Source organism: Rhinopithecus roxellana, chromosome 10 (assembly GCF_007565055.1).
Source record: "Rhinopithecus roxellana isolate Shanxi Qingling chromosome 10, ASM756505v1, whole genome shotgun sequence".
Lineage (NCBI taxonomy): Eukaryota > Metazoa > Chordata > Mammalia > Primates > Cercopithecidae > Rhinopithecus > Rhinopithecus roxellana.
The window spans coordinates 67,121,888-67,193,976 of NC_044558.1; the positions used below are offsets into that span (position 1 = coordinate 67,121,888).

Sequence of the window (72,089 nt, forward strand, 5' to 3'; positions counted from 1 at the left end):
TTTTTTGAGACGGAGTCTCGCTCTGTCACCCAGGCTGGAGTGCTGTGGCCGGATCTCAGCTCACTGCAAGCTCCGCCTCCCGGGTTTACGCCATTCTCCTGCCTCAGCCTCCGGAGTAGCTGGGACTACAGGCGCCCGCCACCTCGCCCGGCTAGTTTTTTGTATTTTTAGTAGAGACGGGGTTTCACCGTGTTAGCCAGGATGGTCTCGATCTGCTGACCTCGTGATCCGCCCGTCTCAGCCTCCCAAAGTGCTGGGATTACAGGTTTAAGCCACCGCGCCCGGCGCTTTTAATTTTTATCCAATGCTAATTTACTATAATTATTTATTATACTTGAAGATCAGAATTACGACAAAGCCAAAGCTTACAATTTTAGCAAGAATAAAACGTTAAGGATCTATACATTTATCTCCACCCTATTTTATATGATATTATAATTTAATATCAAATTAACATATTGGAGTGCATTCATTCTTGTTTGATTGACCCACTATCAAATGAAATTTTAACAGAATAGATTTGATTTTCTAACAATTACTGCAATGTTTTGCATGGTTAATTTTATATTTATCTGATAACTTTGCAAACAGAAAGAAGTATTAAATTGGAAACATCACTATTAAATGATGGAAATAGAAATTTTAAAAGAATTTTTTTGAGATTTCCCTACCATTAAAATTGGTATATTTGTTATTATCACTGTTCTCCTAGACCATAATACTTCTCATCTGACAAAAGACAAAACTATAGGGTAACTCTAAAAAGTAGACAATGAGCTAAGAGACAAGTAAAAGTAAGTTTACCATACTAAGCAGTTAATAGACCAAACAGGCACATTTGGAAAGGTAAAAAAAAACAGTTAACTACACATTTTGTTTAATGTTTAATGTCTTGTATTGACTTAAGAATGTTTTACTCGAGGAGCAATGTTTAGTTTTCTTTTATAGAAATAGGAATTGACACATCTGTTGTAATCTAGCATTGCTTCTGATTGGTTATTAGATTGTTCATTCATGTCATAAATACTTAAAAGGCAAAGAACTCTCAATTCTTGATTAGTTTGTGATTTGTTTCTCTTGCCTCACTTTCAGAGTAGTGTCTAGTTGATACATCTTAATAGCAGAATAAATAAATGATTTGCCAACATATACAATATGGTAGAGTTTTTAACTCTACCTCTGACATGTGGAGAGCCAAGTACATTTTTTTTAATGGAGAAAATACCTACTTAAAAATTCTTTTAAAATGCCTAACAGCCTTTTGCCTACTCAGCACACTGCCTTTGGTGTAAGAGTGGTGGCTGATATTGGCCTGTGATTTCCAACTTCATGGCATCTTGGGTACTGTTTGGAAGTGGTTGTTATTCTGTAAAATTTTTCTGAAAAGGTCAACAACTCAAAAGAAAATAACTCTTTCACTATGTAATCAATATTTTCTGGAGATTTTATTATAATGTTTCATTAAACAATCTGACCTCATAACTATTGTTATTGTATTGTTTTACTTTGACTTCAACTCATAAGTCTTTTGAAAAAGGAATATTTCCGTATTCATCAGTCAACCAACCTAGTAGAATCTTAATAGAGAATGACACCAACCATGCTAAAACTTGCAGTGATTATTTTATTGTATAAAAGCCAAAATTCTAAAAGCAAATAGAAATTGGTGTAACTGATGTTTAATCCAAATGTACAACGGTAAACTGACTTAGCTTCTCTTTTTTTTTTCAAGAGCTGACGCAAGTTGGACAGGAGGAGGTGTTGGGGTGAGGTGGTGGTGTTGATTGGCTTGTCTCGTTCACTCCCACTGGTCTTTAAATCAATGTCTAGATCTCTAAAGGTTCATATAAGTCAAAGCTGTTACACGACTCTGCCATTCCAAACAAGTCAGGAAAGCTTGCACAGGACTGGATAAATAATTAAGGTACAGCTGTTTTTACGTGAATATTTGCAGTGCTAAAATAATGCTTACTTTCTTATTTTTATTGTGTTGATTGTTTATTCATTACAAATTAAAATGTTTGAAAATACTAACTTATTTTTCTCATTTTAGAAATGATCAATTCAGTACAATGTCAAACACTGAAATTATTTACCCAGGTCCTGATTGCAGTTTTCTTTTGCAGATAATTTTAGGTTTAAGCATAAAATTAGGACAGTGAATAATAAGAAAGGGAAACATTGCAAATACAACCAGTAAAATGTGTTTAGTTATTTATATCTCCATGTTGATCATGGACTGTAATGAAGAATTGACACAATTTGTCTTAGGAAAAAATATGAAAGTTTAGAAGTACATTGACAATATTACTCTATTAAAGATTTTTATTTATCTTGAAAACAAACAAAAACTCACAAAACTTTTGACTAATCAAAGCAGGAACATCACTTTAGTGCAGCACATGTGAATGGCTAAGAGTTTGGGCTATACCATTATCAAATGAAAAAGAAAAACTGTTGTGTCTTACCTTTTCTTCTTAATTTGACCATTTTAGTTAAGGAGTATTTTTAGAACAAAGTTACTAAAAGAAACTAGGGAATTGAATGGAATATAAGCCTAACTTTAGATTTTGAAGGAGTAGAGTCAACTATCTAAAAGTAGAGGTGTTCTCCTCAAATTTATTAATCAGACAGAGGAGAATTCCCAGTGGATTTAAGTATTCCTGTACCTTGAGTATCTTAGAGAGCATATGCGGATGGTTTTAGTTAAATGCCCAGGGTGTAGTAAAACTAAGAGTGTTTTGCAACTCAGTGGCAGAATATTTGAATTGATGATATATATCACATTCATGAACCCTGGGCTAAAAGTTTTAGTGTTGACAAAGTAAAGAAATTTGGGTGTGTTTTTAATAAAAGATTGCCATTTAGTTTATAATTCAAGATCCTCCAGTTCCGATTTATATTTAGATAGTGTTCTGGGATTTTCTTGAAAGTATTTACATTTATACTCCTAAGAAGTATGTAAGCAACATTTAAGATCTGAAAAATGTAGCTTTAATGACTCAACTTTTGAGTTTTCTTTAAACATGTTATACAGTGTGCTTTAAGGTTATTGAAGCTATTTTTTAGTTGCGTGGATTAGTTTAAAGAAAGTGAAAATAATTATTCCAGAGAAAAAGTACCTCTGGGAGTGGTCCGGTTATCTATTATAATGAATGGAACTTACTGCATCCAGAGTTCATGACAGATTAGTTATCATGCATTAAAATGTGGAGCATAAAGAGTTCACTATGTTAATATCATGTATGCTACATATCCCTGTGCGTTCTGGAAACTACTGTTTGGGAAAATATGAACTAAAATTTATGTGGCAATTTATGTTTAAGATGACTATGTTTTCTTCTAAGATCAGAGCTAGAAAGTCTGTAAACAAAATCACATATTCAAATCTTATGACCAGTCCTTTATACCTCATCAAATGGATGCTTTAATTCTTATATTAGCAAGGATGTAATCTTTTCAGCAATGGGAAAATACCTCAGTATTTGGTTATTTATCTTAACTTTTCTAGTTTTTCCTAGATATTACCTGTAAGCTATATCTGAGTAGAGGGAAAAAAAAAAAGGAAATGCTAAAATATTAGCACTAGCAATAGGAAAGAGTCAAGTAAGTACAGTTCTGCTGTTATTGTCGGTTTCTTCTTTAAGAGCTACCTCAGACTGAATACTTTTATGGAAGCTAATTTCTGTGAGAACTCATGCTATAGACCAACAAGCGCTCTCACTGACAAAATATGACAAGAATGGCATTGTTGGGGAAATTAAGAGAATTTAATATAAAGGTAGTATTAGATTGTAGTGTGAAAGCTACATTCATTTATCTGTGGTACAGTGTGGATGTAGATTTAAATAAATTCCTTGGATACAAGATGATTTGGCTTTTAGAAGTTGCATGACCCTTGCTCAACCAAAGGGTAAATGATAGGTGAGGCTATCTGCTACCTAAACCTAAATTTCAAAGTGAATTTGTCAGTACTGGGTAGGCATGAAAGATGAGACAGATAGCGATGCTGGGAAATCTGCTCTGGCAATATTAGCTCCCTTTTTCACTTTCACTTATCAGGTAAAATAAATGTTTACAGTAACTAGGGAAGGTCAGAACTTTTGCTTCTCGACTCAAGGACTGTTTCGCTTTCCAGATTTGATATCTTTCTTTGAAGTTGAACCGTATAGGTAAAATTTAAGAAATTTACTGTTTTGACACTCTTACACCCTGAACTTCTTAGGCACCCATCCAAAGAACAAGATATTACAATGTTTAATAATTAGAATTTGGATATAAAGAATTAACTACTCAGAACACTTAGATATCTTTTAATAAATATGATAAAAATGAAATTATTCTAATATGATAATGTTCTAAATACTTGGTTTCAAGTTTTGACTTTGTATTTTCATGAAGAGTGAATTGAATTAACGATGCAGTTGAGCACTGCTGTGCTAGAAAATCCAGTCTGTTTCTGCAAGACCTCTTTGTATCACAGAAAAACTTAACTTTAATGAGGAGAAGGGCTAGACTATAGAAAATTCTGTCGAACTCAATTTGACTTTTCTTTTAGAAGCGTTTTGAACATTCTCTGTGCAACAAAGCTATTCTTTCTCCTGGCAGTCAAAGGAGAGCATTTTCATTTCATTTTGAAGCATTATCCTATAAAACTGTAATCAAAAAGCATACCTCTATCTATTAATATAACACAGATCATATAAAATTGCACTTATCTTAGTGGAATGTAACACTAGGCACTGTGCTAGATGCCAGGAATATGTAGAATCCACAACCCCAGCGCCATTCCTATTCTCATGAAGTTTCCTGCCTAAGACAGTTAATTATCAAATAGGCAACTAAAAGAGTAAGTAGAAAGTGTGACAAATACTATGCGGGGGAGGAGAACATATAGTGGCAGATCTAGTGTAATGTGGGGTCAGAGAAGGACACTCTGACCAATTGGCCTTTAAAGATTTTCAGGTTGTTTTAGTTAACATTAGGAGGGACCTGGCTAAGAATGTGGGGAATGGCAGTCCAAGCAGAGGGAACAGTGCCTTAAGAGGTCCTGTAGTGGCAGTGGGAAGACGAAAGAAGCCCAGTATATTCAGTGAGTGAGGGGTGGTGGGATTCAGTATGAGATGAAAGAGCTATGTCTGGGTCAAAATATATAGAGCTTCCAGAGTATTAGGAAATCTGACTTTTGTCTAAAAGTGATGACAAAATCACAATAGGGCCTTCAGTAGGGCAGTCATTCGGAATAACATAGTGGTCATAGAGATAGAAGTGGATGAATTCTAAACAAATGTTGAAAGAAGGACTGATAGGACTTGGTGATACGTTGGACATGAGTAGTGGGTGAAGGATAGAGAATGGGCAGCCAGGTCTGCCCAGTGAGTGGTTGGGTGAATGAAGGTACCATGTTCTGAGATGGCAAACAGCAGAAGAATTTATGCCTATGAAAATTTTACGTTTCAATTACAGTATTTGCCAGCAATATTCTTTTCTATCCTACTCATGCAACAATTCTTTGATTAATTCCATACATATTTATTCCAAGAAAAAGGCAAAAATATTAATTATATTATGCTCTAAGAGTTTGCTCAAAATCTGTTTTAGTAGGCTGAGTTCCTCAGGTGCAAGGAGTCTGTTTTATTCATCCTCTGTGTCTTCCACAGTTTCTGATTAAATTTTAGCAATTATGATATAGTCTAAAGGCTTCAAGGTGTATACTTTGTGCTGTAGACAGATGATTCAGAATATGTAGTTTCTCATAATATGCTAATTCTTTTTGAATTGTGCATTTAACCATTGTTCCCTTAAAATAGATCAGTAATATCTTCAAAGTCAAGATATAAGCTATGAAAACGTGTCCCAACTTTTGTGAGAGCTCCCTTGGCCAAGGCAAAAATAGAACACTTTTTTTTTTTTGAGACGGAGTCTTCCTTTGTTGCCCAGGCTGGAATGCAGTGGTGCAATCTCGGCTCACTGCAACCTCCAACCCCAGTTCAAGCCATTCTCCTACCTCAGCCTCCTGATTAGCTGGGACTACAGGCATGCACCACCACGCCCAGCTAATTTGTGTATTTTTAGTAGAGATGGAGTTTCGCCATGTTGGCCAGGCTGGTCTGAAACTCCTGACCTCAGGAGATAGACCCTCCTCAGCCTCCCAAAGCGCTGGGATTACAGGCGTAAGCTACCATGCCCACCCCAATAAATAGTTTATATATGCTAAAACAGCATAAAATTAGGTCTTAATTTGTGCATTTGTGAAGGGGCACCTACCTCACTCATAATGTTTGTGAGAGTTTTGAGACTGTAAAGTCCTCTTGTAAGTGTCTATGCATATGAAATACTATGTATGTTTGCAGGTAGATAAATACATCAGTTCAATTCTGATTACTGGAAGAGAGAAAACAGATTTAAATTTATTGAAGGCCTACTATATGCCAAACTTTGACACTCATTATCTCATTTACATTCTCACAACTCTGCTTTGTGGTAAATAATATTACCTTCATTTCATAGATGGAAAAGACAGAAGTTAGTTAATGTAGCCAGGATTTATACCCAGTTTTGCTTACTGCCAAAGCCATAGTTCCTGTTCCCGGATTAGGCTTTAGTTCTCTGTAGTAGAGACAGCAATACAAAGGTGGCATAGCACGGAGGCCGCTCAACTTGATGCCTCCATTACCTCATCTGTACAATGGGAATAAGAAAAAAAAATTGTACTTGCCTCAGAGGACCGCTCTGAAGAATTGATAGACGTAAGGCCTTAAAACAGTGACTGGCATGTGATAAGGGCCATATGAGTGTTTGATGTATCTTTTTAAAAAAAATTCTTGGATTAGCATGGCTTAATGCAAATGAAATGAATGAGGTTCTTATTAATACACAAAGTAGAACAGACTGTAACTGAAGCTTCTGGACTGCAGTCATGTATACATACAGCAGCAAAGATCTCAGCCCCACTGCCCCTTCCTCAGAGAACCCTTCCCTGATCCCCTAGACTAAGTTGGATACTATGAAAGACATTGCTATGGCCCTTTACAGGGGCTGGATAAATTAAGGATGGGGGAGGGAGGGAAGCATGCCAGTCACTGTGACCCACATGTGCAAATGACCTGAGATGTAGAGAACACGCTACATTTCTGGAATGGAAAGACTAGTGTAGCTAGAACACTAAGGTGAGGAGAGTGTGGAAGGAGATGAGATCAGAGATGTGAGTGGACCAGGCAGAATGTTACTGGGAGTGTTGAGAATGTTGGACTTTATCCTTAGAGTAAAGTGAAGACATTACAGGGTTTTAAGCTAATAAAGGATATCATCTGCGTTGTTGCTGTTATGTTTCAAATATCCCTCTGGCTATTGGATAAAGAATGAATGGTAGGGCCAGTTAAGGAAGGCAAAAGAGAATTCAAGATCAATTAGGAGATTTTTACAGTATACATGATGGTAGCGTGGACAAGAGTGAAGGTGAAAGAAATGAAAAGAAAAAGACTAACTTGAGAAATACTTCAGTTCATTGCAAAAGTCAACCAGGCTTTTGTAAAGAACTGGATGTGGAAGGTAATAAAGAAAAATTTATAATAGAAGGCCCTCATGCTTTTGACTTGAATAACTGGATAAATGGTGACAACATTCTTTGGAGCGGAAACATTGGAAGAAGAGGGCCTATCACAAGTAGACTTTGGACACATTGAATTTAAACTGCTTTTGAGATATATAGATGACATTTAGGCTCCCGAACACATGGAACTCGAGTGCCCAGGAGAAGCCTAGGCTGATGTAACTTGAGGAGTCTTTGTTACATGTATTTGTCGGAGTTCTCCAGAGAAACAGAACCAAGTGGAGATAAATAGATAGACAGACAGGTATAGAGGTACATAGATATAAGATGACATTTATCATGGGAATTGGCTTTCATGATTATGGAGCTAAGAGGTCTGAAAATATAGCATCTGCAAGCTGGAGAACCAGAAAAGCTGGTGGTATAATTTAATCTGAGGCGGAAGGTTGAGAAACAGGATGTGGCTGGTATAAGTATCAGAATTGCAAGGTCTGGGAAGCAGGAGCTCCAGTGTTCAAGGGCAAGAGAAGGCAGGAGAAGATGGATGTCCTAGCTCAAGCAGAGAAAGTGAATTTGCCCTTCCTCTGCCTTTTTGTTCTATCTGGAACCTGGAGTGGTTGGAGGATGCTCACCTTCAGTGGGGAGAGTGGATCTTTTTTACTCAGTCTATTGATTCAAATGGTAATCTTTTCCAAAAACACCCTCACAGACACACCCCAAAATAAAGTTTTACTTGCTATCTTCCCATCCTTTAACACAGCCACAATGACATATAAAATTAACCATCACATTATATGAAGTCTTGGGAGTGGATTGGAAGAATGGGACTTAGGATCTAGCTTTAAGGAAGTCAAGCAATGAAACTTCACACAAAATCGTATTTTTAAAAGGACAAACCACAAAAACTGTGAAAAGTAATAGTGGTGTCATTAGCAAAGAGAAAATTTTGAGAATTCCTGGAAGGCAGAAAGAAGATAGGGTTGGAAAATCTAAGAGAAAAGGAACCAAGATAAGTGTGCTTTTCCCATAGGGTGCCCTGCAGTAGCTTCAAGTTAAGTTGATACAGACAAAGAGGAGGCATAGATCATGGGCAACCAGTGATCAGGTATCCACCAAGGAACCTCAGTTTAGACATGATGGTCTGTTTGGGATACCGTTTTTGACTCTAGGATAAAGCTGTGATCTACTCTGTAAAGAAAGCTCAAGGAAGAATGCTAGTATAAGTATTAGGGCCTCTACTGCAGACAAAGAGGTATAACAAGCAGGAATGGAACCTCTACCAAAAAGAAGATACATTAAAATGCTTCACTCCCAGAGTAACCACTCCTGGAGTGGCAGCTGTGTCTGGGAGTGGGATGCTCCTCCCACAGACAAGCAGCAGAAGAGCCACTTGCACAGAACCTACAAGGAAGCAGCCCATCAGTGAAATGGGCCCACACAATTTCAGAGAAGCTCTGAGTACCAGCTGTCCAAGCTAATCAATGCGCTCTGTCATTCACAAATATGAACAGACAACCTAGGACACTCGAAACTAAGGAAAACGAGCAGCATGGAAGAGAAGGACCAAAGGGAACAAGCAGAATAACTTCAGAAGAAACATATAATTTAGGGAACAAAAGGAACTTCTGAAAACTTCACATCAATATCCTTAGAAAAATCTGAGAAAATATTGTATCCATAAAACAAAGAAAGTGATATGAAAAAAGAGAAAGAGGCTAAGAGCAAATTATTAGAAATTAAGAGCATGATTGAGAAAAATAGTCAGCTGACAAGTTGAAAAATGAAACGGATATAGCTGAAGGTGAAATTTGTTGTTTTGGATGTGACATTGAGGAAATATTCCTAAACATCGAGCAGTAAGATAAACAGATCGAACATAAACAGAAAAGCTTAGCAATATGGATCAAGAGGTCCAATACCTGATTAATAAAAGTTTTAGGAGCAAACAAAGGGGAAGAAATAGCTTTCTTTTTAAATAGTAGAACTTTTTTTTATTTTTAGAAGAAAACGTGTCTTCTACAGAAGACAGACACAAGCCTTTTGATTGAATGGGCCCTCTGCATGCTGAGTATGATGAATTTTAAAAGCAACTCACATCTAGTCACTTCGTGATAAAAGGATAAGGATAAAAATTCTAAAATCCTCAGAAAAACATTGATAAGTTATCTATAAAGAAATAAGAACAAGACTCATCTATAGAAGCTAGAATAGAGAAATTTCTTCAATATTCTAAAGGAAAATGCTTCTGAATCTAGAATTCAAAGAATTGATAAAGTTTGAAGGCAAAATAAAGACATTTTCCAACATGAAGCAACTCAGAAATTCTATTTACAGACATAGGCTCATTGTGTGAAAAAAGTTATTCAAGGCATTATTTTAGCATAATGCAAAATAAACTGAAGAAAGAAGATAGAATGGCGTTCAAGAAACTAGCGGCTGAGAAAGACTCAGAGGTTGGAGGAGGAAGCCATTCAGAATGAGAAAGAGCATAGAAAATTTGCTTTCAAAGTTTTGGTAATATAGAATTATATTTCATTTGTTATGTAGTCAAATATCCCACTTTGTCTTGAAGGCATACTATTTATACAATGATAATACTGTAATTGCTGCTTATTGGTTTTCCATGTTTAGAAACAACCTACAGGCAAGTTATGACACATTTGTTTCACAGAACAAGACGAAAATATGATTCTCAAATTGTAAAAGCGTGTTATTAACTAAAATAATTATGAGTATAGGGGAAAGAAGAAAAGAAAAAGTATGCTAATATCCTTATTTTTTATGGGTAACCAGTCTAAAATCAGTAAACCAAGTCTAAAAAGCTTTAGTGAATTATTTAGATCTAGAATGGCTAATTTTAAATGACAAGCTAAAAGCAGAAACCATCAATAGTGTTTGCTGCTGGGAAGCGAGACTGGTGCTGTGTGAAGAGTGAGAAAAACCTTTGTACTTATTTAGTGAGTTTCTTTTTTTTTTTTTTTTTTTTTTTTAACCATATGCATATGTAAGTCTTACTTCTCTCTTATCTTTTAACCTGTTTCTTTAGATCTTTTATGTACATACACTTAGGCTGCCTTATATTAATAATAGATTCATTTTTGTTCCTCCTGCTTCAAACGCTGTGTGCTATTTTTTTAGATTCTGAGAACCACTTTCTTTATTTCTGGACAATTCTCTGCCATTATCTCTTTCTGTTTTGTCTCACCCTAGTCTCACAATTCTCTATATTGGAATGACTATTAGTATGTGTTTGAACTTGTAATTCTTATTTCCCCCATTCCTCTTAACTTCTTGTTTGTATTTTCCATTTTTTAATCTCTTCGTGCTATAATTTGAGTGATTTCCACACATCTTTCAATTTTATGACTCTTCCTTCAGCTGAGTTTTTTTTTTATTTCAATGATTCTATTTTTTCTTTTTTTTTTTAGAATTCCTTTTTTGACTCTTTTTCCAACTAGCCTGTTCTCCTTTTATATTCCTTTATAATGCTTTTATTCTGTGAAAGTTATTCTCTTATTTTGAATGTTTTCTTTTACTTTTCATTATAATAATGTAAAAGTCCCTTTTAAATTGCTTTGTTATTTGTAGTTCCTTATATGTGAATTTTATCATTTCTTGTGCCTACCGGCACTCTTACTAGTGAGTTTCCATGTGTGTTTTACATGTTTTGTAATTTGAGGATGTGAACTTTTCCAAGGTATGAGTTACCTTCCAAAAAAGTACTGCCATGGCACTGGGTTGTGGAGGTATTCCCAGGTGGTAGTTTCTGTTTGTCAGAGGAATTGCAGATTTTGTGACTTCTGGAGCAATTTTTATGTTAGTTTCTCTGCTCAAGATTTCCTTATCAAATGGGTATTGCACATTTCAGGACCACACCTTTCAAGAGTGATAGTGTTTCTCCTAATATAATGGTTCAATGATAATTGAATGAATCTAATGGTAAGAATTTCAGAAGAAATTATATCAACAACATGTAACAGATTCAGGGCATTTTTCAAAAACACAATGCCAGTCCACCCCTTTTCACTTTACAGTTGAGGAAAATGAGGTCCCCAAATGTTAAATGACTTATGCTGACATCCAATGAGTTAAAGGCAGAGCAGAGCCTAAACTCTAGATCTCTTTGTTGTTAAAATACATTTTAATTTGACATAGATGATGACTGATGCTGACCCAGAGGTAAATCTGAACTTTCTTTTCTTACTGTTCTTAACTTTGGTTTCAGGATCCAAGTGCCTAGAAAGTGACTTCCTAAACTTGATCCCCACCTATGTTGCATATTATCAAGCATTTGCTGGTGTTAATTCTTTCCTGTCCAATTAAATTAAAGCAGTAATTTTCTTTCTAGTTATTGCTAGTAGAGACACTGGTAGATTCTGCCTTGGCAGACCTTCCTTTGTCAAGAATTTACTTTTGTCTTCCTTTCTTTTAAAACATGCACTCACAAATACCTAAATTTCCTTGAAGACTGCTGCCATGTCTTAAGATTTCTTTTTCTATAGTGACTAGTAAGACCTGCCATTTTCATTACACATAGACACTCTATAAATATCTGCTAATTTAGCAATTATTAGTGATTTCCTTTCTTCTCTTCCATTTTTTTCTTTCTTGTATTGGGTAAAGGAAACTTTCAGGATTTGCTTATGTAAAATTTTCAGGAGTTACCTTCCTTCTTCCCTTTTACAGAGAGCATACAATATGTAGATGATTCATATTCACTTATTTCATTTAAATAAAATTATAATGATGTATGTTGTGTTCTGTTTGCAGAACAGAGTGTTCTGAACATCAACACAAAGTGGAAGAACCTTAAGCTGAACGTACAGTATATTATTTACACTGAAGGGGCTTGTGTGTGGACAAGAAAGCGCTGACAGCTCAAATGGATCCCATGGAACTGAGAAATGTCAACATCGAACCAGATGATGAGAGCAGCAGCGGAGAGAGTGTTCCAGATAGCTACATCGGGATAGGAAATTCAGAAAAGGCAGCAATGAGCAGGTATGGGGTTAAAAATTACTAGGTTCCATGGAAAAATAAGACAGGATGTGGACATGGAAAACAAGGGTCTTGATGGGAAGAACTGGATTTATTACAGGTAAATTTGAGATAACAATGATATTGATGCTAGCACACATCAATTCCCTGGTCCTGAAATACACTGATAATGTCAATCTATTTTGTGACTGATTTAGAATTGAGGTTACAATGTCCTTGTCTCTATTAATAATGTGTAATAATTTTAATTATATTAGCCTCTTGCTCCTCTTACCTTTCTCAGATTCCTCTTTGAATGTTGTTACACCTCCTGGTTTCTGTAGGGATTCTTTTCTCTCTAAAAGTATCCTCTGGGCAAGCTCACTCACAACTATTATGGCCTCACCAACTGAATATATGCCATATCCCCAGCCTGTTAAATTTCTCTACTGAATATTTCAGATCACTGTATCAGGCTGTCTACTACACATCTCTACTGGACCACTACTGTGTCTGAATTGCCTCATTTATAAAGTTAAATCTGTAATGTCTACTATTGAACTCCTATCTTTCCCTTCAAAACCAGCTCCTCCTCTAGTAATCCCCATCCTAGTGAAAATCACTGCTATCATCTAGCAACTCACTCAAAAGCCCCTAGGTGTAAACTTTGACCCACATTGCCAATGGTCAGTCATATCCAGTTGGTTTGACCTTATTAATGCTTCAAATACACTCACTTTTCTGTACCCATTCTGCTGTGGTCTTACCTTAGGCCTGCATTAAATGCGAGATAGGGAGAGTCCTGATTTGTCTTACATTTTGCTTTCCTCTGTCCAGCCCTCTACACTCCTGCAACAGTAATCTCTTACAATTGCAAATTGAATCAATTTTCATCCTTAGATAAAGCCCTTCTGCACCTCTCCAATAGCAATAAGAGAAAGTAGATTACACACTGCTGGGCACGTAAGGTCCTTTGTGATCTGTTCTTGACCTGTTGCTCCTGTCCTGTTTTTACTTGTTGCCTTCACTCATTCTGCTCCAACTGCCTGGAATCAGTCAACTGCTCCCCCTTTCTCCGTGTTGACGTCTCTCATCCTTCAAGAATCAGCTCAACGTTAGGTCTCCTATGCAGCCTTTTCCAAATTACTCTACTCCCCGATGTAGAAGTGACTGCCCCTCCTTCGTGTACCCCTCTCCTTGTGCAGATGTTAATTACATCACTACTACAGGTTAATGGCCTCTGTGGTCCCACCACCTGCCACATTGTCTGGTGCATAGTAAGTGCACAATAGTTATTTGATAAGTCAATTGATTTCCCACAAAATGTTATATCAAGTTGTACATGATTTAAGATGCTCAGAAGAGAATTTTTGATGAAATCTAGGTCTGAAATAGAGAATATTATGCTCAAACAAAGACTTCTCATTTTATTCACAACACCCAGGAAAATCCATCAGGAGAAAGCACTGTTCTTCCTTCAAGTAGCTCAGTGCAATGAATTTTAGGGATATTGGACTAGAGAGGCCACTGAGATGTAAATTATGGCATTTTCTAAATCAGGTGACCCTTGAGGAAACACTAGGGTGGTAGACGATAGGGCTTTGGAGTCTGCAAGTAGTTGCCTGACTTTAGAGAAGCTGTTTGTCCTCTTGAGCTTCAGTGGAAAATGTAAAATGGCAAACCAACAGCTACTTTTCAAGGATGAGATGGGTGCCCAGAATATAGATGACATTCAATACTTTTTTATTACTTCTCCTTCACTGCATTACCCTCAATAAATTGATTCAAACCTGAGGATGCTTGTTTCTGAGAGGGATGTACACAAATATGAGCTCTGCCGAGGTTGACAGAGCTGAAGGGGACACCCTTCTAAGAACTGTCATAGTGTCATTCCACTTGATCCTCAAAAGCCAGAATGGAAAGAGCATGAATGCTTTTGTTAAGCTTCATGCAGTGTGTTCCGAACCACTCACAGTGACTTACCTTTTATCTCCTAGCTTAAACATAGGTCATCATTTTGCAGTTTTAAAAATCAGTTTAAAGAGATGGGTTTTATCTATGTGTGGTTTGGATTGAACCCTTAAATGGAAATTTTTGAGAAATTCAACATAATGTATTTATTTGTGATCATTATACTTGCGTTTTCAATACATGCTGGATTTGGTATCAAAACATTTAACATACTGGGGACATTTCTCATCTATTTTATACAATCTTGGCATGTTTAGTGACTACAACTCATCTCATGCTGAAATAAGAACATGCAAATGGCTCAAAGAAAGAAAATCTGTTTACCTTCAAATTCTCAATTTTAAAAACTACTCATGGAATACAGATTTTAGTTTATCGATTAAAATAAAGAATAGAGTGTTGGACATTCCAGAGTTTAAATTCTAAGTGGTACTTTTGTTTTTATAGTCCTCAGGCCCATTTTAGGCTTCATTTTATCCTGTCATCTCAGTCTCCAACTGTGAACATTAGGTACCAGTCTTCACATAGCAGGTACATTAATTACAGACCATTAATGTAAACCACAAAAGAGTGGTGGGGGGGGGTGTATGGAAATGGAAGGAGGCAACAACTGAGGGCATTGTGCTTTCTATGAGAAATATGGGGAGAAGGCCAGGAAATATTCTTAATCGTGTACTCAGAGCTATTTATGCCTTGAGTTCTAGAAAAGCACATAAAACTTTGTGATTTTGTCTGCTGTTTCTATCGACATCTCATACTGTTTTCTGTTCTCAAAAAGTAACCCCGCCATCCTCTTTTGTCTCCAGGTTATTTTCAGGATTAGCTTCCATTATAAAAAATAGCTTGTACAGATCTCGTAGAATAATTCTTTTCTATCTTATTTCTAAGGTTTATTTATTTATTTATTTATTTGTTTATTTATTTATTTATTTATTTATTGAGACAGAGTCTCACTCTTGTGGCCCATGCTGGAGTGCAATGGTGCGATCTTGGCTCACTGCAACCTCCACTTCCCAGGTTCAGGCGATTCTCCTGCTTCAGCCTCCTGAGCAGCTGGGATTGCAGGCACCTGCCACCACACCTGGCTAACTTTTTGTATTTCTAGTAGAGATGAAGTTTCACCACGTTGGCCAGGCTGGTCTCAAACTCCTGACCTCAGGTTATCCACCCGCCTCGGCTTCCCAAAGTGCTGGGATTACAGGCATGAGCCACTGTGCCTGGCCTCTAGGATTATATTAATCAAACAATCTTTAATTATTTTATCTTTCTTTTCATGTAGGAAATGTCCCAAAATCTTCAACCCATCAATTTGAAAGCACTTTTAAAATCATACATAGTGTATCATTTTATATAAAAACAACTAAAAAGTCTGTGACATTTTGCAATATAAAAATGCAATGGCAGCAGCAGGCCTTATTAATTGAGCCTCTTGGAAATGTGGCTGGTCCTAGGTCCGTAGCTTCAAAAGCCCTGGGGTGTAACTGCAGGAGCTGACCAGCACAGCTCTGTGACCAAGTTGTACAGCTTCTAGCCTATGTCCAAGGAAACCACAATCACAATGCTCTGTGGATAGTGACATATTAAAGTTTTCTTTCCCTCCCAACTCTTCTGCCAATTCATTGAATTGCTTTAATAATTTCCTTGGTTTCATTCATTATCTGTTAATAATCCGTGCACATTTTGAGAGTAATTAAAATACATACGCACACACAGAAACAACCAACACAACACAGAGCTACCACTGAATTACTTTCCAACAAGAGATATATGTATAAATGATTGTACCAAAAAAGAAAAAAAGGAAAATACCAGCTATAGGGCCCTGCCTGGGACCGCGTGATGCCGGGGGAGAACGGGGTCTCCCCCTGGGTATGGGTGGGTATGGGCTTGCTGCTTCACCTTTCTGAGCCACAGTTGCCTGTAGGGACATTTTGAGCATCAGACGAGACAAGGGTCACAGTGCCTAGGCATTTAATAAATATTTGTTGAATTAATAAAATCATCTGATTATAGTGTGGTAGTAGTTCAGAAAACTCTGACATAACCCTATACTCTTGCTTTGGAAGGGCTGTAAATGGGAACACAATTAGTTGTAGTTAGTCTCTTGCATAGCTAATGTGAGAAAGAAGAAATGTGGTATAAACATTTTTTTAGTAATATTTCCTTCCTTCATAACATCCTTCTTCCATCCCAAAGTATAGTTGTAAATGGAGCTCAGTTGTTGGTCTGGAATGAGCACTAGTGTGAAGGAGGAAAAGAAAAATAAATGCGGGCATCTAATTTCCCCTCCTCTGATTACTTAGACCACCTGAAACATACATATGATTCAGAGCATATATTTAGATGTTTTCACTTTCTTATTTGTGTGTGTGTGTGTGTGTTCAGTCAATTTGCTAACGAAGATGCTGAAAGTCAGAAATTCCTGACAAATGGATTTTTGGGGAAAAAGAAGCTGGCAGATTACGGTGATGAACATGTAAGTGAATCTATGTTTTCAGGCAATAAACGGGACTGAGTGTGTCTGATCTACCTAGGTCTCTGTGGGAAAACAATGTGACTGAAATTTTCCAAGCCTTGATCAGCACATTCTCTGTTTATTCAGGCCCTTACTGGAATAAGGGCTTGTTTTTTCCTGTTCGCCATATGGCTGCATAAATCATTTATGAAATTTATGTGTTTTGGGGGAAATCATTCTAACCCAAAGGTAATCTGCAATCATACATGTTTTCCCTTCTTTATGTGACTCCCCTTGTAATTTGTATTTTTACCAAGGCCTCTGCTTTTGTAAAACCAAGCACTGCATTCCATTGAAAATTACATGCTTTTATTGATGTTGAATAATGGCTTTACTCACTGTAATTTTATCTTAGTCTTCAATTTTGGACTGTAATCTGCAGAAAATATAATGTGAGAATAAGGATAACCCCTAAAGGTTTGCCCTTTGGCAAATGTTTGCTTATAATACATCCCTTCTTCTTCAAGCATCCTGGAACCACTTCCTTTGGAATGTCTTCATTCAACCTAAGTAATGCCATCATGGGCAGTGGGATCCTGGGCTTGTCCTATGCCATGGCCAACACAGGGATCATACTTTTTATGTAAGTGAATGTGTATGTCTACATTTGGTGATGAAGTCCATGCATACCTGGTGGCCCTTTCAATTAACAATCTCAAGTTTGATCTTTGTGAACATGAAGGATCTGAGAAAGTATTAGTGAATTCCTCTGGCTTTTAGATAGAACCGCAACCTGAGGAAAAAGTCAGAGGAGGCTACTCATGGTACTTGGTCACCCAACCATCTCTAACCCAATGGCAGAAAGTGTATGTGCTCAACCAACCAAAGTGCTGGAGCAGCCTCCCCAGAAGAATTTTGTTGTTCAGTGGATACTTGAAATAATTTGGTGTTTAGCAGCCAAAAAGATCTTTCCCAGAAGCAAATCTAATTTTATCTCATTCTCAGGAAAGAAACAACTAAGTCTAAGGCCCTGCTTGCCCTGGCCTACCTTATGTCCCATTCCCTGTGTCCCTGTGCGACAGATACACTGGGCACAATAGCCTTCTCTCCATCCCATGAAGATGCCACATTCCCTCTCACCACTGCACCTTTGCACATGGTCTTGGAACGCTCTTCTCTATCTTCTTCATCTAGTTAACTCCTCATATGTCAGCTCAGCCTCACCTGAACACTGCCTGCCCTGATCTCCATGACTGGGGCAAATCACCTTATCATAAACTCACCACAGTTTTAATGTTTTAGTGCCATTTGTCTGAATCATTTGGTTAATATCTGTCTCTCTTTCTAAGCTCTAGAAAGTCGAGCCCATGCCTGTTTTTACTCACCAATGTCTCTACCTTGGTGAGTAGAGCAGTGCCTGGTACAGGAAATATTTGTTGAGTGACCAAACCTTATTCCTAAACCTATGCACTTTCACCCAACTTGTCCAAATGCTGCCTAAGGATAGCGGCATCTGGTAGTTGACCTGTTGGGTGGATACTGCACTATGACAGACAACAACAGTCGTTTATGTGCATCATGTACAGCCTGGTATTTTCCAAGATATAGTTGGCAGCAGTGGAATTCTTCACAAGAATAAAGTCTGATGTTAGGCACCACTGTGGACACAGATCCTAATCCCAAATGCAATGCTAGGGAGTTAAATAACTGTCTAAGAATGCAACATTTATATCATAAATATGTGCTGTTTATGTTCTGAATATCATGTATGATTAGTAATCATACAGCTATTTGAGGGCTAAGGATGAGGACTATAAATATTTATATTGTGTTAGTGCTTTGATTGAACTGTTTTATGTATTATATTCTTTAGCTGAATGGGTTTTTATATCAACTTTACTTTTATGTAAGCCATGTTTTGAAATAAACTAGGATTTTAATGATCTGAATTTTAATAGCTATATATATAGTCATATATTTGTATGCTTTTGTAGTGTGCACCACTTCTAAGACAAAAAAGCTGCCTTTCCTTATTAATTATATAATAACATTAAAATGAATTAGGAAGTTATAGATCACTGATGAATAGAAATAGGAAAAACTTCACCCAATCCTACAGTCATAGATCATCTTCATGAGAGAAGAATATTCCACTTTTTAAAATGAGGACCTTATTTTTTAGCAGATTAATTTGGTCAGAACAATTAAATCACTAAACATGATGGGGTGTGTTTTGTGTGTCTAAGTAGCACAGACTGGGTTAAGCTTTCTCTCTTAATTTATAGCAAGTGACACAGCATTTTACTGGTTTTACTCTTAGTATTTTCTGTCAGAGAAAGTACATGTTTAGAATGCAGGGAATGCACATTATTTTTCCAGGGAACAAAATTATATAATCTGAATTACATTATTCCTTAAAAAGAGTTAAGTTCATAAGGCATATGGAAAATTATAGGAATAAGTCATTGGTTAGTTCTGGCAGACATACTTTATGGAAAATAAGAGCATAATATAGCTACAGGGGTTATAAAATTTATAATTCATGGTCCAAATGTACATTTGTACTATTGATTTCATTGGGAACTACCAAAGGATTAGATCAATTGTGGGGAAAGTGTATTTTTTAAAAATAAAGATAAAGTTTTTTTCTGAATTCGAGGTAAAAGTTAGCATTGCTTCTCCATTTATTATGTAGATGCTTCTATCAACATTCTTATTTTTGCGCTTCAAATCTTAGATTTGGAAAAATACCAATCAGTATAAGCATAAAGAAACCATACATGCATGTGGGGGTCCTGACACCAGAAGTGACTCTGAAAGAAAAAAAGAAAGAAAAAAAAAAAGAAATTTTCCTGCCCCATCCTTAGCTTTCTCTGCTTTCTCTATTATATATGCAACTGCCTGCCCCTCTAGCTTACAAAGTACTTTGTTATCTAATGCACAGGATCAGCAGTAATGCAGCTCAGACTACATGCTTTGGCTTTTGGATTCCTAGATTTCAGATTAAGGTTTAGTCAGACTATTGAATAGCCCTTCAATTCTAAGTGCTGATGTGAATATCATGCAAATATGATGTACATATTCCCATGTGCTGAGTAAGTAGATGTAGCATTTGCTAATTTTGCTACACACTTAGCGTCTAGGTTACGAACCAGATTCTACAATGGGGTAACATTTTTTTAAAAAAGTTAGGGACTTCAGGGAGTAGATTTGGGCATGTAAAATATAGCACATTCTATTTCTATGACTTTAAAGGGTATGTGCAGAGTTCTGAAAAGAATTTCTCAGCCTCCCCCAAATCCACATACTTTTGGAAAGTCTATGATTGAAAAGATGAATGTGATCCTTTATTGTAACATCTAACAAAATTACATTTTATTTATTATAGAAACTTTATTACCTACTCTCTCTTCCCTTTACAGAATCATGCTGCTTGCTGTGGCAATATTATCATTGTATTCAGTTCATCTTTTATTAAAAACAGCAAAGGAAGGAGGTATGCTACCACTTAAGTTCAACACATTCTATTTTAATTCTCATAAAAGAGTATTTCAGTCTGTTGCTTCATAACCTTAGGATGATTGTAGTCAGTTTCACATTTCATTTTCTTCTGAGCCCAGTGACATGATCTCTCAGTGCTTTTAGTTGTTTGGGCAAGTGAGAGGCAGGAGGGAAAGTCAACTGAATCAGGTTCAAGACAAATAGAAAAAAAGAAATTTCTGACATATGATAGAAGTAACTGTTTTGATTTGCTACATGCAGTTAAAATAAATAAAGCCATTGATTCTTGTTTGGAGAACATTTTGATATACTGCTTATTGGTTTTTGAGGTTGCAACTTTTGGGCTTATAATTTCTATATGATGTTTATTTACATGTTTGAGACTCCAGTGTGGAATTATATGACAAAATATTTTACTCATTAAAACATTCTTTTTAACAAAACTATTTTATCTTTGATTGTAGGGTCTTTGATTTATGAAAAATTAGGAGAAAAGGCATTTGGATGGCCAGGAAAAATTGGAGCTTTTGTTTCCATTACAATGCAGAACATTGGAGGTAGGGGATATACTTTTCAATGGATCATGCAAACTTTCTATAGCATGTTCAATAAATAAGAAAACTTACAGCAATGAACAGGCACTTCAGATACAGAAAAATTGCTACTTATAGTTCTTAAATTTTAAAACTATAGTTTCTTAAATAGATTTGTGTCCCTCTTTAATTAAAAACAGCAATATCTAAGAATGAAATAACATATAAAACCCTGCCAATTGAATTCTAGAATTAAAATACAAAATAAAAGCTGTCTTGATTTTTAATGTTGTTACAACATGAATTATTGCTCTTAAAAACTGAAGAATTTGTGCTTATTTCTGTCATTACCAAAACGGTTGATGTTTTCTATACGTGATTGAGTTCATTTTACAAAACTGAAAAGTGGGTGTCTGGGGGAACACAGCCAAACGCTGTGGTCCTTGAAACGCAGCCTGCACTGAGCCAACCCACTAGACGGTCTCTAGAAGTTTACCAAGGCAAAAGTCTGGCGAGGCATCAGATGCACTAGAAACCCGGGTTTGTTGAGTCTATGGATTATTATAATTCCCACTGAATTATCATTGCCAGTGTAGGACCTAGAAATATATATATTTTTAACAGTGTTCTCTCATTGGTGTGTTTGCCCACCAGCTTCATACTGTTATGTCTTTGGCCCTCAGAAGGTATCCAGACCCATATTTCAGATGTCCCGCTGGCTGCTTCCTGGCACATGGTCCCAACCATCTCCCCACATAGTGACACTTACTCCCTCTCCTCCTACCCAGTCCCTAAACCTGCTGTTCTATTTCTCTGATCTTTCTTTTCTCAGTGAATACCACCAGCAGTCATCCAGTTTCTGAGGACAGACATCTGGATGTTAGCGTAAACCTTTCCTTTTCCCCAACTCTGCATGTCCAATCAAATGCCAAATTCTGTTCATTTGATCTCTTACTTATCTCTTGAATCTCTCCTCTCTGTCCATCCGCATGACCACAGATGATCACCATTTTTAGCTCAGACTATTGCAGTAGTCTTCTAACTGGTCTTCCTGGCTTGAGTTTTCCCTGCTCCCAGATAAACTAATTTGTTCTCCAGATAAACTTTCTCAAATTTAAGTCTGTTTCTACTTTTGTCGTGCATAAAATTCTTCAGCATGCCCTCATTCTTTTCAAGGTAAAACTTAAATTCATTGGACTGACACAGGATTTTCGTCTAGTTCTTCTGCTTATCTTTCTAAACCTTTCCTAGCAATGCCCATATCTATCTATCTATCTATCTATCTATCTATCTATCTATCTATCTATCTATCTATCTATCTATCATCTATCTATCAATCATCTATTATCTATCTATCTATCTATCTATCTATCTATCTATCTATCTATCTATCTATCTCTATCAATTTATCCATCATCTATACCCTACATGTCCTGTGTCAAACCATAACAAATTATATTTAGTCCCCTAACAGTACAATTTTAATATTTTTAAAAATCATCCATGCCTTCTTTTCACAGGCTATTTTCTCCCCTTGAATGTCTCTCGAAGTCCTCCAACCCTAACACACACACACACACACACATTTTTTCTCTCACTTTGCTCACCTGGCCTATTGCTTCTCTAGACTGTTAAATACTAGTTCCTCTGGGCTCTCGTGGTCCTGTTTGTACGTATCTGATATGTAACTATTTTCTAAAGGATATTTAAAACACTTGAGTAGAGAATAAGCTTTTGGAGTCTGATGGACCTGAATTTGAGTCTATTTCTGTCACTATCTGTGACCTTGGGAAGATCACTTTACTCCTTTGTCTAATTTTTTCATGTATAAAATTACCTTACAAAGGCCATTGTGAGGATGAAATAAGGTAACATATGGCACATAATAAGTGTTCTGTATATGCTTCTCTCCTCCCTGGTTCTCTGCTTCCATATCCATGTCTCTGGAGTTGCCTGAATAAGTTTTTAAATAGGCATTTTAAAAAATTATAAAACAAATATATGATGATTGTGAAAAACTAAAACACTATGCAAATATATAAATTACCAAGAAAAATTTGTGTCAGTCACCCTCAGAAATAACTACTCATAGGTTTTCCCTTATGCCTAATTCAACAAATACATTGAGTATTGTTAGTATTGGATCATCTTATGATACCGATTTTCAGCTTTCTTTTTAAATTTAATAATATGCCTTGAATATATTTGCATGTTATTCTTTTTAATGATTTTTGAGGTTTTCATTATACAAATGTGCCATAATTGGTTTACAGTATCCTTATTGAGGTACAGTTCGATTGTTTCTAATTTTTCACTGTTATAAAAATACTACAATAAATAAACTTGCACAGAGATCTTGCAAACAGGCAACCCATTTTAATAAATAAATTCACTGGAGTTATCGAGGATTTCTGGAATGCAGAAATTTCTTTAGTAATCTAGCTATACTAGCCCTGATAATGGATAGTTGGTAAGCAGATACATAAAATTCAGCCATATCTTAATGATTTGTGCTTAAAGAAATTTTTTTATATGTTAAGACTACAATCTTGGGTAGAATTTGACAGTAATATCAGAATGGTCTCATTTTACTGGTTTGGAGCCATATGCATATTAGCCCCCCAAATCCCAACAAATAGACCACTTTACATTTGTTTCAAACTGTCAGACTTATTAAGGTTTAAAGTATCAACCTTTTCATAGGATTGCCTTTTAGTTGGTCTAATTTAACAATAACCAGGTATAAGCATAATTAACCCTGAACTCAACAAGCTAAGTGGCAGCAGCATCAACTGTGGTTCAAAGTATAGCCACTACTATGCTTCTAAATAATGGAATAAACTCTAAAGCAGTCTCTGGGTCAAGCCGCACACAAGTAAGAGGTGTGACTTTAAGGGAGTAAGATGAAATGTCATAACATCACCCCAGAAAAAAATGCCCTCACTTTGGTTACTTTATTTGATTAGTTGATATTTGGCATAAGAGAAATCTCTCATATTTCTGTATTTAACAACTCTACATTTAGAACATTTAATTTTCTCAATCCCCTAAAAAATTAACATTTACTGCAGATGTTTTCACATTAACAGATTAATGTCTGGATTATTCTGAATTTTTGAAGATCAAACACATTAACATCACTGACATCACTGAAAATCAGCAATTAATAGCTCTAACATTGCATGGTACCATACCAAGTCAGCTAATCAGAAATATCTCCTGTGTTCACACTCTGTAAGATTTAGCTTTAGCCAAGGTCTTTGCAAAGATTAACCAGATGTGTAGAGAAGATACATCTGCTATTGTAAAAATCGTTTCACTTTGACAGTAGAGAAGAAGCACTAGCCCTTCTGTTTTAGATGTAGTCCGTCCTTTTCAAGCTGTGTTTTTGTGGACATGTCAACTTAACATCTTGGACTTTTTATATCTCCATCGGTGGAATGAGAATAACAACATATATCTTGTCATCTTACAGGGTTTTTCAGATGATCAAATGAAGTAATGTGCAGGACTAAACAATGTGGGGAATTATTATCACCACTGTTACTTTCATTTGAAATGAAGAAAATATTTTTAAACTCAGTAGTTTAATTTAAAATTTAAGTATGTGTTTTAAAGTGCCTGTTAGCAAAAATTCACTGAAAGGAAAATTCACTGAAAGGATGTAGGACACACTTAAAGTTTTCATCTCAAATTTGTGAGTTCTGTTTTTAACCGAATCTTTTGGCCATGTGTCAACAAATTAGCGTTATCCTTCACCAAATGGATGGGCTTGAAAAAGGCATGATGCAGCAAAATTGTAATGTTATGCATATGAATACATATTCATTTTTTCACGGAGAGGGCTTGTAGATTTCATCAAAAAATCTTTCACAAGAGTAGATAATGACTCATATATCACTGACCTAGATGTTCATGAAATTTTGCCACTTTATATAATTCCTTAGTTGGCCAAAAGGAGAGTAAGATGAAGTGGGGGTGGGGAACTTCTTTGACAAAGATGGAGAGAAGCTGTCATCTCTTGTATTCTTTTATCAATCCGGGAAGACTTTGGTTCCGACAATAAGTGGTCTGAGACTGTGTGCTCCTCAGACAGATCCCAGAGGACTAGATACGTGCCCATCTGCAGAAAAACAGAGGGGATGTATTGACTCTGCAGATCTGCCCTTTGATTCTGCCATCTCTCAGCTGGCCATGCCTTTTGTTGCCAGACTACTGCCCAAGTTATAGACACTAACACAGGCACACTGAGTGTGGGCTATGATGATTTATAACTATTGAGGGCAGAACCTTAAAACTGCAGCTTCACTGTAAACTTTGGAGCTGGCTTTAACACAGAATCAGCCCTGATACTGTTAACAAAGGTCCACCTGCAAAAGCTAGAGGGTCAAATGTCTATCTTGGAAGAGAACTTGGAAGCAGTGCCAAATACACAGTGAGTATTTTTTCCATTTGGGGTATTAGATGTTCATCTTACTTATCCCAAATGTCATAACTTGCTTGCATGTGACTTCAGTGCTATCCACACCATCTAAGCTGTCACATTTTCCATTTTAGCAATGTCAAGCTACCTCTTTATCATTAAATATGAACTACCTGAAGTAATCAGAGCATTCATGGGACTTGAAGAAAATACTGGGTATGTCTTATGTTCCCTCTGTGACATCAAGTGACTCATTCTACTTGGTCTTTTCTGATTCTAAATCCTTGTCTCTCTCTTCTAGAGAATGGTACCTCAATGGCAACTACCTCATCATATTTGTATCTGTTGGAATTATTCTTCCACTTTCACTCCTTAAAAATTTAGGTAAAGATATTTTCTAACTGGAAATATTTTTATTTTTATTTCACATTTAAATAGGTAAGCTAATTGTAGATGCCATATTCAGCTTCCAAAATGCTTCTTCTAACTTCTAGGTTATCTTGGCTATACCAGTGGATTTTCTCTTACCTGCATGGTGTTTTTTGTTAGTGTGGTAAGTGATGTGATGACATGACCTTTGTAAGTTGGTTAGCATGAGATTCTTTCTGTGCCTAAATTAGCGTCCTCATTTTGTTCAAGCACTTCACTAATATGAAATAGTTCTTGTATCACAAGTGATTTTCTTGTAGACTAATTTAGAACAAAAAAAGAGCAGCTAAAATTTAAAGATAGTTGAGGTAGAACATCAAAGCTACTACTAATGGTTTGGTCTAGGCACACTGGTTATATATTGGGTAAAAAGGAACACTTCAAGCAGGAACATGACAATAATCTGGTATTTAGAACGGTAGAGAAGAGTCCCAGAAGAGAAAGAAGAATGCTATAGCCATATTCACATGAATCAGCCATTCTCTCTTACACATTCTACCCATTAAGACAGGACAAGGACAGTGGAATTAAAGAAGAAATCCTCCTCTCCAGGCCCCTGACAAAAGAGGGAATTTCTTGCACTATCATGCATGCCAAAATTTATAAAGCATTTCCCCAAAGAAGTAAAGGAGAAGGAAAAAAGGTTTTGAAGGCCCATGTCACTTTAGTTTGAAGAAATAAGGAAGTGATCATCTTTCTCATGGAAGGGCACGAAGGAGGGTGGGAAGGATTCATGCAAAATATTGTCCTGTTAACTCTAAGAGGCAGAGCTGCCAATCACAGCTCCAACTCTTCCCTTAGAACAGAGGTTAGAGGGAGTTTACTTTGTCCATTAGTCTAAAAGGAATGCCTAACTGAGTTCCCTCACACCCCACCCCATAAGCCACACATATGGATTCTTATTTCATTGCTTTTTCTCAAAAAGCTGATATTTTTCTTTTTTAATGACTGAGTCTAGGTGATTTACAAGAAATTCCAAATACCCTGCCCTCTACCTGTTTTGGATCACAGTGTTGGAAATCTGTCATTCAACAACACGCTTCCAATGCATGTAGTAATGTTACCCAACAACTCTGAGAGTTCTGATGTGAACTTCATGATGGATTACACCCACCGCAATCCTGCAGGGCTGGATGAGAATCAGGCCAAGGGCTCTCTTCATGACAGTGGAGTAGAGTATGAAGCTCATAGTGATGACAAGTGTCAACCTAAATACTTTGTATTCAACTCCCGGGTAAGTGAGAGGTCCAGACTTCTGATGAGTACGGTTATGTGTTTTCTAAGTTTTTATTCAATAAACTGAGATGGCCTGAGATCACCATCTATGTTGGAATGCTAAACACGTGGTGTTGTCTTTGTTTTTCAGACGGCCTATGCAATTCCTATCCTAGTATTTGCTTTTGTATGCCACCCTGAGGTCCTTCCCATCTACAGTGAACTTAAAGAGTAAGGCAGCCATCATTTTAGCATTCTAATTTGCTTTGAAAATCTGCTCATATGTTCAAGGTTCTTTAAGAGGAAACACAGTTTATAGCTTCCTCTTCAGAGAAAATATGTACTCCATCCACCCTCAGTAACACGCTTTAATCAGAAAGGTGGGAATCAGCCCACTACAGCACTACCTTATCTGCTTCTTTCTCTCCTTTCTCTCCACCATAATGGTTCAGGGGAGGGGTTTATGGCAGGTGGACAAGGAGCCGACGGTTGTAATAATTTTGGCAGGTGTTGGGAATTTAAATTTAAATTTTGTTGGGAAGAAGTGATGTCAGCTGGACTAGAAATGAAAACACTCATGACAACCAAAACTTATGGTTAGGGGCAGCCTCGATAAGCCACTGATGTCATTTACAGTCAGCACCTAAGCCTTGTCTAGAACACATTCATTACAAGAGATGTGCCAATATCTGTCCTTTGTTGTCTTATTTGTACAATAGAGTCACTGGCTAGAAAATCTTGTTTCTTCCAGCTGATGGTCTGTGATTCGTTTGCATTCTTTTCCCTTTGAAGTTGTTGGTATTTGCTTGGGAACAAAGGATACGAACTCATTATAGCTGTTTTCCTCTTTCCCTTAAGGAAGGGTATTATATAATAATTCTCAACTTCTTTAATCTAGACATCAGTAACCTCAGTCTTCATTCTCACTAAATAGCAAAACTTTCCCCATAAATTCTGATTTACCTCATAAAAAATTTCAGAACACTTTCAAGTATTTTGATGTCTTTGATTTACTTTGAAAATCACGTGTAGCAGTTACTCCAGAAGCCTGAGAATTGATCTTTGGCAGTCAGGTTCCCTCTAGAATGATTTCCAGAAGCTTTTCAGGTAACAATGTCAGGATTCCCAGTAGTCTGGACTCTTGGCAGTAGTACTTTGCTGACTCTCGTAGGTTCTTTTCCTCATCTATAGTCATCTCATTATGAAATGCAATAACTTTCTATGTTAGAAGCCTGTTTGATCTTTATGTTAATTATATTCTTATTCAGTGGGCAGGCTTACTGACCGACATGAAATAGACTGTTCCTCTTCTAGGGAAATGATTGATTTTAAGACTGAAGGAGTAGTGTTTAAGAAAAATGGAAAAGAATCCTCATTAACTCTCTAAGACAAATTTAAATCAGCTATAAGTTTATGTACTAGAAATATGTCTTCACAATGAACAATACAGATACACTTTTTTATTTACTATTTTAATTTTGAAAAGTGATTTTTTTTTGTAAGTCTAAAAAACAAAGCTTGGTGTTCTTTATTTTTCCAGTCGGTCCCAGAGAAAAATGCAAACAGTGTCAAATATTTCCATCACGGGGATGCTTGTCATGTACCTGCTTGCTGCCCTCTTTGGTTACCTAACCTTCTATGGTAGGTCACTCTGTGAAAGTCATTCTCTATGTGCAAATCCTTGTTAGGCTGATTCTTGACCAGGGTAGGTATGATTTTTTAAATTCCCTTCTATAAGCATGATCTATAGATGACACATATTCAATTAATATACTATTTTAGCTTTGTCACTTGACCTGAGGAAATGGGGCCTGATTCAGCCTGGCTAACAAGTTACAACAATTTGTGAATTCACACATATTTTATAAAAAATATCCCTCAAATGAAATTATTTTCCTTTAGGGATATATGATATTTCTTTGGCTAGACTCCATAGTCCAACTCAGGCTAGAAGTGATGAGAATGAATCCGCTTGCATGTGATAAAGCTCCTTTGATGGAATTATTAACTGCCAAGCAAATGGCAGGGAAACTGCCAGGTCCTCAAGTTTCAACTTGCCTCCTATTTACCAGTCAAATCAAATCTGGGAGCCTGGGACTTTAGGTAAAATTTTTGACACATCCCGTTCTATTTTGTTATACCAAATGATTTCCTAAGAAAGAGGACATGACAGAATTTCCTTCAATCTGAGAATGCACTACCAAAAAATAAGTGACTGTGGCCACATTAGATTATGCCTGCAACATTTCCTCTCTGGCATCTTAAAAGTTCACAAAGGGAATAGGATTGTACTCCTTCCATGAAGTGTAGCCACATAAACAGATTTCTTGGAATCACATATTGACCTGGTAGCATATGTTTACATGAATCAGTGTATCAATATAAATATATTTTTGTATAAGCCTCATTTTAAGGTTTTTAACTTAATTTTTTTTTCTTACTGACTTGGTAAATTGAATTGAAGGTATGACAAATTGTGGAGGAAAGATTCAGGAGTAGGCCACCATTTGCTTAGGTTTTCTTTCTGTTTGACTAATATTTGACTATTAACCAAACATGTGCTTTAGATTGGGCATTAACTTTTTGCTGGTTGTGAAATAATGAATGTCAAGGTCAATACTACTGAAGGTATTTTCACTCCTTTTTGTCTGATCTTGAGGTGGAAATCCAACTACATTTGATTCCATAAATATTTCCTTGTTATTTGTGTTTGGAATCCTGAATGAATGTGTTTTCAAGTAGGGCAGCATCTTCATCTTAGAGTAGTATCCACTGGGAGACCCTGTAAAGATTATACTAATTTATCCCTGCATGTTACTTATACTTATTTTAATGAGTTTCATAAGACAAGCAAAAACTTGAAAAAGCCCAAAAATATCTGTTTTAGTGTGGTGATGGTGTCATAGTTGTTGAGCTTGAAAAAATGGTAGCAATCATTCATCCTAGAGTTTACACACTGGGTTTGTAAACTGCATCAGGAGTGGCTGCACAGGTAGGGGCAAGGGAGGTGGTAGGCTGGGAAAGACAAGATATGGGGCTTGGGCCTCTCATCCCCTTCAACAAGAACACCTTGGTCACTGTCTGATTTGTAATTGCCTCTGTACAGCAGAGATAGATTTATCACAATGTAAATGAGCTTGAGAGGCTCTTTATTTTGTATTTTAGCTTCTGCAACTTTATAAGCTTCAGGACCTCTTTGTTTATTTGAATGAAGTTTGCATAGCTAATGAGCTCAGAGGCAAGACCAGAGGTGCCTGGATTCCCAGACCTAGGTCTTTTCCTCTGTTTTGTGTTCTCTCTATAAAATGTTGCCATAAGTGACCCGAGCTGATTTGACAACACCAAGCGGGCTCATTCTCTTCTTCCTGTTGTAGGAGAAGCTGAAGATGAATTACTTCATGCCTACAGCAAAGTGTATACATTCGACATCCCTCTCCTCATGGTTCGCCTGGCAGTCCTTGTGGCAGTAACACTAACTGTGCCCATTGTCCTGTTCCCAGTAAGTACATAAGACTTTGATGAAAGAAACCTACTTGACCCCACAAATTAGCACATGTGTTCTACCTTCATTTTGATTTAACTATAGGGTGAGTTTGCGGTTGCAATGCCTGAGGATATTGTTATTTTCCTATAGCATTTTGAGCCACTTAAAATTGGCCATTTAATGTGCAGATAGAGCAAGTAGTTTCAGGTGATATTATTATAGTGTAGGAAAAAAATCATAAAACTTATTTTTAACCTCAAATTTGAAAAGTGGAGCTTGAGCTTCCATCTTGTGGATTAGTAAAACTGAGCAGGAGTTCACATAACTTCGGAACCTTGAAAGCCAAAACCTTGTTAACTTTCAAATCGTACTGAATTTCATCACAGTTTTGAAGGCATTTCATTTTTTCCAGTTTGTCATGCTGCAATAATATCCAAAAGTTGCCTTATTTAACCTGACGCCTTGAAGGCTAATGAAAAGGGGATTCGTGTTAAGTAAATTATATACCAGAAAAAATTTTTTCAAAAAACAGTTATGCTATCTATCATATATCTCTTTCACACACGGCCTCTGTCAGACTCACACCAGGTCACCCCTCCCTGGCATTTGTCATTGGCGTCAGTTTGTTCTGAGATCCCAGAGCAGAGCTGGTAGTGAAAATTTGGGTTGTGTGAGCTAAAACCACCACCTAAGGATAAACACAGGTCTTCACCCTCCTGCCAACTCCTCTTTCATAAACACTGAATTTACTCATTCATTTGAGGGGGAAAAAAATAAGTGACACAGTAACCAGCACTGTCCTGGACATAATGTTCCATACAGGGCTGGCATATGAAGACTATTTCTATAATGACACTGTGGTCACTTTAAATGCAGCTTGTGTGCTGAAATATATTTTGGCACATTCCTTTTTCATGAGTGCATGAAATCAGATCCGTATTACTATGGTGGCTAATATTTTACTCTTAAATCATGTCTTGCCCCTAATATATCTGAAAATATTTCAGATGGCATACACATAGCTTTAGCCTAAAATCAGCTCTGTCTTGGGTACAAGACAGAAGATAACTATAAACAGAAGGTATATGATAAGACAAAATTGCCAGGCAAACAACTTCACTGAGAAAATATCTGGAGCTCTTCTTTTTATGTGTAAAAAAATCACTCACTAAATATTGGCACAGTATAAGCGCTCACATCATTGTAGAATCAAAGCATAAGAAATCTGTAACGTGCTTCTGTATTGCTTTATTCATATTCATATAGCATTTTCAAACCATGGTCTTAAGGGATTGCCAGAATTGTCCATTGTCACACAGACAGCTGGTAACAGTTCAACCAGTGCAGCTCATAGCCCAACACTGATGGCTGCAATTATTGTCATGGGAAGTAGAAGTCATTTACTGATGAACATTTCACCTCAGCATGGAAAATCCAAATCTCCCCTTAGAAATTCTTACCCTGTGTGAGAAATAAAGCACTGGTATAAATCTGACCATCAGGAACAGCAATAGTGTGTAAACATTAGATGCCATTAGAACTAAAATTGACCATAAGAACCAGAGTTCAGAAAAATGACTAACTACCATCCTTCATTATGTATTTCCACTCAACATTAGCATTTATAAAACATTTTGCACATTATCCTGTCCTCACCCTTGTAACGTTACATTTAAATAATCTATGTAAGTGCTCCACTGTCCCACAGAGTCGTAAGTCCCTGGGACTTGCGGATGTGCACAGTGACTGGCACAGAGGGTGAGCTCAGTCGTGCTTGGGAAGAAAAACAGTCTTCAAATGAATCTTGCCTTGTCTTGAAATGTATAAACTGCCTTTTCTAGCAAAAGCATAGACACGCTTTCCCTTGGTGACATGTGAAACGAATTCAGCTGGATTGAGGATCTGGGCTAAATGAACCAAACCTCCCTATAGATGACGGATACATAGAGATGGTGACAGAGAGTAGCCCAGCTTCCTTGAGTGGATCTCAATCAAGTCCTCTGAGGCTAAATTCAATTGTTTTCTTTACTAAAATGATACAAATTGTTATTGGTGCTTTTGCCTGTTTATTTCATATAACTTAGGGCTCAGATTTTCAATGTGTCAAATGCTGACTCACAGCATGTTTTTCCTGACGGTTTATTTCATTTAAGGAACCCTTGAGCAATAAGAAGTTTATTTACTTGCCTTGATATCACCACATATTAATAATAAAACAAATAAAACCTAATCTGGATTAAAATCTATCAGCTTTAGGCATTATTTTGTGTTCTCCTTCTTTCAACATGATAGCTGGGCTCTCTTTCTTAGGAATCTGAGAAGATATGACTGGGGTTTGTTTTTCTCTACTTCATTTATTATCTTTCTTTTCTCCAATCAGGTTAGTTTTTTCCTTCTTAGTAAAAGGTGCATAGTAACTGCTTGTAGGATTTGTTGAACAAGTGAATATATGAAATGAATTAAGATAGTGTTTTCAGTAGCAGCCCAACATTTCTTTCTCTCTTAGTAGTGGGCGGGGTATCTATTATGGAATGGCACCTCCTTCCAGAGGACTGATCATGTCATTTTCAGCTTATGCTTCCCTTTATGCAGTAAAATTCCCATATTTCCATAAAGAACAGGAAACCAAATAATGTTAATGGATATTTCATGAACACACAGACTCAAATTTCACCTGCTATGCCTTTGAAAAAAGATCCCTAGCTACTTGTATTTCATCTTATAGTTAAAATCATTCTTTTCACTTATGTTGCCTTCAGATCTCCTGTTTTGAAGTGTATGTAGATATTGACATAGAAATGCAGCATATATTGCTATGAACTGCAGTGGAGTAGTAATTTGTAGGTATTTCCAACATCCTTGCCTTAAGCAAACTTGCAAAATCAAAGTGTGAGCTCCGTCTAAACAATGGGAGAGGCTTTCTTTTTTTAAGAGTTAGAGCTAAGACTCTCACTTCCTCCTGTACCTCCACATTTTTGACCTTCACATTGGGCCCCTGCATCAGAATACAGCACCGCCTAACAGGATCCTGTTCAGGACTTTTTCTCTGGAAATAAGAGATGTTGTCTCTAGAGCTGCGTAGACCTTAATGAAATCATTCTGGGTCAGAGGCCCTAGATGGTGCTGGGGACCTCCCCTCACCCACAACATCTGACCCACATTTCCAGGTTCCTAGCAACTTGTGTCAGTAAAGAAAAGGGCACATAGCTAAGTGTAAGAGCAGATGAGGCTCGGTGGGAATCAGCAGTGGCATGCCCTGGCAAAGGTAAACAACTGCTGGGGACTTTTGGTCCTAGGCTCACTCCTCAGGGAAGCACTTTAACATGGAATGACCAGCAGGTTTCCTTCCTGATCTTTTCCACCACCACCACCACAAGCCTAGTACCTCCCTCCCTCTTTACTCTGTTGCCCTCTTCAGGAATGCATTGGAAGCCACCTTCAGTTCTGTTTGAAATTTTCTTACTCCTTATTCACAAAGAGGAGGAAGCGTTTGCGTTTACTCCAACCATTCTACCTATTATTCCCATAAACTTTCTGTACTCTCATATCATCAGGCCAAATGTTAGTCTTTCTGGGAGCCAGGAGACTGCCTTCCCGTTCAGAGGCCCTGGACATATAAGACTGCCTCTAACTCACTCTAACTCAGCTTATTGTCTTGAATGCACCATTTTAACAAATGACTACAAAACAGTGACTATTTTCTGAAAATGAACCTATATTCCATACTTGTTTATTCTATCTGTTTAACACTGTGAAACAAATTGAGTCCTCAAGCACTGTGTATATACCATAAAAAGCTTATTTTAAGCCTACCAATTAGACCAGTTTTGACAATATTGAATAAGCACTAATTGCAGATCATAATGTAGAATTATAGGCTGCTGAGGAAAACAATATCACACCATTTGCTTTCCTCAGTTTACTTTTCAGAATGAGTTTCATCATGCTCACTAATCCAATTTTTAAAATTCTTTACAAAGTTATTCTTAAACTATTTCCAGAGACTATCTGGTTTGTCATTTTAGAAATGAAATTGCCTTTTCAGCCTAAACAGATGGCTTTAATTTTTGGTGGAGTGGTATGAAAGGAATGTCACATGAGAAATTGCAAGCTATTTAGTTTGAATTTTTTGTCATTCATACATGTTTCAAAATATATTTGACGTTTTCCCTCTTTTAAATGAGTTCCCATCTCTGCACCTTAAGTGACTTCAGAACTAAAATTTTAAAGTGAAAATCAATCACAGCATTTCCAAAAATGTGAACTCCTGGCTTAACCGAAGCGTTCACTTACTGGAAAGCTGATAGAGTAATTCCACTAAGTCAAAAAGTGTCCTCTAAAAGATTCCAAAGATAAGAGTGTTTTCAACTTTGTTAAGCTGTACAAACACAAATGTCACTCCCTCCCTCTGCCCACAGGATCTTTATCCAGTTACAACAGAGTAACTTGAGCAGCTGCTGCAAAGTGAGCCTCTCTTGACCCTTCGCCTACTTATTTCAACTGCTGAAGTAGGGCTGAAATCTGTCAAGGATCCTGAAGGGAAGGAAAAGATTGCTACTATTCAATTTAATTTAAGCTTTTATTGAGTGCCTGCTGTGTGCACAACACTGAGCAAAGAAGTCTGAGGAATGGTTAGATTATTAGGTCCTATTCCTTGCCTTTCATAGATTTACAATCTATTGATAGGGAGAGGTACAAAGGAGAGAAAGAGGAAGGAGCAAACACAAAAATGTCACAATTTTTAGATGCCACCCTAAAATTTTATTTAAAAGTGTTAAATAAAATGCAAAATTAAGGAAAACCTGGATTCGTAAAAATTCCTTTCACAATCTTGTGTAAATCAATTCAGTGCTTGCCCTTAATGTTTCATCCAGTCTGATGAGACATGTTTCATGATCAACAAGGGTTTTACTGTGTTTCTTAATTATGTGTCTTACCTGTTATCTCTTTATGACTGAGATTATTTTTGACAATAAATTCTGAAAACTAAGAAAGTGAACACATAAAATATTGTCTTACAAAATACGCTAAGGAAAAAATGACACTCCATCTCAAATATCAAAAGTTAGCATCAAGACTGCACAACAAGATGAAAGTACAGTCACGTGTTGCTTAAAAATGTGGACATATTCTGACAAACGCATCTTTAGGCAATTTTGTCATTGTGCAAGCATCACAGATTGCATTTGCAGCCTAAATGGTGGAGGTTACTATACAGTAAGGCTATATGGCGTAGCCTAGTACTCCTAGGCTACAAACCTGTACAGCATGTTACTGTACTGAATAGTGTAAGTACCTATAACACAATGGTAAGTATTTGTGTACTCAAACATAGAAAAGGTACAGTAAAAATACCGTATTACAACCTTATGGTATCACTGTCTTATATGTGGTCTGTTGTTGACTGAAATGACCATACTTAATACCACTGAACTGTAGACTTAAAAATGGTTAAGATGGTAAGTTCTATGTTATGTATGCTTTATAATAATAAAAAATTGAAAAAAAAGCATCAAGATCTTTTCTGGGAAAAAGCAAAAGAAAGAAAATGCATTAGAGTGATGAGAATATTTGAAATAATAAAGTAAAAAGCATCAAGATCTTTTCTGGGAAAAAGCAAAAGAAAGAAAATGCATTAGAGTGATGAGAATATTTGAAATAATAAAGTCAAAAACAAATAAATGATCTTGCCTTTGAACTTTCTTGTTTAAGATTCGTACATCAGTGACCACACTGTTATTTCCCAGAAGACCCTTCAGCTGGATACGACATTTCCTAATTGCAGCCGTGCTTATCGCACTTAATAATGTTCTGGTCATCCTTGTGCCAACTATAAAATACATCTTCGGATTCATTGGTGAGTTTCAGAAAGGCTTCAATTTGATCAACCCAAACTCACGCCCCATTAAATGGTGGACAGGAAACCAGTGCTGGGTCATCCAGATCCCCGTCTTTCTCAGGCTCACAGATTCCCTTTATCCCTGCGAGGTTCTGATGATTGAGCTGGTCACATTCTCCTCCTCCTAAGTGACACTGGGAGCCACCTTATAGGACATTTAGTCAAGCTGCTTTTTCTGACAGATGAGGAAACTGACCCTTATAGAAGTCAAGTCATATGCCTTGGTGTGGACCCAGGATTTGGACTTAGGTATTAGCTCTGTCATCAGGAAAAGGGGAAGATAGATTTTACCTACCAGAAGCTCTCTGATACTATGAGTATCAGCTGAACATTAAAAGGTATCTTCAGAGGAATAGAAGATTGATTATGTAAAGTGTATTATTAGTATTTCCCATAACTGCATGGTCCATTAATTTTCATTCTACTCATTGAGGGGTTACTTAAATTTTAAACACAATCTAAAACTTTAAAAGAACCATGTGTAGGCAACTTGAATAGTAAGAGGTGGATAGGGTGTGTCATGAGTTCAGCTGCCTTAGTATGTATTTATATTACTAATCCCCTGTAAATTTGTGTTAAATTCAACCTCTTGTTGCTTATTATATGTTGCATATACTTATGCAGTTTTGATGCTAGGTACATTTTAATTATCTCTATAAACATATCTTCTATGAATAAATAACCAGGATGAGCTTATGTGACTTAAACGTGTGTTTTTAGTGCTAAGTATAGGATAGCTTTATATTTGGTTTGTTTAAAGTGTGTACTGGCATCTCCTTTGCTAAGACCTGCTGGGTAAGACATTGACCTTGCCCTGTGTTTGTCTTCTCAGGGGCTTCTTCTGCCACTATGCTGATTTTTATTCTTCCAGCAGTTTTTTATCTTAAACTTGTCAAGAAAGAACCTTTTAGGTCACCCCAAAAGGTCGGGGTAAGTAAACCTTGCAATTTCCCCCATTATTAGTTGTTCTTCCAAGTAATTAGAATAAACCGGAAAATAACATAGTTCAGAAAAATGAATCAATATACAAGAACCAAAAATCAAAATGTGCCAGAACTCTCTGGTAGCAGAGAAAGGAGATATATTTCTGAAACTCAAATGATTCTACTTCAAATATCAAATATCCTGTGTTGAGTCTGTCATACATGTCAAATAGTAGTAGCCTTTCCCACAGGCACATGAGCTTCAGGCACATAGCAGTGTCCAATACCAAGCTGCTGTTGCACTATCCACAGAAAATCATGCAAGAAGGAATTAGACTTTCTAGCAGTGTTACGGAATAATTTAAATATTTTGGTCATGGTTGTTAGTTTTGCAAAGCCAAAAGAAAGATGTTGCTTTTGTTTTCCCCTCCGTAGTGCTTGTTGTCCCTCGTGTGGACTAAGATCCAGCACAGAACCATTCATCATTCTGCTAACCTCTTTAGATACAAAATACAGTCTTATTAAATCTGGGAGTATACATTTCTTTTCCATAAGACTACGATAGAAACAAATGCTAGAAATAATTGTTTTTCCAATAAGGAAACACTATCTTTCACTCCTTAATAAAGTCATGTTAAGACTTAAAAAGAATATTTCTTACTGAATTACTCTGAATTTTTACCTTGAAGTCATTTACCTTTGGGATGTTTCAGGGACTTCAGGATAGTTTGGTATCAAAAGGTCCATCCAGCAGCTTGCCCCCAAGTTTTAACTCTATGTAGCCCATCTTGCTTGGATTTTTACAGCAGTGTGAACTTGGCAAATTACCAGCAGCTTGCCCCCAAATTTTAACTCTATGTAGGCCATCTTGCTTGAATTTTTACAGCAGTGTGAACTTGGCAAATTACTTGTCCTGTTTGTGACCTACTTTCAGTTTGACCAATTGTGAAACGAGTACAATTATCTCCTAGACCCTTTCTAGTGAAAAATTTTTAGTTGCTGCTTTCTTATATGTAGAATTAGGAGGTTTAAGTATGTGATAAAATGTAAGGCCTCTTCTAGTGTTAAAATGCTGAAGTATTTTATATGTAGGTATGTACATATGTCCTTATATATATGTGTGTATATTATATGTATGCACACACACACACATATATACACTTTTTGTTGCCACATCTATTAAGCTTTTGGTTTTGTTTGCTTTATAAAATTAGAATCATATCATATAGGCTATTCTTTTATAACCTGCTCTTTTTCACCTAAAAGATTGTAAGCATTCTCCAGATTATTGAATATTTTTCTGTCCCTTGATTTTTAATAATCACAGGGTATTCCATCTTCTTGATGTACTAAATCAATTAACTATTACTCCATTGTTGAACCTATAGGTTGTATCTCTCCACTGTATTCGTCTTCCTTCTCCAACTAGGATTCAAAATTGACTGATCGGTTAGGCCTGGGCATCTGAGCTATTAAGAATAATGTGGCTCAATATATAGATCAGATTGCCATATTATGTAAATAGCTAAAAAACAAATTGTACTAAGTACGGTTTCTGTGTTCCTAACAAAGTCTCTCTGAATTACAGGCTTTAATTTTCCTTGTGGTTGGAATCATCTTCATGATTGGAAGCATGGCACTCATTATAATGGACTGGATTTATGATCCTCCAAATTCCAAGCATCACTAACACAAGGAAAAATACTTTCTTTTTCTATTGGAAATGGTTGCAAGTTATACTCCAAAAGACATTTGAATTATCTTGATGGGAATGTTATTCATAGGAAATAACAGGAAGATTCCAAAGACGTTTACCAGTAATATCACTAGGCACCTGCAGAAGAGGAAAATCACTGTTTTTGTCAAGGAAGGTTGTGTGAGTGTTTAAAATAAAACCTGTGGTGCACATTTCTACCCAGGTCTTACTAGAGCAGTGTGAGATGATGAAGGTGTATTTTTGCTGCTTTATGGGCAGAATAAGGGTAACTGCATGTAACAGTCATCAGATAGTACTCTTTCCCCTGCTGTCTCCTCACCCTGCACCCCCTAAAAGAGTACCAAACATTTGTATTCTCAGAACATCAAACAAAAATGTCCTGGTGGCAAAGCTATCACCATTTAACGCCTTCTCTCAGTCTTGTACCAAACTCTCTGGTCTGTTTACTAACAGAGGCAAAAGGCATGTCTTAGGAACTGTTTCTGTAAGGTATATGAATGGTCAGACACCAGTCTAGAGCATCTTACTGTCAACAGCAAAATGTTATTTTGCCCACCCTGTTTGTGACATTGAGTTAGTGACTTCTATATCCAACAGATTTTTTTTGTAAACGTTAAAACATCTATATTTAAATGTTAAAACACTAAATATAGAGAGGGGTTTTATTTCAATCATAGAGCAACAACAAAAATAATGGTTATAGCTAAACTGCCTGTTCTAGAAAGCATCTGCTTTTTCGTGTTATTCCTAAATCCTCTTGTCATAATTTTGTCACTGAACAATGCTCTCCCTCTCGTCTTCCATCATCATTCAGAATTTTTAGAAGACCACAATCATGTGGAGATACACTACCCAGTATTGTTTGATACATTTTTATTTGATAAACATTCAGTGCAGGAAACTGTGATTTGCTATATGTTTATGTATATAATCTTATTCTGTAGTCATCAGAATGTTAATGTATGGTACATTTGATTTTTATTTTTTACGTGTGTAGTTTTCTTTCTTCACAAAGCATTTATATTTTTGGGGGTGGGGGCAGGGAATTAAGTTGGTGGGCTCAAAAATCCATTCATATGTATCTGTCTACAAATGTCTGGGGATAATTTAAATTTGAAACCTAAGTTATATATAGCTCGGCAATGCTCTTCTTCAATATTTACAATAATAGGATGATCTACAAGAAAATAAGTTCCTTTTTGCAAATATTATCAATACTAAAGTTGTTCTTTTAATTTAGCATGTCTAAAATAGGATTTAGTTCAGTTTAACTCACACAGGTGTTTGTTGACATTCATTGGCCATTTAATACAATGTTGAGTGGTTCTCCATAAAGTGTAAGTGCTAACACTACAAAGAAATGCACACAATCATTCTTGCTCACTTCTATAACAAACTTACATAAAATGGATTTAAAAATTCCTACTCACAGCCTAAAATTTCTGGAGCTCACTACTTTTATTTTCAAATCATAGTAAGAACACTTGTGTATTTTATATTTTAGTAAAGCCAATTATGAAATACAAGTATCATACATGTATGATAATACTAAATCATATTTCAATAAACTTTCTGGACTGTGCCTAAGAAAATATATTGGTTTTATGCATTATTTTCTAGAGGTATAATACCATAAAATGGTGCACTCTGCTATGGAAATTGAGCATTACTAGAAAGTATCATAACTTTTGAGCTACTATTATTTGAAAAAAAATCTGCCAAATAGCATCATTAAGAAATATTTACATTTTCACTCATCTAAAGAGTATACAAAAATAGAAAATGGAAAAAGGTATCTTCTGAATGTTCAAGAGCATCCTATAGTGCCAAATAATAATGCACCATTTTTTCTTCATAACCAAGATTCAAATTCATATATACTGCAGGGCAGACATACATATGATAACTTGTGCTGATTAACCCCATTTGTAAACAGATGAAAATTTTATTTTCTTATTTCATTTATAAGATGGCTCAATGTATTGGGAGGCTTCTTTTTTATTACAGAAAGTGTATATTCGTATATAATAAATTAACTTTTCAAATGACTATGGTGTGATTTTTTATCTATTGTTAAAGAATGCTGTGTTATTTGTACATGAAACAAAATTTAAAATCCAAATACTGTCTTTCTTTTATTGGTGTATGTTCCATTTTCATTGTTAACTTTGACACAGAACTAACATCTATAGCCATCATCATGAAAATAAATGCCATCTTATTTTGGCAAAATAGATATTTAATCCTAAATTATTGTGATTATAATTTTGGTATAACATGTATACCACTTAGAATGAATTTGGAAGAAATGAGTCTTTTATGGTTAGTTCAAAAGAATCCATTGAAGATGGAAAATGAGAGAATAGAGGAAACATGTGAATAGTAAAATAAAGAGCAGAGAAAATATGGAGGCAGGGAAAACATGCGAGTCCTAAGAATTGATTATGAATGAACAATTAGGGGGATTGATGAGTCATAGGGTAAGTATATGCTTAACTTTATAAGAAACCTCCACATAGTTTTCCACAGTGTTTCTACCATTTTCATTTCCACCTGCACTACATACAACTTCCACTGACTCCACAGCCCTGACGGCATTTGGTGTTGTCTTTTGTACTTTAGCCTTTCTAGTGGGTCTGAAATGGTGACTCATTGTGATTTTCATTTCTGCTTCTCTGACAACTAATGTTGAAAGCTTTTCATATGTTTAATGGTCACTCATATATCTTCTTTTGTGAAGTGTGTATTCAAATCTTTTGCCCATTTTTAAAATTTAGGTTTTGTCTTTTTATTGTGTATTTGTAGAAGCTCTTTAAATATGGATCTATGTCCTTTGTCAGATTGCTAATGTATTTTCCCAGTCTATGGTATGGTTGCTTATTTTCCTAAAGGTGTCTTAATTACATTCCTGGGGACAGGTCAGTATAGCTCAAAGGTTTGCAATTTATGTCTTAATGAGATAAGATTAATCAGAGTGGTATAGTCATAATTAAATGTTTTCATGTCCTGGGCCTATATAGGTAGGACTGGGTCATCTAACCAAGATGCAAAAAAAAAAAAAAAAAAAAAAAAAAAAAAAGTACTTATAAAAACTTATTTTAAATTAAACATCTTTATAAAAGCAAACTACATCAGCATACATTAAAGCTAGCCACAAGGCAAAAACTATACCAAGAAAAAAATAAAAGAAATTTTAAAAAGAAGCCTCAGAAGCCTCTTGATATGGTAGGGATCTGTGTCCCCACCAAATCTCATGTAGAATTGTAATCTCTAATGTTGGAGGTAGGGCCTGGTGGGAGGTGATTGGATAATGCGGGTGGTTTTTGTTTAACACCATCCCTTTTGGTACTGTCATAGTGAAAGTGAGTGAGTGATCTCAAAATCTCATTGTTTAAAAGTATGTGGCACTTCGCCCTTCTCTCTCTTCCTCCTGCTCTGGCCTTGTGAAGTGCCAGCTCCCTCTTCACCTTCCATCATGATTGTAAGTTTCCTGAGGCCTCCCCAGAAGCTAAGCAGATGCCAGCATCATAATTCCTGCATAGCCTGCAGAAACATGAACCAATTAAACCTCTTTTCTTTATAAATTATCCAGTCTCTGGTATTTCTTTATAGCAGTATGAGAATAAACTAATACACCTCCTATCCTCCAAACTTAAATCCTAAACTTTAATTTGTTGCACACCTACTCTTAAAGATTGACTAAAGGAATTTCTTCAAACACAAAGTAAATGATAAAAGGACAAATGTTGGAGTATCAGGAAAGAAGAAGAAATGAAGGAAAGATAAGAAATATGGGCACATACATAAGACTATTCTGTTCTTAATGAGTTTTATAAATGCATTTTTGATTGGAAAAAAATACTGATATTCAAGACAAAGTTTTTTTTTAATGGGGAAGGTAAGGGACCTAAATAGAAGTAATGTGTCTACACTTCATTCAAGGTGGTTAAATGCTGATACCAATAGACTGCAATAAGTCACATATGTCTAATGTAATATATGAAACAACCACTATAAAAACTATACACAGGCATACATTCAACAACACTACAAATTAAGATGAATTTATAAAAAATGTTAAATAACGCACTAGAATGCAAGAAAAGCAAAGCAGGAACAAGAACCAAAGAAAACAAATAATAAAATAGTAGGCCTAAACACTAATATATCAATAATTACCTTATAAGCTAGTGGTGTAAATATACCAATCAACAGAGATTGGAGAGTGAATAAAAACCGTGACCCAACTGTATGCCATTTATAAGAAATTTACTTCTAATTCAATGACATAGCTGTTTGAAAATAAAAGGATGGAAAAAATATACATACAAAAATTAATAATAATATAAAGAAGGAGTATCTATATTAATATATGGTAAAATAGACTTTAGAGAAAATAAAATTACTACAGGCAAGAGGTGTCCATCTTATCATGAACATAAGAATAAAGGATCATTTAATCAGGAAGAGATAAGCTTAAGTGTGCACACACCAAGTGATAGGCTTCAAAACACATGAAGCAAAAACTGATAGAGCAGAAAGGAGAAGTAGATATATCTGCATTGTAGTTGAGGACTTCAACACCCACCTTTCAGAAACTAATAGAACTACTAGATAGAAAATTAGCAAAGATATAGAAGATATAAACAACACAATCAACCAAAAGATTCTAATTGATATATATGTATAGAGAGAACATAGAACAGTCTACCAGCAACAGTGGAAAACACAGTTTTTTCATATTCCCATAATAGGCCATATTCTGGGACATAAAACAAACTTTACAAATTTAAAAAAATTGAAATAATATAGAGTAGTTTTTCTGACCATAAGGGAATCAATTAAAAATCAATAAGAGGCAATAGCAAAATCTCTAAATAAATGAAAATTAAACAACACACTTCTATATTACCCATGGGTCAAAAAAGAAGTATGAAATGACATTTAAAAATACCTAAAGCTGAATGAAAATTTTAAAGTCACATACTAAAATACAGAGGATGCATTCAATGCAGTGCTAGGAGGAAAATTTATAGCACTAAATGCTTGTATTAGAAATGAGGAAAAGTCAACCGGGCACAGTGGCTCACGCCTGTAATCCCAGCAGTTTTGGAGGCCGAGGCAGGCGGACACGAGGTCAGGAGATCGAGACCATCTCGGCTAACATGGTGAAACTCCATCTCTACTAAAAATACAAAAAATTAGCTAGGTGTGGTGGCGGGTGTCTGTAGTCCCAGCTACTCAGGAGGCTGAGGCAGGAGAATGGCGTGAACCCAGGAGGCAGAGCTTGCAGTGAGCCAAGGTGGCACCACTGCACTCCAGCCTGGGCGACAGAGAGAGACTCTGTCTCAAGAAAATAAGTAAATAAAAATAAAAATTAAAAAAAAAAAAAAAGAAATGAGGAAAATTCTCAAGCCAATAATCTAAGTTCCCATAGCAAGAAACTATGCTGATGGGTTGATGAAAGGGTAAAGCTGCTGCTAAGATAATAGAATTCCTCATTTTGCTGTGCAGAAAATGGAAAAAATGAAATTGGATTATTTTAGCAAATAATTATTTGCCTATGAAAAGTACTCATCACATGGACCATTTTCTATTTTAAAATGTGATAAAATGAAGTACTGTTTAGTCATGCTTTGTTAGTATTTTGGAAAGTTGTTTAGAATCAAGGGTTGACTCAATTATATTATTTTACTACTGACTCCAGCTCTTCTGATGGGAGAGTAGAAAAATCAGGGACTGGCCGGGCGCAGTGGCTCATGCCTGTAATCCCAGCACTTTGGGAGGTCAAGGTGCACAAATCATGAGGTCAGGAGAATGGCTAACACAGTGAAACTCATCTCTACTAAAAATACAAAAAATTAGTGGGACCTGGTGGCATGCACGTGTAGTCCCAGCTACTCAGGAGGCTGAGGCAGGAGAATCGCTTGAATTGGGAGGCAGAGGTTGCAGCGAGCCAAGATCGCACCATTGCACTCCAGCCTGGGTGACAGAGAAAGACTCTGTCTCAAAAAGAAAAAAGAAAGAGAAAAAGAAAAGAAAGAGAAAAAGAAAAGCCAGGGATTGAGGCTCTGGAAGTCTGAATGCTAGTCAGCACCTCCTACCAGGTGATCCTGGGAAAGCCCTTCCCTCCATCCAATCTCTACTATCAGAAAACACCAAGGAACTGAACTGGATCATCCCAAGAGACTCTCTGGGTCAAAAAAGGAGGCTGCAGCTAGTGGGAAATTTACCAAGTGAGAGTTGTGAAACAGCTGGGTTCCTATGATATTTTAAAATATCACCTAGGCCAGGTGCAGTGGCTCTTCCTGTAATCCCAGCACTTTGGGAGGCTGAGGTGGGCAGATCATTGAGGTCCGCAGTTTGGGACCAGACTGGACAACATGGCGAAACCACTAAAAATGCAAAAATTAGCCAGGGGTGGTAGTGCACCTTTAATTCCAGCTACTCAGGAGGCTGAGACATGAGAATCGCTTGAACCCGGGAGGCAAGGTTGCAGAGAGCCAAGATTGTGCCACTGCACTCCACCCTGGGTGATAGAGCAAGACTCTGTCTCAAGAAAACAACAACAACAACAACAACAACAACAACAACTCCCTGAAAGACAGATTGCCCCTCAGATTGGGCAGAATCTTGTGTTAAAGCAGAGGGTCCAGATATTACCTACTGGTTTATACAACTCTTCACATCCCAGCCCTGTGTTTTTCTTACCAGTGACACATACACTGCTATGGACTGAATGTTTGTGTTTCCCCCAAATTCATATGTGGAAGCACGACCCGCCTATGTGATTGTATTAGTCTTTTTTCACACTACTAATAAAGACATACTAGGGACTGGGCAATTTACAAAAGGAAGAGGTTTAATGAACTCACAGTTTCACGTGGCCAGGGAGATCTCACAATCATGGCAGAAGGTGAAAGTCACCTCTCACATGGTGGCAGACAAGAGAAGAATGAAAACCAAGTGAAATTGATTTCCCCTTATAAAACCATCAGATGTCATGAGACTTATTCACTATCATGAGAACAGTATGGAGGAAACCACCCCCATGATTCAATTATCTCCACTGGGTCCCTTCCACAACATGAGGGAATTATGGGAGCTAAAATTTAAAATAAGATTTGGGTAGGGATACAGCCAACCATACCATTCTGCCCCAATCCCTCCTAAATCTCATATCCTCACATTTAAAAACCAATCATGCCTTCCCCAGCAGTCCCACAAAGTCCTAACTAATTTCAGCATTAACTCAAAAGTGTGCAGTCCCAAGACAGTGCAGGTCTCTTCCACCTATAAGCATGTAAAATCAAAAGCAAGTTAGTTATTTCCTAGATACAATGGGAGTACAGGTATTGGGTAAACACAGCCATTCCAAATGAGAGAAATTGGCCAAAACAAAAGGGCTACACCCATGCAAGTCCAAAATTCAGGGAGGCAGTCAAATCTTAAGGTTCCATAATGATCTCCTTTGACTCCATGTCTCATATCTGGGTCATGCTGATGCAAGATGTGAGTACCCATGGTCTTGGACAGCTCCACCCCTGTGGCTTTGTAGGGTACAGGCTCCTTCCCAGCTGCTTTCATGGACTGGTGTTAAGTGTCTGTGACTTTTCCAGGTGAATAGTGCAAGCTGTTGGTGCATTTACCATTCTGGGTTCTGGAGGATGGTGGCCTTCTATTCACAGTTCCACTAGGCAGTGCCCCAGTGGAGACTCTGTGTTGGGGCACCCACCCCACATTCCCCTTCTGGACTGCCCTAGCAGAGTTTCTCCATGAGTGCCCTGCCCCTGCAGCAAACTTCTATCTGGACATCCAGGCATTTCCATACATCCTCTGAAATCTAGGTGGAGCTTCCCAAACCTCAGTTCTTGACTTCTGTACACCTGCAGACTCAACACCAGTGGAAGCTGCCAAAGCTTGGAGCTTGCACCCTCTGAAACCACGGCCTGAGTTGTACTTTGGCCTCTTTTAGTCTCGCCTGGAGCAGCTGGGACACAAGGCACCAAGACCCTAGACTGCACACAGCAGAAGGACACTGGACCTGGCCCACAAGAACATTTTTACCTCCTAGGCCTCTGGGCCTGTGATGGGAGGGGCTGCTGCAAAGGTCTCTGACATGCCCTGGAGACATTTTCCCCATTGTCTTGGGGATTAACATTTGGTTCATTTTTACTTATGCAAATTTCTGCAGCTGGCTTGAATTTCTCCTCAGAAAATGGGATTTTCTTTTCGATTGCATTGCCAGGCTGCAAATTTCCCAAATTTTTATGCTTTGTTTCCCTTTTAAAACTGCATGCCTTTAACACCACCAAAGTCACCTCTTTAATGCTTTGCTGCTTAGAAACTGTTTCTGCCAGAAATCCCAAATCATCTCTCTCAAGTTCAAAGTTCCACAAATCTCTAGGGCAGGAGCAAAATGCTGCCAGTCTCTTTGCTAAAACGTAACAAGAGTCACCTTTGCTCCAGTTCCCAAATTCCTTACCTCAATCTGAGACTACATCTGCCTGGATTTCACTGTTCATATCGTTATCAGTATTTTGGTCAAAGCCATTCAACAAATCTCTAGGAAATTTCAAACTTTCCCACATTTTCTTGTCTTCTAAGCCCTCCAAACAGTTTCAACCTCTGTTACCCAGTTCCAAAGTTGCTTCCAGATTTTTGAGTATCTTTTCAGCAGTGCTCCACTCTACTGGTACCAATTTATTGTATTAGTTTATTTTCACACTGCTGATAAAGACGTACCTAAGATTGAGCAATTTACAAAAGAAAGAGGTTTAATCGATTCATAGTTCCACATGGCTGGGGAGGTCTCACATTCATGGCAGAAGGTGAAAGGCATGTCTCACATGGTGGCCCACAAAAGAAGAATGAAAACCAAATGAAAAGGGTTTTTCCTCATAAAACCATAAGATCTCATGAGACTTATTCACTACCATGAGAAAAGTATGGAGGAAACCACCCCCCCATGATTCAATTATCTCCCACTGGGTCCCTCCTGCAATGTGAGGGAATTATGGAAGCTACAGTTCATGATGAGATTTGGGTGGGGATACAGCCAAACCATAACAGTGATGGTATTTGGAAGCAGGGCTTTTGGGAGATAATTAGGTTTAGAGGAGGTCATGAGAGTAGGGCTCCTGTAATGAGAATAGTGTACTTATAAGAAGAGAAAGAGACCATAGCTCTCTCTCTGCCATGTGAAGATGAGGAGAAGGTAGTCAATTGCACACCAGGAAGAGGCTCTCACCAAGCACCAAATCCACACCCTCCTTGATCTCAGACTTCCCACCCTCTAGAACTGTGAGAAATAAATATCTGCTGTTCAATCACCCAGTGTATGGTATTTTGTTTTGGCAGCTGGAGTTAAATAAGACACCAGCATGCATGCACACACTTACACTCTCATTGTACTACATGCACATGTGCATAAGCACACGTACAATACACACATAACATACTATACACAGATATGCACAATTTCATGCATATATACACACCACACTACGTACAAAGCCCATGTACACATGCCCCTCACCATCTACCTTCAGCACACATATAACTCAGCACCATGCCCTTGATCCACATTGATTAGTCATTCTCCAGGTTTACAAGGTCCTTTCTCACCTTTCTGGCCTTGACATATGGAATATTTCTCTGTGACCATCTTCATCTGACTCATTCTTCCTCATCCTTCAGTTCTCATCTTAGATGGTGCTTCCTCCAGAAAGCCTTCCTGACATCCCCATTCTTCTACCCTAACTGGCTTAGATCCGATAGGGCCCTGTTGTTGGGTCGTACAATAGCTCCTGCTGATCTATGGTTCCACTTTCCATAGTTTCAGTTACCAACAGTCAACCACAGTCTGAAAATATTATATCCAATAATATATTTTGAGAGAGAGAAAGTCCATATTTATATAACTTTATTACAGTATAATGTTATAATTGTTCTATTTCATTATAAGATATTAACCACTTACTATGCCTAATTTATAAATTAAACTTTACCATAGGTATGTATGTAGAGAAAAAAACATAGTATTCATGGGGTTTAGTACTAGCCATGGTTTCAGGCATCCATTGGAGGCCTTGGAATAGCCCCTGTGGATAGAAAAAAGCACTGTTCATTTTTTTGTAACTCCTTTCAGTGATGTCATGTTGCTGCTTGAAATTGGTGGGAATCTTTACACCATGGAAATGGACAAGCACTATAAATCAGGAACTTTTTTCTTTTTTTTCCTTTTTGAATCTTTTTTGGTAGAGCCAGTAATTAGACTAAGCATACCACTAATTAGACTCCACATGGTCTTCCCATAACACCTCATAATTTCTTTTTATTTATTCCTAACATGTGTTACCCATATTTTCTCCTTGTCTATATAGCCCACCAGACCACAAGCTCTGTGAGGGCAGGTGCTGCCTATCTTGTTTTCTACTGGTACACCCAGTACCTTGCATAGCTCTCGGCTACATTGATCTCAACAAATATATTTGGTCAGATTACTAAATGAATTCTTATTGTGTCTCTCCTTCTATTTGGTATCTGACATAGTCAGTCTCCTAATTGTGGATCATAAAGCCATGGGATTGTGGTTACAGGACAGTTCTGCTCCAGGTAACAATGAACAACTCATCAGAAGCTGGGACTCAAGCTCTGGAGCAACATCTGTGAATTAAGAGCTCAGTCCTTCCAGGGTGACATTACCCTTTTATCTCCAGCCAACTTTTAAGAAGGTGGAGGAGGTGAAGCATTTAGAAAACGATGAGATGAGACTTCACAGCAAGACTCCAAGAAGCTCTTCCCCTACTTGCTGATGCCCGAACTTGCCTTAAAGAGAGATAGATCATTTCTTTCCATGATCAGAGACAGCTATCAAATGTAAATGTCCTGTTAGGAGTGACATGTCTTGTTTCAAATCCACAATTCAAGTAAAACATTCCTACAAAATCTTTCTTTAAAGTAAACTTTGATGGGAGATACAGAGGGAAGCAATGGAGCTAAGAGCTGGAGGATGCCAATTGCCTAAAATGGGGGAAGGAAAATATAGTAGACAATTTACAAAAATAGTTGCCATCAACTCCGCCACCCCACGGCAGGCGCATGTCACTCCTCCTGCTCTTCCCATGAAGAGGGGAAGTCACCTTGGAGCTGGATTGACCTTAACTTGCTTTGACTAATAGAATGTATTCAAAGTGACCCTGTGTCACTTCTGGGCATTTAAGAGGATGCTTCCCTTTCACACTTTCTGGGGAAGCCACTACTAAGAGTTTGCTGTGCATCCTTCCAGACCTCTTTTTATATGTTCATATCATAGATTAAAAATACAATTATTTTATTTTAAAATTTTTTTAAAAAAAAATTAAAAAAAAATTTTTTTTTAAAGTCATTTTTTACTTTAAAATTTTTCCTGTATATATATTTAGGAGGTCCAAGTGCAGATTTCTGACATGCATATATTACATCATGATGAACTCTGGACTTTCAGTGTACCCATCATCTGAAGAGGGAACAGTGTACACAACAGGTAATTTGTTCAGTCCTCATCTCCTCTTAGGTTTGTAGTCTTCAATGTCTGTCATCCCACTCTGTATGTCCATGTGTACCTATTGTTTATCTCCCACTTATAAGTGATAACACATGGTATTTGACTTTGTTTCTGGGTTATTTCACTGAGGATAATGACCTCCAGTGCCAGCTATATTGCTGCCAAAGACTGGTTTCTGTTTTATGACATTTTATAACATAAATTTATACACTGTATCTATTTTATAACTTTCTTTTTCTTATTTGGTAATAATTTTTGGAGATTTAATTCTGTCATAGTATACAGCTGTAATTTATTGCTTTAACTACTGTAATTCTAGAGTATAAATATATCACATTTTATTTAACTATTCCTCAAGTAATGATCATTCATTGTTCATAATTTTTTCATTATTACAAAAATACTACATGGAATTATGCAGATCGTGACACATCTCCACATATACATATGCAAGTGTTTCTCCAGCTGGATCATATAGCATGCACATCTTTAACTAATAGAAACCGCCAAATTATTCTAAAAAAAAAATGCATCAATTTATTCTTTTACCAGCAGTATATGAGTTGTTTTTTTCACACAATTTTATAATTCCTCAATATTATTATTATTTAATATTTGCCTTTATGATGGCTAGATACAGTAGCTCATTGTTTAAATTTGCATAAAGCTAATTACATATTTAGCAATATATTTACAGTCATTGTTTAATCATTGAAAGTGCTTGTTTATATTCTTTGACCATTTTTTCTGTTAGAATGCTTCTTTTCCTCTTTTTTTTACATAAATCTGCATTACCAATTTGTCATAGACACGGTGTTAATATAAACTTTAAATTACCTAAAATAAGTCTTCCGAGTTCAAGTAGAGAGAGCCGTTTAGTCACAGGAGTGACTGAGATACGTATATCAATAGAGCAAATACTCATAATAATGAGAAGATGGGTGAATAGACAACTACTGAAGCAAGACTATGCCGACATAAAATGTTATTTGAAAAAATAGTTTGTCCTAAGGTGTTTTAAAATGATAGCTTTATTTAAGGAAAATTCTCTTGCCCAAATAAAGTTATAGTTTAAGAAAAATTGGTTTGAGTGTCCTGTTTTCATTTTCATGCTCTTCCATCAAAAGATAACATAAGTATTCCATAATTTTCATACTTTCTTAGTTCATTTGAAGTTTTGATATTTTATGACCTCCTTAATACTAAGTATGGTGATACTGCTTTGTAATGGGAAACATACACTTAGCACAGCATTAAGTATTATCCTGTGACGTGGAGGTTTTTTAAATTTAGCTTTCAGCAAATTAGGTGACTAGGGATATTGAAAAAATAAACAAAGCAGGTCAAGGCCAGGCATGGTGGCTTACACCTGTAATCCCAGCACTTTGGAAGTCCTAGGTGGGCAGATCACTTGAGCTCAGGGGTTTGAGATCAGCTTGGGTAACATAGCAAGACCTCGTCTCTACTAAAAATAAAGAAAAATTAGCCAGGCATTGTGGTGCATGCCAATAGTCCCGTCTACTCAGGAGGCTGAATGAGGCTGGAGTATTGCTTGACCCCAGGAATTGGGGGCTGCAGTGAGCTATGATAGTGCACTGCACTCCAGCTTGGGTGACAGAGAAAGACCCTGACTCAAAAAAAAAATTATTTTCCAAACATTCATTGACTCCTTGGAAAATTTTGTAGGAACATGATCTACCAATCAAACATATTGGTGAATGCCTAAATGTGCCCTCCTCACCATTACAGATGTCGCTGACTTACTCCATCAGCAACGGCATTTGCTTACCCATTTGGATCACTGTTGCACCTACTTACCCTTTCAGACGCCCCAAAGTTTCAAGCTCTCAGCCATTCTTCCTGTATGAAAACCTGCTATTAGAATAAGGTCTTATATCACGCATTTATATCTATGGCTGAATATAAGCCAAATGTTACTTTCTTCCTGGAATATTTACGTAGAAAACTTCTCTCAAACTGAGATTTAAAGCTCTGATTATTAATTGTGGGAAAAACCCCACATAGTATAAAGATTACCATCTTGCCATTTTTATGTGTACAGTAGTGTTAACTGTAAGCACCTTATTGTGCAACAGATCTCCAGAACTTTTTCATCTTGCAAAACTGAAACTCTATACCCATTGAACAATTCCCCCTTTCTTCCTTCTATCCCCAGTCCCTGGCAACCACCATTCTACCTTTTGCTTCTATGAATTTGATTACTTTTCATACTTTATATAAATAGAATCATGCAGGTTTGTCCTTTTGTGACTGGCCTATTTCACTTTGCATAATGTCCTCAAGGTTTATCATTTTTGTGATTGGCCTTTTTCACTTTGCATAATGTCCTCAAGGTTTACCCATGTTGTACTATATGACAGGATGTCCTTTTATAAGGCTGAATAATATTCCCTTATATGTATGTTTATACCACATTTTCTTTATCCATTAACTCATCTGTGCACATTTAGGTTACTTCTACCTCTTGGCTATTGTGAATAATATTACAATGGACATGGGTGTGTAAATATGTCTTTGAGATCCCATTTTCAATACTTTTGGATGTAATGCAGAAGTGGGATTGCTGAGTCATATGGTAATTCCATTTTCAATTTTTTGAGAAAACTTCACACTGTTTTTCATAGTGGCTGCACAATTTTACATTCTGACGAACTAGAATGTTTCTTACCTATTCATACTTTTATATATCCTGGATAATAACTGCCTGTCATATATGACAAATATTTTCTTAAAGCCTATCTCTGGATTTTTAGCATCTTTTAAAATGTCTTTTTTCATACAGTAGCTTTTTATTTTGGTGTGGTCTAATTTATCATTTTTCTACTTTAATTTTTCTTCCAAGCCCAAGGAAATAAATATGTTGTTTTAAACTTTAAAAAATATTTAGGACTTTATCTGTAATTTATTTTTGAATATGGTATCAAGATTGAACATACTTTTTTTTTCCTCATAGGTAATCAGTTGTTTTCTCTGACTTGAAAATGCCATTTCTGTCATACAAAACTCTTACATGGAGCAAATTCTTCTTCTATCATGTTACCTTGGCTTTTACCTCCCAAATCTGAGTGGAAATAACCACAAGATTTTCCCCTATTATTCAGCAAGCATGTAATTGAATGTTTTGAGTGAACAAAGGTAATCATGGTCACAACTGAGTTGGAGAAGGAATTGTGGAATAAATGGGGAGCACAGAGATTTACTTTGAAGAGACTCAGGGAATACAAAGCACACACAGATCATTACTTACTAGCACTAAAGAGTAATAAGGTCAGCAATGTGAGGTGTAGATAAGCCTAGAAGTGCTGTGGGGCCCACTCTAAACCCGAGGTTACTTCCTGGGAAAGTGAGCCAATCCTTCTTCCTTCCTTCCTTCCTTCCTTCCTTCCTTCCTTCCTTCCTTCCTTCCTTCCTTCCTTCCTTCCTTCCATCCATCCTTCTCCTTTTCATTTGGTTTTTGAACTGTAACTGTTTTTATTGTGAGTAACAGGATTTGAATATACCATTTTCCCTCTGGCTTGTTAGCAGTACATCATATATATATGCACATAATATATATATGCGCACACAAACATACATACATGTACACTATATATACATTATACATACATATATAAATACTATATACACATATGTTTACTTACATATACACAATATTTGTTTTTATATATTTATTGTTCTTATTTTAATAAGTAGCAAATATAACTTAAGATCATTTGGATTCTTATTTCTTGAACCACTAGAGAGGCTGAACATTTTAAAGCTATATTTGTTTGCTGTTTGTGTTTTCTTTCTGTAAATTATATTATGACTGCTGCTTTTTTGTTTATTGAGACTCTGCTTTCAATCCTTCACCAGATAAAGTTTTGTGCAGTTCCAAAACTGATATCATTATCTCCCCAATTCCCAATTTATTCCAGTGAGATTATTATTTAATTTTACTATATCAGCACTATGTTCCTCTCCACCCAAATCCCTCTCTACCACATGGATTTTGCCAGATTGTTTTTGACAGTTTCAGGCCATTTTGACACTTGGCATTCATACTTATCTGTATATATTCTTTTAAAAATTTGTTTCAATTTTTATTTTAGATTCAGAGCATACATGTACAGGTTTGTTACATGGGAATTTTGTGTGAGATGGTTTGTAGTACAAATGATCCCATCACGCAGGTAGTCAGCATATACCCCTTGTTCTTTCTCCCTCTTCTAGTTGTCCCCAGTGTCTATTGTTCCCATCTTTATGTCCATGAATAACCAACATTTAGCTACCACTTGTAAGTGAGAACACGACGTATTTGGTTTTCTGCTCTGGGGTTAATTTGCTTAGGATAATAGCCTTCAGCTGCATCCATATTGCTGGAAAGGACATGATTTTGTTCCTTTTTACGGCTCTGTAGTATTTCACAGTGCACATATACCACATTTTTAAAGGCCATTTCACTTTTATTTTTAGTTTTTAGAAGAATGGAAACAAAATGGCCTATTATTGTGGGTTATCTTAAGAGTATTCTCATAGGTAGATGAAAGAATTGACCTACCAGATAGGGTTAATTATATTCACACATTAAATGTTGGACAAACTCTGCCAAATACAATTTTAGTTGCAGTATAATTTGTGCCAAACTGCTCTTTTTTAAACTTGTATTTTAGGTTCAGGAGTACACGCGCATGTTTGTTATATAGGGAAACTCATGTGACAGGCAGGAGGGGTTGCTATACAGATTATTTCATCACCGAATTATTAAGTTTAGTACCTAATAGTTATCTTTTCTGCTCCTCTCCCTCCTCCCACCCTTCACCCTCAAGTAGACCCTAGTGTCTGTTGTTTCCTTCATTGTATTCATGAATTCTTATCATTTAGCTCCCACTTTTAAGTAAGAACATGTGGTATTTAGTTTTCTATTCCTTCATTAGTTCGTTAAGGATAATAAGCTCCAGATCCATCCATGTTCCCATAAAAGACATGATCTCATTCTTTTTTATGACTGCATAGTGTTCCATGTTGTATATGTACCATATTTTCATTATCCAATCTGTCATTGATTAGCATTTAGGTTGATTCCACATCTTTCCTATTGTGAACAGCACTGTAGTGAATATTTGCACCTATGTGTTTTTATGGTATTTATGTTCCTTTGGGTATATATCCAGTAACGGAATTGCTGGGTCAAATGGTGTTTCTGCTTTAGCTCTTTGAAGAATTACACACTGCTTTCCACAACGATTGAACTAATTTACACTCTCCAAAACAGTGTATAAATGTTCCCTTTTCTCCACAACCTCAGCAGTATCTGCTATTTTTTGACTTTTTAATAGCCATCCTGACTGGTGCGAGACGTTTTTGATGTGCATTTCTCTAATGATCAATGACGTTGAGCTTTTTTTCAAATACTTGGCCACATGTATTTCTTCTTCTGAGAAGTGTCTGTTCATGTCCTTTGCCCACTTTTGAATGTGGTTGTTTTTCTTTTGTACATTTGTTTAAGCTCCTTATAGATGCTGTATAGACTTTTGTCAGATGCATAGTTCTTACAAATTTACTCTGTTGACAGTTTCTTTTGCTGTGCTGATGTTCTTAAGTTTAATTAGAGCCCACTTGTCTATTTTTGCTCTTGTTGCTATATCTTTTGGCATCTTTGTCATGAAATCATTGCCCATTTCTATGTCCAGGATGCTGTTGCCTAGGTTATCTTCAAGGGTTTTTATAGTTTTGGGCTTTACGTTTAAGTCTTTAATCCATTCTCAGTTATTTTTCTTATGTGATGTAAGGGAAAGGTCTGGTTTCAATCTTCTGCACGTGGCTAGCCAGTGATCCCAGTACTAGTTTATTGAATAGGGAATCTTTTTCTCATTGCTTGTTTTTGTCAGCGTTGTTGAAGATCAGATGGTTATAGGTGTGCAGCCTTATTTCTGGGTTCTCTATTCTGTTTTTGTGCCTGTCCTTGTACCTGCTTTTGTACCAATACCTGTTTTTGTACCAGTACCATGCATTTTGGTTACTATAGCCCTATAGTATAGTTTGAAGTTGGATAACATGATGCCTTCAGCTTTGTTCTTTTTGCTTAGGATTGCCTTGGCTATTCAGACTCTTTTTTGGTTCTATATGAATTTTAAAATAGTTTTTTCTAGTTATGTGAAGAATATCATTGGTAGTTTGATAGGAATAACATTGAATCTGAAAATTGCTTTGGGTACTCCAGCCATTTTCATGGTATTGATTCTTCCTATCCATAAGCATGGAATGGTTTTCCATTTGTTTACGTCATCTCTGACTTTTCAAGCAGTGTTTTGTAATTTTCATTGTACAGATCCTCCTTGGTTAGCTCTATTCCTAGGTATTTTATTCTTGTTGTGGCAATTGTGAATGGGATTGCCTTCCTGATTTGGCTCTCACCTTGGCTATCACTGGTGTATAGAAATGCCAGTTATTTTTGTACATTGATTTTGTATTCTGAAACTTTGCTGAAGTTGTTTGTCAGCTGAAGGAGCTTTTGGACTGAGACTATGGGGTTTTCTAGTATAGAATCATGTCATCTGCAAACAGGAATAGCTTGACTTCCTCTCTTCCTATTTGGATGCCCTTTATTTTTCTCTTGCCTGATTGCTCTGGCAAGGACTTCCAACGCTATGTTGAATAGGAGTAGTGAGAGAGGGCAACCTTGTCTTGTGCTGGTTTTCAAGGGGAATGCTTTCATCCTTTGTTCATTCAGTATGATGTTGGCTGTGGATTTGTTTTAAGGTATGTTCCTTCAATACCTAGTTTATTAGTTTTTAACATGAAGAAATGTTGAATTTTATCAGAAGCGTTTTCTGCATCTATTGAGAAAATCGTGTGTTTTTTGTCTTTAGTTCTGTTTATGTGATGAATCACTTTTATTGATTTGCATATGTTGAACCAACATTGCATCCTGGGGATGAAGCCTAGTTGATTGTAGTATTTTGATTCAGGTATTTTGTTGAGGATTTTTGCATCAAAGTTAATCTGGGATAATGGCCTAAAGTTTTCTTTTTTTTTTAATTATCTCTGCCAGGTTTTTGTATCAGGATAATCCTGGCCTCATAGAATGAGTTGCGGGGGAGTGCCGCCTCCTCAATTTTGGGGGAATAGTTTCATTAGGAATGAGACAAGATCTTTTTTGTACATCTGGTGGAATTTGGCTGTGAGTCCATCTGGTCCTGGGCACTTATTTTGGTTGGTAAGCTATTTGTTACTGATTCAATTTCAGAGCTCATTATTGATCTGTTCAGGAAATGAATTTCTTCCTGGTTCAGTCTTGGGAGGGTATATGTGTCCAGGAATTTATCCATCTCTTCTAGGTTTTCTAGTTTGTGTGCATAGGCTCATTTTCTTTATCCAATCCACTGTTGATGAGCACCTAGGCTGACTCCATGTCTTTACTATTGTGAATAGTACTGCAAGAAACATATGAATGTATGTGTCTTTTTGGTAGAATTATTTATTTTTCTTTGGGTATATACCCAGTTATGGGATTACTGGGTCAAAGGATAGTTCTGCTTTAAGCTCTTTGAGAAATCTCCAAACTACTTTTCACAGAGGCTGAACTAATTTACATTCACACCAGCAGTGTATAAGCATTCCCTTTTCTCTGTTATTTTTTGAATTTTTAATAATGGCCATTCTGACTAATGGCCATTAAGATGACATATCATTGTGGGTTTTATTTACATTTCTCTGATGATTAGTGATTTTTTTTTTTTTTTTTTTTTTGAGACAGAGTCTCGCTGTGTTGCCCAGGCTGGAGTACAATGGCAGGATCCCGGCTCACTGCAACCTCTGCCTCCCGGATTCAAGTGATTCTCCTGCCTCAGCCTCCTGAGTAGCTGGGATTACAGGCACCTGCCACCACGCCAGCTAATTTTTTTATTTTTATTAGAGACGGGGTTTTGCTGAGTTGGCCAGGCTGGTCTCAAACTTCCGGCCTCAAGCAATCTGCCCACCTCGGCCTCCCAAAGCACTGGGATTACAGGCGTGATCCACCGGGTCCGGCCAATTGTTACATATTTTGTAATATGTTTCTTGGGCACATACATGTCTTCTTTTGAGAAGTGTCTAATCATTTCTTTTGCTTATTTTTTTTTAATGGGGTTATTTGGGTTTTGCTTGTTGAATTGTTAAAGTTCCTTACAGATTCTGGATATTAGACTTTTGTCAGATACATGGTTTGTAAATATTTTTTCCCATTCTGTAAGTTGGCTGTTTACTCTGTTGACAGTTTATTTTGGTGTGCAGAAGCTGTTTAGTTTAATTAGGTCTTACTTGTCAATTTTTGGTTTTGTTGCAATTGCGATGGGTACTTAGTCACAAATTCTTTTATAAGGCTGATGTCCACAATGGTATTTCCTAGGTTTTCTTTTAGGGTTCTAATAGGTGAGGTCTTATGTTTAAATATTTAATCCTTCTTGAGTTAATTTGTATATATGGTGAGAGGTAGGTGTCCACTTTTATTCTTCTGCAAATGCCTAGCCACCTGTCTCAGCACAATTTATTAAACAAGGAGTCCCTTATTCACTGCTTATTTTTGTCAACTTGTCAAAGATCAGATAGTTATAGGCATGTAGCTTACTTCTGGGTTCTCTATTCTGTCTATTGGTCTACGTTTCTGTTTTTGCACCAGTACCATGCTATTATGGTTATTGTAGCCTTATAGTATTGTTTGCAGCCAGGTAATGTGATGACTTAAGCTTTGTTCTTTTTGCTTAAGATTGCTTTGATTAATCAGGCAATTCTTTAGTTTCATATGACTTCAATTTTTTCTAATCTGTGAAAAATGATGTTGGTAGTTTGATAGGAATCATTTTGAATCTGTAGATTGCTCTGGGCCATATGATCATTTTAACAATATTGATTCTTCTGATCCACGAGCATGAAATGTTTTTCTATTTGTATGTGTTGTTCATTATTTCATTCAGCAGGGTTTCATATCTAGTTCTCATAGAGATCTTTCACCTCCTTGGTTAGATGTATTTCTAGGTGTTTTATTTGTGTGTGTGTATTTCTAGGTATTTTATTTTATTGTCAGTGGGATTGTATTTCTTTAATTGGCTCTCAGCTTGAATTGTATTGGTATATGGAAATGCTATTGATTTTTGTACATTTATTTTTGTATCCTAAAACTTAGCTGAAGTTATTTATCAGTTCTAGGAGCCTTTTGGCCAACTCTTCGGGGATTTCCAGGTATAGAATCATATCAGTGAAGAGAGATAATTTGACTTTTCCTATTTGGATGTCTTTTATTTCTTTCTCTTGCCTAATTGCTCTGGCTCGGACTTTCAATATTATGTTGAGTAGGAGTGGAGAGAGTGGCCATCCTTATTCTCAGAGGCATGCTTCCAGTTTTGGCCTGTTCAGTATGATGTTGGGTTGGGTTTGTCATAGGTAGCTCTTATCATTTTGAAGTTTGTATCTTTGATGCCTAGTTTGTTGAGGTTTTTATCATAAAGGGATGTCGGATTTTATCAAAAGCTTTTTGCACATAAATTGAGATAATTAAATGGTTTCTGTTTTTAATTCTGTTTGTGTGGTGAATCACATTTATTGATATATGTATGCTGAACCAACCTTGCATCCTAGGAATGAAGCGTTCTTGATTATGGTCAATTACCTTTTTGATGTGCTGCCAAATTCAGTTTGCTAGCATTTTGTTGAGGATTTTTGCATTTATGTTAGTAAGGGATATTGGCCTGTGGCTCTCTTTTTTTGTTGTGTCTTTGTCAGGTTTTGGTAGCAGGGTGATTCTGGCTTCATAGAATGAGTCAGGAAGGAGTCCCTCCTTGTTGACATTTTGGAATAATTTCAGCAGAATTAATTCAGTTCTTCTTTGTACATCTGGTAGAATTTGGCTGTGAATCCATCTGGTCTGGGGCTTTTTGGGGTTGGTATGTTTTTATGACTGATTTGATTTAAGAACTTGCTATTGGTCTGTTCAGAGTTTCAACTTCTTCCTGATTCAATCTTGGGAGGTTGTATGTTTCCAGGAATTTATCCATTACCTCTACATTTTTTAGTTTGTGTGTGTAGAGGTGTTCATAAAAAACTCTGAGGATCTTATGTATTCTGTTTCATCTTTGTCATTTCTGATTGTGGTTACTTGGATCTTGCCTCTTTTTTTCTTTGTTAATCTGGTTAGTGGTCTATTAATCTTATTTATTCTTTCAAAACACCAACTTTTGGTTTTATTGATTCTCTAGATTTGGAGGGTCTCAATTTCATTCAATTCTGTTCTGATTTTAGTTATTCCTTTTCTTCTTCTAGCTTTGGGGTTAGTTTGTTCTTGTTTCTTTCCCTCCTCTATGTGTGATGACAGATTGTTAATTTGAGATCTTTCTAACTTTCTGATGTGGCATTTAACAATATCAACTTTCCTCTTAACACTATTTTTGCCACATCTCGGAGACTTCGGTATGTTGTGTCTCTGTTTTCATTTCATTTATTTCAAAATTTTTTAAAATTTCTGCCTTAATTTCATTGTTTATCCGAAAGTCATTCAGGAGCAAGTTGTTTAATTTCCATATAATCAAGTGGTTTTGAGAGATCTGCTTGAAATTGGTTTCTTTCTTTTTTCTCATATAATATTTTTTTTTTCTTTCTCTTTCCCCACTTCCCTAGGGGATGTAACTGGAGAGAATTCTGGATACAGTCTTTTGGCTTTGTTTCTATAGCCCTAACAACTTCTGTTGGCAGGTTTTATATTGGGCTGTGCAGTTTGACCTAGAAGTCATAGATGATTCTTATAGGTAAGAGTTGGCTGCAGCCAATAGGGTTGGGTATATACTTTATCCTTGTTTATTGGAAGAAGTTCTCTGTTACCTCAGGCAATGGGCTGATCCTGGAGTGCACAGTGGTCTAAGCACCCTGCTCAGCCCAGGAGTGGGGGCAAGATGGGTGGGGCTGAACCAGACAGAACCATCTATAAGTCCCCTGATGGTAGTCACAGGCACTAGTGCTGAAGGAGAATTCAGTGGGTGGTCACCAAGCACCCAGAGATGTGCCTAGACATAAAGCTAGGAAGACTCCTTGGCCCCAGTTTTTCTGCCTGGGAAGTCGAGGTGGCCTAAACTCAAAATACAGGAGAATAGGTACTTCAGATGTGTGGAGATCTTCCTGGGCACGAAGTGTAGGGGGCTCCCACTACACCAAATTCTCTGCAGAGGATGAGAGGGGTGCCTCAGGCCATTAACTGGATAGACAGATGCCCTGAATGCCTGGAGGTCTGCCTCGGTGTGGGGTGAGGATGGTTGTGCTTCACCACACTCTTTTTATCAGCTAGACACTGTCATGGAGGTTGTTTGCCCATATTCTTCTCCCTGAGATCTAGGATATCTTTCATGATTCCAGTGGATTACTATTTTTTTCTTCAATGAAAGCTCACAGAGTTGATCTTTATGCACTATTTTGCTGTTTCCAGGTGGCTGAAAAATGCTAAAAGCCTCTAATCCACCATCTTTGAACAAAATGAAAAGTGAATCTTGAGTTATGTGGGGAAAGATGCAGCTTGGCTGAGAAGTGTAAGTCTGGGAGGTGGGTGAGGAAAGACAGGAATAGAGGGAATTTGTACATGTATCTACATAGAGGTAATAACCAGTAAAAAAAAAGTGTCAAAAATGAACATATTTGATTGACTAGAAAAGAGACAGTGTTGTGCAGAGGTTAAACATAAGGACTATAAACTGAAGTTGCAGAAGTTGGAATACTGATTCTGCCACTTACTGCCTTTGCAACTTTGGAAAACTTTCCAAAATTATCTATGCCTCAAATTCCTCAACTGTAAGTTCTAGGTAACAATACTTTTTGTAGATTACTGAGTCAATGCATGTGAAGTACTTAGCATGGTGCCTAGCACATACTAAACATATTGGGAAAAAAATGCTTACTGTGACGGTTAATACTGAGTGTCAACTTGGCTGGATTGAAGGATGCAAAGTATTGATCCTGGGTGTGTCTTTGAGGCTATTGCCAAAGGTGATTAACATTTGAGTCAGTGGGCTGGGAAAGGCACACCCACCCTTAACTTGGGTGGCTGCCATCAAATCAGCTACCACCATGGTCAGAATATAAAGCAGGCAGAAAAACGTGAAATGGCTAGACTGGCTTAGCCTCCCAGTATACATCTTTCTCCCATGCTGGATGCTTCCTGTCCTTGAATACTGGACTCCTGGTTCTTCAGCTTTGTGACACAGACTGGCTTCTTTGCTCCTCAGTTTGCAGATGACCTATTGTGGGACCTTGTGATCATGTGAGTTAATACTACTTAGTAAAACTCCTATAAATATAGGAGTTTATATGTACTATTAATTCTGTCCTTCTAGAGAACCCTGAATAATACAGATTTTGGTACCAAGAGTGGTTCTAGAGAAACAAAATATTAAGGATGGAGTTTTTTTCATTGGTTTTGGGGTTTCTGGAGTTGGCTGCTTAATATGATTAGACCCAAAAATGCTAAGGACTCTACTTCTAATTGTATGGAGAACACTGATAGTCCTTGGCATGAACTGTTTCGAGAGTTATGCAAAGTAAATGCATTTGACATGCCTGAATCACCACTCGTGAGAGGCAAGGAGTTTAGTTACTCTATACATAATGCCTTTGACTATATGTGGAGAACCAAGGAACATAATGAAGAAGAAAAGTTGGTTGGTTGCTCCTAAGTTCACTGGACAAAGTGATGAAAGAAAATGATGACAGAGATTCTAACTCCTGGCTTCAGAAGCAAATACTTGAGATATGAGTCTCAAATCTGCTAAGATTGCCCTGAGTGAGAGTCTTATCTGCTGTAGAGAAAGAGCTGAAATTGTGCGAAAACAGACATAAGCTCTTATCATGTGAATGGCTGACCTGCAATGAAAGGCGCATGCACAGCCTCGCCAGGTGACTACTGTAAAAGTGAGGGCATTGATTGGAAAAGAAAGGGACCCTGAAACTTAGAATGGGAAGGTGAGAGGACCCTAATGAAGTTGGGGACACTGAACTTGTAAACTCTGATGAACATTTTTTTGCCAGAAGAAACAGCTTCCTCATCCCCAGTAGCAGCAACATCCCCTCCCCAACCCATGTTGCCATCAGCCTTCACACCTTTGTATGAGGAGATAAACCCTGGGCTGCCTGAGGCAACAGTGATGACCTTCCCTGTGGCAGTTAAAAGGCAAGATAATGTTGATTCTCCTCAGAAGCCACTCCCAACACCTCTGTTTGCTTCTAGGCCTGTAACTGTAACTAGACTGAAGTCCTGGGGGGCCCCTAGAGGCGAGGTTCAGTGTCTGACCCAGGAGAAAGTGTGCTACACTCAAAAATAATTGTTTTGGAAGATGGCCGAATAGGAACAGCTCCAGTCTCCAACAACCAGTGCGAGTGACACAGAAGACCGGTGATTTCTGCATTTTCAACTGAGGTACTGGGGTCATCTCACTAGGGAGTGCCGGACAATCGGTGCTGGTCAGCTGCTGCAGCCCAACCAGCCAGAGCTGAAGCAGGGCGAGGCATCGCCTCACCTGGGAAGCGCAAGGGGGAAGGGAATCCCTTTTCCTAGCCAGGGGAACTGAGACACACAACACCTGGAAAATCAGGTAACTCCCAACCCAATACTGTGCTTTAAGCAAACGGGCACACCAGGAGAATATATCCCACACCTGGCCGGGAGGGTCCCACGCCCACGGAGCCTCCCTCATTGCTAACACAGCAGTCTGCGATCTAACAGCAAGGCAGCAGTGAGGCTGGGGGAGGGGCGCCCGCCATTGCTGAGGCTTAAGTAGGTAAACAAAGCCGCTGGAAAGCTCGAACTGGGTGGAGCTCACAGCAGCTCAAGGAAACCTGCCTGTCTCTGTAGACTCCACCTCTGGGGACAAGGCACAGCTAAACAACAACAACAACAAAAGCAGCAGGAACCTCTGCAGACGCAAACGACTCTGACAGCTTTGAAGAGAACAGTGGATCTCCCAACACGGAGGTTGAGATCTGAGAAGGGACAGACTGTCTGCTCAAGTGGGTCCCTGACCCCTGAGTAGCCTAACTGGGAGACATCCCCCACTAGGGGCAGTCTGACACCCCACACCTCACAGGGTGGAGTACACCCCTGAGAGGAAGCTTCCAAAGTGAGAATCAGACAGGTATACTCGCTGTTCAGCAATATTCTATCTTCTGCAACCCCTGCTGCTGATACCCAGGCAAACAGGGTCTGGAGTGGACATCAAGCGATCTCCAACAGACCTACAGCTGAGGGTCCTGACTGTTAGAAGGAAAACTATCAAACAGGAAGGACATCTATACCAAAACCCCATCAGTACGTCACCATCATCAAAGACCAGAGGCACATAAAACCACAAAGATGGGGAAAAGCAGGGCAGAAAAGCTGGAAATTCAAAAAATAAGAGCGCATCTCCCCCTGCAAAGGAGCACAGCCCATCGCCAGCAACGGATCAAAACTGGTCAGAGAATGACATTGACGAGATGAGAGAAGAAGGCTTCAGTCCATCAAACTTCTCAGAGCTAAAGGAGGAATTACATACCCAGCGTAAAGAAACTAACAATCTTGAAAAAAGAGTGGAAGAATTGACAGCTAGACTAATTAATGCAGAGAAGGTCATAAACGAAATGACAGAGATGCAAACCATGACATGAGAAATACGTGACAAATGCACAAGCTTCAGTAACCGACTCGATCAACTGGAAGAAAGAGTATCAGCGATTGAGGATCAAATGAATGAAATGAAGCGAGAAGAGAAACCAAAAGAAAAAAGAAGAAAAAGAAATGAACAATGCCTGCAAGATGTATGGGATTATGTAAAAAGACCAAATCTACGTCTGATTGGGGTGCCTGAAAGTGAGGGGGAACATGGAACCAAGTTGGAAAACACTCTTCAGGATATCATCCAGGAGAACTTCCCCAACCTAGTAGGGCAGGCCAACATTCAAATTCAGGAAATACAGAGAATGCCACAAAGATACTCCTCCAGAAGAGCAACTCCAAGACACATAATTGCCAGATTCACCAAAGTTGAAATGAAGGAAAAAATCTTAAGGGCAGCCAGAGAGAAAGGTCGGGTTACCCACAAAGGGAAGCCCATCAGACTAACAGCAGATCTCTCGGCAGAAACTCTACAAGCCAGAAGAGTGGGGGCCAATATTCAACGTTCTTAAAGAAAAGAATTTTCAACCCAGAATTTCATATCCAACCAAACTAACTTTCATAAGTGAGGGAGAAATAAAATCCTTTACAGATAAGCAAATGCTTAGAGATTTTGTCACCACCAGGCCTGCCTTACAAGAGACCCTGAAGGAAGCCCTAAACATGGAAAGGAACAACCGGTACCAGCCATTGCAAAAACATGCCAAAATGTAAAGACTTTGAGGCTAGGAAGAAACTGCATCAACTAACGAACAAAATAACCAGTTAATATCATAATGACAGGATCAAGTTCACACATAACAATATTAACCTTAAATGTAAATGGACTAAATGCTCCAATTAAAAGACACAGACTGGCAAACTGGATAAAGAGTCAAGATCCATCAATCTGCTGTATTCAGGAGACCCATCTCACATGCAGAGACATACATAGGCTCAAAATAAAGGGATGGAGGAAGATCTACCAAGCAAATGGAGAACAAAAAAAAGCAGGGGTTGCAATCCTAGTCTCTGATAAAACAGACTTTAAACCATCAAAGATCAAAAGAGACAAAGAAGGCCATTACATAATGGTAAAGGGATCAATTCAACAGGAAGAGCTAACTCTCCTAAATATATATGCACCCAATACAGGAGCACCCAGATTCATGAAGCAAGTCCTTAGAGACTTACAAAGAGACTTAGACTCCCATACAATAATAATGGGAGACTTCAACACTCCACTGTCAACATTAGACAGATCAACGAGACAGAAAGTTAACAAGGATATCCAGGAATTGAACTCATCTCTGCACCAAGCGGACCTACTAGACATCTATAGAACTCTCCACCCTAAATCAACAGAATATACATTCTTCTCAGCACCACATCACACTTATTCCAAAATTGACCACATAATTGGAAGTAAAGCACTCCTCAGCAAATGTAAAAGAACAGAAATTATAACAAACTGTCTCTCAGACCACAGTGCAATCAAACTAGAACTCAGGACTAAGAAACTCAATCAAAACCGCTCAACTACATGGAAACTGAACAACCTGCTCCTGAATGACTACTGGGTACATAACGAAATGAAGGCAGAAATAAAGATGTTCTTTGAAACCAATGAGAACAAAGATACAACATACCAGAATCTCTGGGACACATTTAAAGCAGTGTGTAGAGGGAAATTTATAACACTAAATGCCCTCAAGAGAAAGCAGGAAAGATCTAAAATTGACACTCTAACATCACAATTAAAAGAACTAGAGAGGCAAGAGCAAACACATTCAAAAGCTAGCAGAAGGCAAGAAATAACTAAGATCAGAGCAGAACTGAAGGAGATAGAGACACAAAAAACCCTCCAAAAAATCAATGAATCCAGGAGTTGGTTTTTGGAAAAGATCAACAAAATTGACAGACTGCTAGCAAGACTAATAAAGAAGAAAAGAGAGAGGAATCAAATAGGTGCAATAAAAAATGATAAAGGGGATATCACCACTGACCCCACAGAAATACAAACAACCATCAGAGAATACTATAAACGCCTCTACGCAAATCAACTAGAAAATCTAGAAGAAATGGATAATTTCCTGGACACTTACACTCTCCCAAGACTAAACCAGGAAGAAGTTGAATCCCTGAATAGACCAATAGCAGGCTCTGAAATTGAGGCAACAATTAATAGCCTACCCACCAAAAAAAGTCCAGGACCACATGGATTCGCAGCTGAATTCTACCAAAGGTACAAGGAGGAGCTGGTACCATTCCTTCTGAAACTATTCCAATCAATAGAAAAAGAGGGAATCCTCCCGAACTCATTTTATGAGGCCAACATCATCCTGATACCAAAGCCTGGCAGAGACACAACAAAAAAAGAATTTTAGACCAATATCCCTGATGAACATCAATGCAAAAATTCTCAATAAAATACTGGCAAACCGGATTCAGCAGCACATCAAAAAGCTTATCCACCATGATCAAGTGGGCTTCATCCCTGGGATGCAAGGCTGGTTCAACATTCGCAAATCAATAAACATAATCCAGCATATAAACAGAACCAAAGACAAGAACCACATGATTATCTCAATAGATGCAGAAAAGGCTTTTGACAAAATTCAACAGCCCTTCATGCTAAAAACGCTCAATAAATTCGGTATTGATGGAACGTACCTCAAAATAATAAGAGCTATTTATGACAAACCCACAGCTAATATCATACTGAATGGGCAAAAACTGGAAAAATTCCCTTTGAAAACTGGCACAAGACAGGGATGCCCTCTCTCACCACTCCTATTCAACATAGTGTTGGAAGTTCTGGCTAGGGCAATCAGGCAAGAGAAAGAAATCAAGGGTATCCAGTTAGGAAAAGAAGAAGTCAAATTGTCCCTGTTTGCAGATGACATGATTGTATATTTAGAAAACCCCATCATCTCAGCCCAAAATCTCCTTAAGCTGATAAGCAACTTCAGCAAAGTCTCAGGATACAAAATCAATGTGCAAAAATCACAAGCATTCTTATACACCAGTAACAGACAAGCAGAGAGCCAAATCAGGAATGAACTTCCATTCACAATTGCTTCAACGAGAATAAAATACCTAGGAATCCAACTTACAAGGGATGTCAAGGACCTCTTCAAGGAGAACTACAAACAACTGCTCAGTGAAATCAAAGAGGACACAAACAAATGGAAGAAAAACCATGCTCATGGATAGGAAGAATCAGTATCATGAAAATGGCCATACTGCCCAAGGTTATTTATAGATTCAATGCCATCCCCATCAAGCTACCAATGAGTTTCTTCACAGAATTGGAAAAAACTGCTTTAAAGTTCATATGGAACCAAAAAAGAGCCCGCATTGCCAAGACAATCCTAAGTCAAAAGGACAAAGCTGGAGGTGTCACGCTACCTGACTTCAAACTATACTACAAGGCTACAGTAACCAAAACAGCATGGTACTGGTACCAAAACAGAGCTATAGACCAATGGAACAGAACAGAGTCCTCAGAAATAATACCACACATCTACAGCCATCTGATCTTTGACAAACCTGAGAGAAACAAGAAATGGGGAAAGGATTCCCTATTTAATAAATGGTGCTGGGAAAATTGGCTAGCCATAAGTAGAAAGCTGAAACTGGATCCTTTCCTTACCCCTTATATGAAGATTAATTCAAGATCGATTAGAGACTTAAATGTTAGACCTAATACCATAAAAACCCTAGAAGAAAATCTAGGTAGTACCATTCAGGACATAGGCATGGGCAAGGACTTCATGTCTAAAACACCAAAAGCAACGGCAGCGAAAGCCAAAATTGACAAATGGGATCTAATTAAACTAAAGAGCTTCTGCACAGCAAAAGAAACTACCATCAGAGTGAACAGGCAACCTACAGAATGGGAGAAAATTTTTACAACCTACTCATCTGACAAAGGGCTAATATCCAGAATCTACAAAGAACTCAAACAAATATACAAGAAAAAAACAAACAACCCCATCAAAAAGTGGGCAAAGGATATGAACAGACATTTCTCAAAAGAAGACATTCATACAGCCAACAGACACATGAAAAAATGCTCATCATCACTCGCCATCCGAGAAATGCAAATCAAAACCACAATGAGATACCATCTCACACCAGTTAGAATGGCAATCATTAAAAAGTCAGGAAACAACAGGTGCTGGAGAGGATGTGGAGAAATAGGAACACTTTTACACTGTTGGTGGGATTGTAAACTAGTTCAACCATTATGGAAAACAGTATGGCAATTCCTCAAGGATCTAGAACTAGACGTACCATATGACCCAGCCATCCCACTACTGGGTATATACCCAAAGGATTATAAATCATGCTGCTATAAAGACACATGCACACGTATGTTTATTGCAGCACTATTCACAATAGCAAAGACTTAGAATCAGCCCAAATGTCCATCTGTGACAGACTGGATTAAGAAAAATGTGGCACATATACACCATGGAATACTATGCAGCCATAAAAAAGGATGAGTTTGCGTCCTTTGTAGGGACATGGATGCAGCTGGAAACCATCATTCTTAGCAAACTATCACAAGAATAGAAAACCAAACACCGCATGTTCTCACTCATAGGTGGGAACTGAACAATGAGATCACTTGGACTCGGGAAGGGGAACATCACACACCGGGGCCTATCATGGGGAGGGGGGAGGGGGGAGGGATTGCCTTGGGAGTTATACCTGATATAAATGATGAATTGATGGGTGTTGACGAGTTGATGGGTGCAGCACACCAACATGGCACAAGTATAGATATGTAACAAGCCTGCACATTATGCACATGTACTCTAGAACTTAAAGTATAATAAAAAAATATAAAATATAAAAAAAATTGTTTGAGTTTTCTAACTTATATAAGCAGAAAACTGGAGAACAGGCATGGGAATGGATATTAAGGGTGTGGGATAATGGTGGAAGAAACATAGAGTTGGATCAGGCTGAATTTATTGATTTTGGGTCACTAACTAGGGACTCTCCATTTAGCATTGCAGTATGGGGAGTTTAAAAAGGTTCTAATAGTTTATTTTCTTGGTTAGCTGAAATATGGATTAAAAGATGGCCCACTGTTAGTGAGCTGGAAATGCCTTATCTCCCTTGATTTAATGTAGAGGAAGGAATCCAAAGGCTTAGGGAGATTGGGATGGTGGAGTGGATTAGTCACTTTAGATCTACTCATCCCTGCTGGGAGGGTGTAGAAGATATACTCTTAACCAATGCTTTGTGAAATAGATTTGTGAGAGCAGCACCTGCAGTTTTCAGAAGCCCTGTAATTGCTCTTTTCTGTTTGTCAGATCTAACAGTGGGAACTAGTCACTCAACTACAAAATGTAAATACAATGGGAATAATTGAATCCCAAGGTGGCAGGGGCCAAGTGGTGGCAGTCAACCATCAAAGGCAAGGTGGGTGTAACTACTATAATGGACAGCACAGGCAAAGCAGCAATCAGAATAGTCTGACTCATATCAGACTATGGCATTGTTTAACTAATCATGGTGTTCATGGAAGTGAAATTGATAGGAATCCTACTGCATTTCAACTTTTTTTCTTTTTTGAAATTGAGTCTCGGTGTGTCATCCAGCCTGAACTGCAGTGGTATGATCTGGGCTCACTGCAACCTCTGCTTCCAAGGTTCAAGCAATTCACCCGCCCCAGCCTCCTGAGTAGCTGGGACTGCAGGTGCACAAACCACAACCGCTTTTTTTCTGTATTTTTAGCAGAGATGGGGTTTCACCATGTTGGCTAGGCTGGCTTCAAACTTCTGACATCAGGTGATCTGCCAGACTCAGCTCCCAAAGTGCTGAGATTACAGATGTGAGCCGCAGTTCCTGGCCTTGCATTCCTACTTAATTTATATAAGCAGAAAACCTCCAGGTCAAATGGACAAAAGACTAATTTGAATTATAAAAACAGAGAATCATAACTCCTCAATGAATTTCCAGACTTGAGCCAGTTTACAGACCCAGAACCCCTTGAACGAAGGGGAGGTCGGGTCCCCTTGAGGAAGGACCCCACTGCACAACCAACAATTTATGCGGTTAATCTTTCTCCTATCCTTCCCCAGGAGACCTCTGGCGTTTTACCAGGGTACATGTGCAATGGGGAAAAGAAAATGATCAGACATTTCAGGGACTACTGGACACTGGCTCTGAGCTGACTTTGATTCCAGGGGACCCAAAATGTCACTGTGGTCCTCCAGTTAAGCAGGACCTTGTAGGGGGTCAAGTAATTAATAAACTTTTAGCTTAGGTTTGACTTACAGTGGGTCCCCAGAATCATCTGTGGTCATTTCCCCAGTACCAGAATGTATAATTGGCATTGACATACTTAGCAGCTGGCAGAACCCCCGCATTGACTCCCTACTGGTAGGGTGAGGTGATGATGGTGGAAAAGGCCAAATGGAAGCCATTAGAGCTGCCTCTACCTAGTAAAGTAGTAAATCAAAAACAATATTGCATTCCTAAAGGGATTGTGGAGATTATTCCCACCATCAAGGACTTGAAAGACGCAGGGGTGGTGATTCCCACCACATCCCCATTCAGTTCTCCCATCTGGCCTGTGCAGAAGACAGATGGATCTTGGAGAACGCCTGTGGATGATCATAAGCTTAACTATGTGGTGACTCCAATTACAGCTGCTGTATACCAGATGTGGTTTCATCTCTTGAGCAAATTAACCCATCTCCTGGTACCTGGTGTGCAGACATTGACTTGGCAAATGCCTTTTTCTCCATTCCTGTCCATAAGGCTCATCAGAAGCAATTTGCCTTCAGCTGGCAAGGCCA

At 37.6% G+C, this 72,089-nt stretch overlaps 1 protein-coding gene across 2 annotated transcripts; it reads left to right on the forward strand.

The window, feature by feature from the left end:
- Positions 1-1,776: 1,776 nt before the first annotated feature.
- SLC38A4 (solute carrier family 38 member 4) lies at positions 1,777-41,128 on the forward strand. 2 transcript variants are annotated; one of them, XM_010375010.2, is made up of 16 exons: positions 1,777-1,924; positions 12,323-12,553; positions 16,886-16,976; positions 17,483-17,598; positions 20,378-20,451; positions 20,921-21,013; positions 25,547-25,628; positions 25,714-25,796; positions 25,907-25,965; positions 26,800-27,075; positions 27,208-27,287; positions 28,597-28,697; positions 30,431-30,555; positions 36,253-36,397; positions 37,272-37,369; positions 38,951-41,128. In XM_010375010.2, exons 2-16 carry the CDS (start codon positions 12,435-12,437, stop codon positions 39,050-39,052), a joined length of 1,644 nt encoding a protein of 547 aa, XP_010373312.1. In that variant the 5' UTR covers positions 1,777-1,924; positions 12,323-12,434; the 3' UTR covers positions 39,053-41,128. The 2 variants fall into 2 exon arrangements, with proteins under 2 accessions (XP_010373312.1, XP_010373314.1); XM_010375012.2 differs by lacking the exons at positions 36,253-36,397; positions 37,272-37,369; positions 38,951-41,128 and adding an exon at positions 34,959-35,041 and having other exon boundaries at positions 1,845-1,924.
- The last annotated feature ends 30,961 nt before the right edge of the window (positions 41,129-72,089 follow it).

Bases quoted from the DNA above. Each gene is read 5' to 3' on its own strand.
- SLC38A4 (XM_010375010.2), top strand. From the start codon at position 12,435: ATGGATCCCATGGAACTGAGAAATGTCAACATCGAACCAGATGATGAG. The intron at 17,599-20,377 runs GTAAGTGAATGT...TTCCCTTTACAG, and splicing joins ACAGGGATCATACTTTTTAT to AATCATGCTGCTTGCTGTGG. The intron at 27,288-28,596 runs GTAAGGCAGCCA...TTATTTTTCCAG, and splicing joins ATCTACAGTGAACTTAAAGA to TCGGTCCCAGAGAAAAATGC.